The sequence below is a fragment of the Polistes canadensis genome, unplaced genomic scaffold, assembly GCF_001313835.1.
Source record: "Polistes canadensis isolate GaletaPanama2010 unplaced genomic scaffold, ASM131383v1 scaffold_109, whole genome shotgun sequence".
In the NCBI taxonomy this organism is placed as follows: Eukaryota; Metazoa; Arthropoda; class Insecta; order Hymenoptera; family Vespidae; genus Polistes; species Polistes canadensis.
Genome location: NW_014569656.1, coordinates 111,157 through 175,523, shown reverse-complemented (window position 1 = coordinate 175,523; position 64,367 = coordinate 111,157). Strand labels below are relative to the sequence as shown.

Below are 64,367 nucleotides of genomic sequence, written 5' to 3'. Positions count from 1 at the left end.
TATATATATATATATTATTATTATTATATTATTATTATTAATATTATTATTATTATTATTATTATTATTATATATATATCATTATAAGCTCGAGTGTTTTTTCGTCGGCAATTTTCTGGTGCCGCCCGCCATGTTGTTATTACTATTGTAAGTCGTAATACTTGTACGATTGAATGTCTAGTCATGGCCTCGAAAGCTTGATACTTTGCGATTTTCGCTTAAACGAGAGAAGCGATGAATATAATAAACGTGAGGTAGACGGAGTGTCGAAGAAAATCAAGTCGAATAAAAAAAAGGGAAAGTAAGTAAGTAAGAAAGAAAGAATGGGAAGCGAGATTTATATCTCCTGATGATATTTCAATATGGTTGAAATAAAATAATCGTTTTACTTATTACTATCGGACAATTTCCAAGACGTGAGATAAAAGGATATAAATAAAAGCACATAACCAAAGAGAATGGACGTTTTTGAAAACGTCGTGTTACACGGTTAAACACACATTTTTAACACAAGTAGTGGACATACGTTTATACATACACGTATATGTATCACAAAACACACACACCCACAGATACATACATACATATATATAGGAAACACGCAGCAACACAGAAAAATACATACGCAAAAGATAATATATTATTGCTAGGGAGTAATAAAGTTTGACTATTTCGTGTATATCGTCGTGATGTCATCTTCTCACTAATTATTAACAATTATTATCGGCATTACGGATAATATTACAATATTATCCCCCCATTGCCACACCCAAACGCTATATTGCCAAATGTAATATATATTATACATTTATTATTCTAAACATTGTCCTCTCTTAAACATTGCATAATTATATTATCCCTTTGAACATTCTTAAGATCATCGCAAAAAGTGATTATTGAGTATTATTATTATTGACTATTTTATTATTATTATTATTATTATTATTATTATTAATATTATTATTACCAATATTATGATCTTTATTAATTTATTGACATTTTATTATTGACATCTGATATCGTAAACTGCAAAATTGTCATAACATTTATTATTGTCATTTATTACTATTATTATTATCATTAAATTATTAATCTTATTATAATATGTTTAAATATCGCTATTATCGCGAGAAAAACATTATTATTAACGTCGTCTCATTATACTCCGCATTAAACACATAACTCATATCTAATAACTAAACATAAATACAAGAACATGTAATTTATACATATACATACGTATATACAATACATATTTAAAAATTTACTATTTAACTATTATACATAGAATATTACGTAGGTTTTATTAAGGAAGTTTAAAGATTGGGAGTTAAAAAACATGATCGGGAGGGGAGGAGGAGGAGGAGGAGGAGGAAGAAGCACATACACACACAAGAATAGATTGAAAGTGTGAGAGAGTGTAAGAGAGAGAGAGAGAGAGAGAGAGAGAGAGAGAGAAAGAGAGAGAGAGAGAAAGAAAGAAAGAAAGAAAGNNNAGAAAGAAAGAAAGGAAGAGAGAGAGAGAGAGAGAGAGAGAGAGAGAGAGAGAGAAAGTAAGTGAGAATGGCGAAGTACATTGTTTAATGATGAATTTAAGATGAAGAAGCAAAAGAGGGGAGGAAAAAAATAATTAAAAGATTAAAAAAAAAAGAAGATAAAGAAAAGTAAAAAAAAAAAAATAGTTAGACCGACGTCATGCGACGATCGTGTCCGGTTGAGAATATATATGTATTTTTTTAAATTTTGAACTATCAAAGACAAAGAGAGAGAGAGAGAGAGAGGGAGAGAGAGAGAGAGAGAGAGAGAGAGAGAGAGAAAGAGAGAGAAAATGAGTGTGAAAGAGAGAGAGAAAGAAAGAAAGAAAGAAAGAAATAGAGGGAGAGAAAGAGGGAAAGTGGGTTGTCGGTGAGAAGGTGCGAAGAATAAAACAAACCTGGGATCAGAAAAAAAAAACACTATTTGTAGGTTATTATTAATGATAATAACTTTAATCGCGCGCGCGCGCGCGCGTGTACCGACGTAGCGCTACGGTATTTTTCGTCGTCGTTAACAGAGAACGATAAAACGTGTGTTTTCAAAGAATTACAACTAAAAAATAAAAGAATTAATTATAATAATAAAAATTAAATAATGAAATAACAAAAAAGAAACAAAAAAAAAAAAAAGAGAAAAAAAGTATTATACACAGAAAGTATAAGTTTTTTTTTTTCGTTATAGGCTATATTATTATTGGGTATTAGGTGATTTAGAGAAAAGTATAAAAAAGATACTAATTGTTCTTCGCGAAATACGATGACTTCAACGTTCACCGATCATTCTTTTATACTTAGATATATATATATATATATATATCTTTTTTCTAAATAATTATTACCTGAATTTAATGTACAACTTTGTCCATCGTATTTATTTCGAATTGAATTATTTTTTACTTACAAGAGTTTTATAGTACTTTCGGTCTGGCCTCCCGTTAATGGTAATTTTCACTTGTAATTAACGAACTATCTCATTAACTGAGAACTTAATCCTTAAATCCTCCAAAGAGAAAGAGAAAGAGAGATAATCTCTTCTTTTCTTTTTTTTAACTTTTACTTTAGTTTGATTTGATCTCTCTGTCTCTTTCTAATAAATCTCCCTTCTTCCTTCATTAGTTTCATCGCATAAAGTTTTAAAGTCATTTCAAAGTAGAAGAGTTTGTAGTATCAATTCTATTAGCCTAAGCGATTAAACGCCTATCTAATGAATAAATGCATTTCCTTTTGAATTTTCAAGTTGCATAAACAAAAAAACCCATAAATCAAAATATCAAAGCCATAGGCTACCGAACAATTTCAATTATTATCTATATAAGGCGGAAAGAGAGAATTTCATTAAATGACGCCTAAAAATGAAAATGAATTTTGGAAACCATTAAAAGAAACGATTAATCAAAATATCAAAGCACATAAACGGTACGGTAAATAATTGTAATTATTATATAAGACATAAATGAAGTATACTAGAGAGAAAGAGATTCTATGGGAGATCGGTGAACGCAATTTAATTGTAGAAAATGATCTGTCTCTCGTGTCTGTGAAATCTACTATTATTACTGGTGTAAACTATTACTAATACTACTACTACTATTACTACGACGAATCGTTGCTTTCGAGATATACACCGTGGCGCTCGTCTTGTTTCTTTTCACCAAACCCTCCATCGAACAAACAAATAAAAAAATTAATAAGAGGAGTGCTCGCGAGAGATTAGAAGTGCTTGAGATACGAAAAAAAAAAGAAAAAAGAAAAAGAAAAAGAACTAACGAACGAAAAATGAATCTTCTATATTTGTCGTATGTTTGAGGGGGGTTAGGTAGGGAAGGTAGAGGTAGAAAAGTATAAACTATAAGTATCTTCATGTCAATTACTCTAGGGAACATCAAGGACAAAGGTATATCGTGTTAACCTTTGCACCGAATCGAGGAAACCTTTTATTCCGGAAATCTTTTTTCTACCACCTACTTAACAAATACGTACACGTTCTTGATATTGTACATTACATCCACTTGTGTAAAACGATTCGTCCACTGCTTCTGCACCTTCTTGGCGGACAGTCACGCAAATGTCAAAAAAAAAAAACAAAAAACAAAAAATAAATAAATAAACAAGCCAAAAACAAAAAAAAAAGAGAGAATTGAAAAGAAAGTGAGAAAGGAATTTCTATAGGTTTGAAAAGAAATATTACTAAGAATTAATTCTGAACGCGTGTTAATAAATAAATAAATAAATAAATAAATAATAAATAAATTAATAAATAAATAAATAAATAAATAAAACGATGAAAGAACAATTTCTCGCTCCTGCATTAGGTCTTATGGGGAAGAAAGAAATTATTTTCCATACAAATTGGAATGTCCGTTGATGGCACAATGATGATATGCTTGAACGTTCCGTTTGGCCAATAGAATAAAATAAAAAATAACAAACAAACAAAAATAAATATAATGCAAAAGAAAGAGAAAACGTGAAAATAATCGGCGCCCTCGGATCTCTCGTATATAAAACATTAAAAAGAAAAAAAAAGTGAATCAAGAGTAAAACAGACGAAATTTGGCAAGGTTCATTTCCTTCGCTTTTACTATATATTATCACGTATATGGTATATATATAATATATATATATATATATATATATAGAATCGAATCCGCATACAGTTGTTTAGAATCGTTATTAGAAAAACAAAAGGTGAAGTTTTTTCTAACTGATAAACAAAGTTATCGTGACAAATTTCGTGTTATTTATTAATCTTCTTTGACACTTGTTAAATTAAAGAAGAGAAAAAAAAGGTCAGAAACGAAAAAAAAAGGTTAAAGAAATAATTATAATAATTAAACAAAATGTGGGAAACTCGACGAGACGGGTTGAACGAAGGAAATCGGTGCACGAATTTTTCCTCGAAATGTTTCATTACATTCAATTGTTATGCAGTTACAGTTTAATAAGGTGTAGTTTGTTTAAATAATGTACACACTATACAGTACATACATACTTACATACATACATACATACATACATACATACGTGTAGGGTCCATATTGGTGCGAAGTTTCATCGATGAAAAGCTCGATTTGTTCAAATGGTCGATCATCTTTTTTAAAAGAGATCTCATTCCGGCCTACGTTTTTATTCGATTTTAATAAGAGATGATAAGAAACAAAACAAAATGAAAGCAAGAGAGACACAATGATGACAAAAGATTCGAGAAAGAAAGGGAAGATAGATGATAGATTTTTTTAATCCGAACTATTATCTTGCCACGATTAGCGTTTACTGTCCGACGATTTGACTATATTAATGATACCATATATATACACGTTACACGTATGGTAAAGTGCTCGTATTTTTGAATTAACCGCCGCCTTTCGACCAGACACACCTATTACCGGGCCAATTTTGAGCTTTCAAATCCTCTTGTTACATTCTAATAATATTTCTAATCTCGTTCTCTCTCTGTCAATGATCGATTGATAACATTATAAGCACAGACGTTGTTAGATATCAAAGAAAAATTAAGTAATAATAATAATAATAATAAAAAATGCTCTAGTCTTCTAACGCGATCATTGTACTCGTACTATCATACTTGTTATTATTATATAACATTTATACATACTAACAAAAAACGCGTTTTTTAATAATTAATTAATTATTTTCTATAATAAAAGTATTTTTGAATGATTTATTTTTCTATTACTATTATTATCGCGTCGTTTTCATTCGAATGATATAGACGAAATATAGTTGAAATATTTAATTTTGTAATGTTAATTACAAATCGACCGACAAATTAATTGATGATCATTTCCTATTTAAATGAACTTTTATAATTTGCATTTTTATTTTCTATTTTTTTTTTTTTTTCTTAAAGTTAGGAAGCACAAATCAAAAGGCTAATTCCGAATCGATAGATTCGTTAACGATTTCCATCGAGCAAAAGTTCATTTCCTCCCTCCCTTATCGAACTATTCGCTTTCCTAATCGAAATGGTAAAGTCGTTAACGAAGCAGTATGTACTTTATTAACGAAGTTAAAGTTGCACCCCCGTTTACCCTTTTCGATAGATTTGTCGAACAACGATTGAGTATGTGAATCATGATTGTTGAATAAACGAGACAACTCGTTTTTTTCTATTTTGGAAATATTCAAACTATCGACGCAACTTCTTTTTCCAATGTCAGACATATTCGGTATTTGCACGTCTGTGTAACATTTATAAAAGAGTTGATAACAAATCTAATTACGTTAATTGTATTGAACGTTATTGTATTATCATAAATCATCGATGAAGATATGTTTGACGTTTGATCGATGGAAAGAAGGAAGGAAGGAAAGAAAGAAAAGATAACTTTGGAGCTTTCAAAAAGAGATTTGTTAAAGCACGTGAAAAGAAATGATCGTGTTTTATTTACTCTTTTCATCTTTCTCTCTCTCTCTCTTTCACACTAGAAAGAACGATGGAAAGAACGATGGAAAGAACGATGGAAAGAACGATGAAAAGATGGATAGATAGATGTTTGATGGTGTCGGACGAGAAAATACTCCTATCGGTGCTATTTTATCGCGACAATGTCAATAGATCGATATGTATAGTATTATACGTGTTGTATACATAGCTATGGGAGAAAGAGAGAAGAGAGAGACAGAGTTAACTTTTATTCAATTGGCCCGATCGAAGATAAACTCTTTTCTTTTCTATATACATTATCTATTTTTTTTTACTCGTGTAGTTTTTCCTTAGATAAGAAACGTATGAATTATTCATTTCTGCCCTCTTTTTATCTTTTTTTCGTATTTTTATTTCTTTCCTACGAAGCTTGAAAATGATCTTTAAATTCCTTAGAAACAAATATAATAGAAATGAATATTTTTCTAAAACATACAAATGTATATTCATCAATCTTCGTGGAAAACTTTGATTTTTCACTTTAGAACGCTTTGATTCGTCTTGAAACGAACGAGCAACGACCTCGACTTGGTTTAAGAACCAACCCTCCTAACCCTTTCTCTTTCTCTCTTTCTTTTTTTTTTTTTTTTAATCGAGAAAGTTCAACGACTCAATGAAAGATCGAGCTAAGCTTCCTATCGATTTTCCAACTATGAGGAATCAGCCCTTTTTGATGATATTTTCTTACTTCCAACATTTCATCCCCTAAAACGTTTCGTATCCCTCAGTTTGTCTTTTCATCTTAACTAATCGTAGTATTATTTTTACAAATTACTTTGATCAAGTAAAAGGAATTAAATAGGACAACAAGGATTAAATAGGAAAATTAACAAATTGTATGCTCTTGTAAATTAATGAAAAAAAATGTACAGAGAAAAAAGCAATTTCTTATCTTATTTACTATGACAAAATCGATTGGTCAACGTTATCACCGATAACGAACAATCACGTCACTAACCATCTTTTTCATTCACTCGTACGTTATAACGAAACACCTGTTACACTAAAGAGAGACAGAGAGAGAGAGAGAGACAGACAGACAGACAGACAGATATAGAGAGGAAGAGGTGATTATTAAGGACCATTAAAGATTAAGAATAATTAAGGATAATTGTTGTTAGATTTTTCTTCTGATCGGTAATATGCTCGTTCAGGCGTCTGTTCGTTTTAATAATAAATGACGAACAAAACGTCACAAGTGTGTAGCTTAGCAATAGTGGTTGTAGTATAGCTAATTAAAACACTGACCCTATACCAACCCCACCCCCACCCCCCACCTCGTGGCATAAGAAAACAAAATTGAACACGACCCTAATTTCAATGGAAAGACTATGCACATGGTCTCGAAAATGTATTTCAAATCGCGTCCACACAAATTTTTGGCCCCATCGCAGTGTTGTGGGGATTTATATATATATATATATATATATATATATATATACAGGATAGGCACTAATATGAACGCGAATAAATATCAAGGAATTATCGAGAATCAAGGACGATTAATTTCATTCAATTCTAATTAATTTCATTCGATCTATTATGTGTTCATTGCAATCGTACCAAAACGTTTAGGGATGATATTTTAATCCAGTGGCGTTCACATCGCACTGTACACAAACAATAAGTTTGACTACAGATCAAGTGATTAACCATGAAATTGATGAAACGGGGATGCACGCAAATCGATTAATTTGATTGAAGGGTACTCGAAGATTCCTTCGTCGCGATTAAACACACGTTCATTGATACACTAACGATCACGTACACGCACTCCTCCCTCGCACAAAAAAAGAATAGTATTAGATGGATTAATGAGAATAGTAATAACGATAGCGAATAGAAATAGTAGTAGGAAATTGAACGAGATCAAATTTATAACTCGTGACGTACAACGATCGATCGAATAATAATAATAATACTTACTAGAAATAGATATTCCATTTCGTCGTGTTTTCTAAACATTCTCAGCAGAATTTCTTGTTATACTCTTCCTCCCTACAATCACCCACTCGCATGTCCCTTCTCTTTCCCCTCCGTTCTTCGTTTACAAGTTCGATCACGTTGTTCCGAAACAATTCTAAGTAATATAAATAAAAGAGGAAAAAAAGTAAATTTGTTAGAATTTCGTAGGATGATAATAACTTTAGTCTTTAATAATAAAGATAATATTATAATGATAATGGTAACAATAATAATAGTAATAATAATATAATAAAAATAATAATAATAATGATAATAAAAATAATATGAAAATAATAATTAAGTAAGATGTTCTAAAGCAGGACGAAAATGCCTCGTCGTTGATATTCGTTGCTCGTTTCGTTATAAGATCGCCCTTTCCCTCGATGTTATCTTTCAAAGAAAAGTTTTCAACTTATCAAATTCGAAGTAATATATTTTTGAACGATGCTTGTGGAAGAATTCGAGTTATAACATATAGGGCTTCCTTCCTTCGTTCCTATATCGTTCGTTTCTTCGTCGAGTTTCACTAATTCATTTTCCTATAGTTGATCAAGAATCAACTGATGCTGATTCTACGAATTTCTTCGTTGTAACCCCCATAAATTTTTATAAACATTCGTTGATCGTGTTTTCGTAAGAAAAAAAAAAGAGAAAGAATGGCATGAGTGAAATCAATTTTGAAAAAATAATAAAAAGAGAGAATGACAAAATGTTTAACATGGATATTCTTAGGAATACACTATGGGTAATAATAATAATAATAATAATAATATCGTTTGTCGTTGTTGTTGTTATTATTATCACGATTATTATTAATATATATTATTACTTCTTTTTTTATATAGAGGAAATTAAATTATTCCGAAAAGGGTTGGGAAAAAAATAAGGGATATCGTAAATTCTAATCAATGTATTTTTCGAGTATACGCCAGACTCGGGATAGGGTCAGAAAGGTATCTAAAAGGGCCACGTGTTGCTTCGTCCTTATTTTCCAATTCGGTTCGTTTCATTTTATCGGATCTTTTCCCGTATTTCTTTTTCTCCTTTTATTGAATCCCACGAGTCTCATCTACAGAATTTATTTATAAATAGTATTTTAACGGGAAATGCTTTTTCTATTTTCTATTAATGAATTCTACTTAACGTTTTTTTCGTGGAAAAAAGAAAAGAAAAAAAAATCAGCCCAGGAAAATAGGGGGAGGAAACGCGTGGAATTATAGGAGCTCGTCGGTTCTAACGTTTATTCGTATCACTTGAAATCGAAATCCACGAAATTCGCATCTTTATCGTCGATCCATTTCGTAGTTTTAACTGCTAATTCTCTAATGGAAAATAAAAGAGAATGTTTCTTCCGTTAAGTAAAGTAAAAGGGAGAGAGAGAGAGAGGAGAGAGAGGGAAAAGAGAACGACAAAAAAGTTATACGGGAGAATCTCTGAGGTACAGTTCGGAAAATCGTCTACGAACCTTTACTACTTTCGAATGGGACGTGTAAAAAAAAGGGATGCTCGAACATAAGTTAGATAACAAAAAAAAAAGAAAGATAGGAAGGAAATAGTACTTTTTAAATGATTCTCCGTACTTCTACTTTTTCTATATTCTCTTTTAACAATAAGAGTAAAAGAAATTTCTTTTTCTATTACTTCCTCAATCACTTTTTCTAACGCATGTTTGAAACTCCGTTCAATGGGAAAGGGAAGGAAAAGTATTGTGCAAGAAGGAACTGTTCTTTTTCACACTTGCATTTCTAACACTTTGAATTATTTCATTTCTATTAAATGATAATTATAATGAGATAATGATCTTAATAATAATGAGACAACAACGATGATCGAATTTCTATACATTGGACTAATCAAAAGACGCGAATAAGAAAGAGAAAATGAGTCAAACGAGGAATTAACACTAGAAGGAGAAAGAAAGAGGGATGACAAACATTCGTTTACTCGCAGACACATATACGTTCGATAATGAAAGACAGAGAAAGAAAGACAGAGAAAGAAAGACAGAAAGAGAGAGAGAGAGAGAGAGAGAGAGAGAGAGAGGGACCGATGAGAAACAGAATGACTACAAAAAGGAATAAAAAAAAAACAAAAAACATGTTAATAATATATTTATTATTACGTAACAAATGGAGCTGTGTGAACAATTTTCGATTCGAGACTCAGGCATTCCACTTGATGATAAGAACGAGGGCTTGCGAGGGGGAGGAGAGATTACGACTGTGTTATGATTGAAAGAGAGAGAGAGAGAGAGAGAGAGAGAGAGAGAGAGGGAGAGAGTGAGATGTCTAAAAAAAGAAAAAAACTTTCGCACGCATAAACATTAACACGTACGCATTAACATGTGAAATAAAAAAAAAAAGAGAAAGAGAGAGAGAGAGAGAGAGAGAGAGAGAGAGTTTGTGAATGAAAGTGAGAGAGAGAGAGAGAGAGAGAGAGAAAGAGAGATTGAGAGTTTAATTGATTGTGATTGATTGATTGATTGATTGATGAGAGAGAAAAAAAAAAGAAGACAAAGAATATTATCGAAAACGATAATCGAATGAGAACGATTGATTCTAACTCTATTCTATCTCTATATTCTTCTACCGATTATATTTTTCTATTATATTTGTACGTTGAATTATAAGCTCTAATCGACCAAGCGCTGTTCCGTGCTTGTGTGGCAAACGTGGAAAATGGAACAAACAAAAAGAGAAAATAAATAATTAAATGAGAAAAAAAAAAATAAAAAAAAATAATGATAACGAATATAAAGAAAATAAAAAAAAAAAGGAAGAAGAAGAAGAGGGACAAAATACAAACGACGTGATTCCGTCGTGAAAAAGAAAGGAAAAGGGTTAAGGAAAAGAAAAAGAAAATGGACGTGATGAGGGATGATTAGATGTTGAAAAAAAAAAAATGGATGCATGCTTTATAAGGAGATAAAAAAGGGGAAAGAAAGAAAGTGAATACGTTCGAGGAATCGTAAGCGTTCGATGTGAATGATCGACGTCACTTGCGTTGCGTTTTGCAAGATTTTTGAGATTACGTTGCTCGTTTTTTTGTGATCGATCTAGTCTATCTTTTTTATAATATATATATATATTATAAAATTAAAAATATTATACATAACCATAAAGGAATTAGGAAGAGAGAGAGAGAGAGAGAGAGAGAGAGAGAGAGAGGAAAAGATAGGGAAAGATAAAGAGAGTGTTAAATCACAAATACATTTTTGCGTCTTGTTTCGTGCACCGCTGATAATTACGATCCATGGTAAAGATCCATGGTAAAGAAATTAAAAAAAAAGAAAAAAAAGAAAATGAGAAGGAGAAGGAGCGAGAAAATGTGTATGAGATAAAAAGAGAAAGAAAAAGAGAGAGTGGAATGATATTAAAAAATGCAAACGTCGGATTTAATTATTTCTACGCGACGGATGACTGGTGTACTTAAATTATTTCAAGGAAAATGCTAAAACAAAAAATAACAGTAGATTCTAACGAACGAACGAATGAACGGTAATTACTGTCATGCACAAATTAATTTAAACAAAGGTTATACGAATTTATTAAGAAGTTTTAGGAGGATTTTCGAGCACTCAACCCTTTTAATTGATTTCTATTAAATATTTGATCTCCTGAACGACGTTCCTTCCTCGACTCTCTGTACTTTCTTTTTTTCGTATAAAAATGTTCTTTTACTCGTTTTTGTTTTAATTATTATTCGTATATTACTTTCTTCAATACGTACGCGCTCGTTTCCATTCGAATTTTTAGATTGAAAAACACGTAATTATTATTTGCCTGCAAATAAAATGAATTCTATATAAATGGAAAATAGTTTGTTTAAAACAATAGACGCGCACGTGTTGGAACGTGAATATTATCTGAGTGAGTCGAGACGAAGGGAGCACTCGTTATAATCAACAATGCACAATTTACGAAGAATGTAGATGAAGATAGAGAATGATAAGGACATGGGAAATAAAAAATAAAAAAATTGAAAGGAAGAGAGACAAAGGGGGATGGAACGTCGATGGGGAATAGGGCGGTGCTCGAACTAGGCGCACCAACATCATTATACCAATCGCAATTAAAATTAAACAAATGAATGAATAGAGATGACCAACAAATTGAACAGAAAGGTAGAAAGAGAAAGAACAGAAGAAAGGGGAAAAAATAATAAAGCAAATGAAAGAAATAATCTTTAAAGTTTATAGTCGACAGCACAGACAATTCTTTTATATCGCGTTTATTCAACGTTGTTAAGTGTTAGCATTAATATTGGCCAAAGGAAATGCACACATACACGTACTCGTACACGAATACATGGACACGAATACATAAACAGAAAAAAAAAAAGAAAAACGCACATGAGAATAGAACAAATTCAAGGTAATCGTTGATAAGAAAACAAATCCAACGATAAAAGGAAAAATAAATTGAAGAACAATTTGATCGAATGCGTGGGAAAAATTGAGAAATTGAAAACAGTCGATTATTTGCCGCTTGGATCGTCAGCCAATCACGTTCCATAGGACGATCGGGAGCGGTCGATTATCGATAAATTATTGATAGTCGAATGTTTCGAAAGGATACAGAAAAACACACAAGTTAATGAATGCAACATTGTTCGCATTCGCACCAAAATAATCTTCTATTACACGCAATATTAATGAGTATACGTATTAAACGCATATACAAAACATATACATAAATACACGTTCGTGTATACACACACACACACACACACACACCCCATGTAAAGGTCTACATAATATTTACGTACATATTAACAATATATAAGTATGAACACTTATATAATACACGATTATATTAATAATGATGATTATACACACACGCGTACACGATGATACTAATACATACATATTAAATATATACATAAATAAATCTCTATATACATATATAATATAATATATATATATATATATGTATATATAGATATATTATATATATATATTGTATATTTATTATTATCAAAAAAAAAATGATAAAAAAATAAGGAAGTAGGACGTAAGTTGATTGTGATTACTTCAATGAATCAAATTTACATTTACGCCGATAATTGTGAAGGTAGAACGGGCGGAAAGGGGTACGGGGGTGGGGGAGCAAAGTAAAAGAGTGTAACGTCAAGAGTTATGTCGAGCGGAAAAAAGAAAAAATAGGAAAAAAGAAAAAAAACAAAGATATGAGTAAAAGAAAAAACGTGGGAAAGAGCGAGTGAGCGAGAGAGTGTGTGATGGAAAGAAAGAAAGAAAGAAAGAGCGAGAGAGAAAGAAAGAGAGATGGACATATGAAATAATAATAATAATCGACGATCTTGTAAATGGTTAAGCAAGCGCCACGACGAGTCGCTGCGTGGGTGCTTACGCGGCCATCTTTTTTCTATGCGAAAAAGTGTGAAAGTAAAAAAAACAACAAAAAAATTATAAAATCCTTAGAAAAGCGAACAAAAAAAATGGAAAAATGAAAAGTGTGCGTCGTCGATGAGAGAGAGAGAGAGAAAGAGAGAGAGAGAGAGAGAGAGAGAGAGAGAGATAGGCCTGCACGCGTGGAGTTTTTTGAAAATTTGCGGTCTTCGTGTGATCGACTCGCGAATCGGTGCGCATGCGCCCCGCCGTTACTCCCTGGTTGCTGATATTCACGTTTGTTTGGTTTTTATTGTCAGAAGTTTCTATTTTTCCATAATACACGATAAGGAACGATAATATTTACTATTGATATGTGTGTGCGTGAGAGAAAAAGAGAACAAGAGAGAGAGAGAGAGAGAGAGAATGATATTTCAAGAACGCGTAAAACGTATGAGTTAGAGAGAAAGAGAGGGAGAGAGAGAGAGAGAGAGAGAGAGAGAATTAATGGAAATAAAAAGAAAAAGATAAGTGAAACGAAAAAATGAATGATGATGGAGTCGATCGTTAACTTTGTAACATTTATTAAAAATTGCGTACGTAATGTGAATCGAGCCGAAGTTAAAAATGCTGTTATAATAAAAAGAAAAATGTAGAAATGAGAGAAAAACAAAAAAATAATGGAAAAGTATAATTTTTCAAACGTAACGGGGAGTCGAAGCCGATGACGATATTTGTATACATAGTTACTTCCAAATTCGTTTGCAAAAGATTGTTCGAAAGGATTGAGATGGTAAAAAATAATTGCTCGCTATTGAAATATATAGAAAGGGCCAGAGATAGAAAGTATGTGTACGCGTGTGAATACAAGTAAGAGAGAGAGAGAGAGAGAGAGAGAGAGAATGAATGGAAATAATTTTTTTCTTGTTATGAACTAAGTGTGCCTAGTCAATAGAATATATCCGGTCAATTTTAATATATATATATATATGATATATATATTATATATTATTACGATTATATATTATTTAAAAACTTAATACCGTAACACATTATATAAACAATGTCAAACCTATCGGACATGGGAAAAAAAAGTGGAAAAAAAGGATTGAACAAAAGAATTAATAATTATTAATGATAACGACAATGATTGTGCTGTGTTGTACTACGACATGTTGGCCTGTGACTATATTTGTAGCTATTATACATATGACTATAACACACGATGCATTTTAACGAAAAAGAAAGAAAGAAAAAAAAAAGAAAAAGAAAAAATACAAAAGGTATAATAATGATAATAGAGAAAAACGGAATAAGAAAGGACAAACTTAAAAAAGAAAAATGAATACTACTATTAGTCTATCACTATTATTATTATTATTACTAAACTTACGAAAAAAGCTATAAAGAAAAAAAAAAATTAATTCCAAACGCATACGTACATATATACATACGTGTCTATATATGTAGGTCGTGTGTGCAACTGTTTTCTTATATAAGGAAAAAAAAAAAAGTAAAAAATAATGAATAAAATAGGTGATCGGAAGTTAATGCAAAGCGAACATGCTGTGAAATCTATCGGAACATTATATATTATATATCGCATACATTTAATCTTTGATATTATAATTAAATGATTTATTAAGTCAACGTTTATAATGCATAATGATCTTGCTCCTCTCGCTTTGTTCTTTCTTCTTCGTATTCTTTTTTCTTTTTCTTTTTGATTTTATCATCGGTCGCAGCTCAGAGACAATTTTTTCTCTCGATCGATAAAATGAAAAAAAAAAAAACATTTTCCAATAGAGAAAAAATCATAATCACGGCTGCGAGACGTGTGACATCGTTAAACGATAATCATCATAACGTTGGTGGACGAGACGAATTACCGCTTCTGCGAGATTGGATTTCTTTTCATTTATAAACAATTCATTCCAGTTTAAACAAATCATACGTCCGATCGCGTTCACTTTTCTCTTCTCTTTCGCGTTTTGTTCTTTTAATCATTAATTTATCCTTTCCTCCACATTTGTTACAACCATAATGACGAACGGAAAGAATAAATTATTCCGACAAAATAATTTTAAAGGAAAAAACTAAACAAATCCAAGAGGGAGAGAGAGTGAGAAAGTGTGAGAGAGAGAGAGAGAGAGAGAGAGAGAGAGAGAGAGAGAGAAAGAGGATGAATAAATTAGAGAAAAAGAAAAAGGAAAGAGAGATAGAGAGAGAGAGAGAGAGAGAGAGAGAAGGAGATAACGAGCGAAAGATATTTTTTCTAACGACAAAAATAAAACACGTCCCATCCACGCGAAAGATTAATAATAATATTAAATAAATAAATTTTAAAAAATAAAATAATTATAAAATAAAATAAAGAAAACCCTCCCGTTAAGAAAAAAATAAATAAAAAACAAAAGGAAAAAAAAAAGACTACCCTGTTACGCGCGTGATCGACGTTGTTAACGATTGGCTTGTGAAGAATAAGAAAAAAAGAAAAGGTAAAGGAAGAAAAAAAAACAATTAATATGTTGAACGTGGAGAGAGAGAGAGAGAGAGAGAGAGAGAGCGAGAGAGCGAACGAGTAGTATGAAAGTATGAATGAAAGAACGTATGAATGAATGATCAGAAAGAGAGAAAGAGAGAGAGAGAGAGATAGAGAGAGAGACAAGGAGAGAGAGAGAGAGAGAGAGAGAGAGAGAGAGAGCGAGAGAGAAAGAGAAAGAGAAAGAATTAAAATGGTTCATATCAAGGTTGGTTAATGGAGTAAGAGGGCTCTTTATTTAGGATATAACTAAATGGTCTGTTTTAATGTGTCACGGGCTACACGTATTGTACTATAATATCTAACAATAAAGTATTTTGTTTGCTTCAAATGTTTCAATTATTACTACTAACCCTTCGTATTTATTGAAAATCCTTTTTATTGAAAATTTGTGTTAAATAACGACTATGATTACAGGTACAACAGCATCAAATCTAATAAGTGTTTCATACGACCTCGTTCACCTCGATATTTTTTCAATTCTACACAATCGTAGGAAATGTTTAAGACCATGCACTGCAACCTAGGAATGCAAGTGCCCTCAATCGTTTCCAAGATATCGAAAGAAGAAATTGAACCAACATTTTTCTATATACCAGTTTTATTTCTTTCTTTAATTTAGATTTTATTTCTGTATTTCTTATTGCAAAATAAAACAACAAAAAAAGCAAAAATAAACTGAATAAAACATATTGTACAGAAACGAAGATAAGAAAATGCAGAAATAAAATGTAAATTAAAGAAAAAAAAAACTGGAGGAGAGGTGACAAAGTTTCGAGCCCAACACCGCAAACGGAGAAAATCATAAAGCTAAAAACATTTGAACTCACCTTTTAGCTCGAAAATAACATTCGAACAAATGCGATTAAAATTTAAATCTGTTTTTAGAGTAACGAAATAAAAATGGATTATTTATCTTCGCGCGAGTGCGTAGAAAATCGAGCAGAGGTAATTAATTAATTTGGATTTTATATCGTTTATTCAAACGCAACTATCATTATTATGTTTTTTAATGTCGCCGAGCGGAAATATTACGGCCGAAAGTGGGCAACGCATTGTACACATCTTCGATAATACCAATTAATGTACAGAGTTATAATATATTTGTCGATACAAAAATATCCATTTAAAAAAAGAACCCCAATATTGATGAAACACCGATTGTATTTGTCTTAAAAAAAAAGAAAAAGACATGCAATTAACAGGGAAGTATCGATATTTTCAGTCAGCATCAAACTATTATAAATTCTCGTCAATAATTGTAAGAAAAATGTGCGCGTGTCATTCGTTCGAAATTAAATAAAAAGTTAATAAACGTTGTTTCATGGATTAGAGAGGAAAGGGTGAGTTTATTTGTTCTTAATTAGTTTGCACGTTCCATCGATAGACCTTATTGAAGAATTAGAAAGGAGAATTATGTGTGTATGTGTGTGTGTGTGTGCGAGAAATAAAAAGGTTGGACCTTTTGAAGAAAATGGCATATCCACGAACTATACTTATACAGTTCGTGCGTGACTGAGAAACTTAAGGCAGCCAAGCAAAGAGAGTGTTCCTTCCAATCCACTCACCCTTTGGCAACCCTCGTACGGCCTATCCCGCCATCTTCATTTCCTTCTTCCAACGCTTGTTCTTCCTCTTTTTTTTTCCACTTCTATATTCCTATCCGTTGCGTCATCATCCTAAGAGATTTCTCCTTTTTTCCCGATCACCCTTTGTTTTTTTCTTCCATCTTCCTTTATCTCGTCTCCTTTTCTTTCATTCGTAGTACTTCAATTTGAAGAAGGTTTGGGTAAAAGAGGCCAAGAAAACGGATGAAACGGTTCTTTCCAAAGGGAAAGCTGCAACAGCTTAGTTACTATCGCTGCCTTGGAAGCCCTCGCTGCTAACAGGTGAACGATCGATTGAGCGCCGTTCACGGCGAGTAACTTCTGCACACTATTTCCTTCTTTCAAGTATCCAAGTGCTTTAAAAATAGACATTTTTTCCTTTTTTTTTTCTTTTTTTTTCCTTTTTTTCTAAAAACAACGGAGAACAAAAAGAACAAAGTAGAACGCACCGGTGATTATTTTGTTGAAAATTCTATTATGATATTATACAGCGACACAAAATTGTATTCAACGACGGCTGAGAAAATGGAGAAATTCAAAAATGAAAATTGATTACTTTGAAATCGAGGCGGCGCCTTATTTCTTATTCGAAATAATTACAACTAATAATAATGATAATATTATAACGATAAGAGAGAAGGAAAGATTGATATGAATTAAATGGTTAGAACGTTTAGCTTCATATTTCTAACAGAGCTTTCGTAGTTGCTTTTGAACGCAGTTGGTTATTGGCGAGAAGCCAAGAGAGTTAGCGAAGAGTGTGCTTTTACCGAGGATACTTTTAACGACGGTAAGCAAACACCGCGGTTCTTTGACCGATCACCTACCTATATAACTTTACGTTCGTTTATATATGGGATAGGTAAATAGGTGTGCGTTTGAAAATTCAACAGGAAGGTGGCGTATACCTAATCGTAACTTTTAAATGTATAATACTTCGTCTATTGGACAAATCTATTGCAAACTAATTGAAATATCTAAAGAAATGACGGTATAGGTGAATTGTTAATTAATACGCCTACGAGTAGGCAAAACATTGTATAACCATACAGGGTCCCCTTACGATAGGCAATATTCGATGCACCGACGTGCATCATAACAATGAGCAATGTTAATTATGTTACCTTGCGTACGAGCATATTTCGAGATATCTCGTTTTCTTGTCTACAATAAAAGTGCTTTTCGACAAATTTGACAATTTGCCAAATTTAAAAAACACGTTGAGCAATGCGTTGAAATATGTTTGAACAATAAGGGAGAAGAAAGAATTGGAACGGTGACTAATCGGTCAGCAAGAGAATAATATTCGTAGTTTCCTGTGAAAGTCAACGATGCGTTTCGCGAAACGTATCGTGCGAGCATAGTTGACCTCCGGTTAAAAGAGGGTTTTTCCTGGATCATGACTGTGTGATTCACGAACGGTCTCGGCCTCCAGCGTGAAACACGAAACGCCTCGGCAAACTGGAAAATCGATTCTGTGCTTCGTTCCAAACGAAGCCCCCCCATTATTTCATAGCTTTTCCCGCTAATCGTCGTATTATTTGAAATCTCCGGTTCTAACCGCTTACATTATTTTACGCGATACAATTGCTTTTTCATCAACGATTCAAAACGAAATACGAGGAACGATATGCAATTATCGTTTATAAACTCTGCTATCGGTTTTATTTCACATATCGTCAAAAATATAATAATTATATTTTAAATATTCATTTTAGAATAAAGATCTTCGATAAAATAAACGATCAAACGGATATCGCGTTGCTAATTGCTTTTCGAATGATAAAAGTATCGTCATTTTGGGTATCGTCAACATCGTAATTATCCAGTTCACCAATATTTACCTTGAACTTCGCATAGAGTTATCGTGGAAATTGAGCAAAGTCGATAAAATCTGTCGTTCCTATCCTGAAAGTACATGTATGTAAATACGTGTACACACATACAAAGAAATAATCGAAACTTTAACCAAAACGAGCTTGCGCAACTTCGAAATCAGGGTAAATCTCATTAGGAAGACGTTTCATCTTTGATTAGCATCTTTAACCCTGACTAATGGAACGAAAACGTATATACGCGATTAAGGATTCCCATTTAAATACGAATTTACGATAATAGTTAGAAATGGTTACCTTATATTTCAACAATATTTTTATATTTATTTGATCTTAAATGAAGAATTGACATAATATGAGAAGAACAGTAAATAGTTGGAGAAAATAAAATTCGTACGATATCTACGTTGGTACATATGTAATAGTAAGTAGATTCGCATTCGTTCGAGATGTTTCCTCTAGTAGAGTTCCCTTGAGAAATAGTGCGATCAATTTCGTGCGCGTTGCATTGTAGAGTCTTCCCTGTCGTCGTCAGAAAGAGAAAATTCCCTCTCGAAATCGAGCGTAATGCGAGTGCGAGTACGAGTACGAGCACGACGAGTATTGCCGCCACGAGATTTCAACAAGTAAAAAAAGAAAAAGAAAGTGTAAAAAGCGAAGAAGCTCGCTCGTTTCTCTTCAGTTCGGCCCCTTTTTAACAAAGACCAAAGAAGATATAGAAAAATGGCGGCTAGAAGGTGTGACAAAGAAAGAGAAGACAAATGGAATAAAATGAAATGGTGAGCTCGGTGGGCGCTGACGAGAAGATCCTTGTCGATTCTTTTTCGACAAAATTCTCTCCAGGGAAATCAGAAATGCGAGCAAAACTCTAAACGGAGATTTCTTCCGTATTCGTTGGACCGTTTTGCGCCTCCTAGATATATCTTCTTTATCCTTAATGTCCAAAGCTTCGAATCAAACTTCGTTTTATTTCTTAGCATATAAATCTCCCAGGAAAAATCTTTTTTTTACTTTACAATGTAAGAAAATGAGACAGTCTAGTTATTATGTTATGAAATAACATTATAATCTTCGAGAATGCAAACAAATCATTAAAAATATTATCAAGGAATAATGACAATCACAGAAGTCATTTCTAATATAATTATTAATTATAATATCTCGTTAAGATAATACCTTCCCAAATAAATATAGGTTTGTCATCGCATAAAGGTATATATATATATCATTTATTCATCAGCAAATAATTGAAGCAAATTATACTCCATATTATATCTTATTAACTAAACATGTATTCTATATTTCTTTTTTACCCTTTCCTTTTTTTTTTCGTTAAATTACTTGTATTATTTTTAGAATGTATCACATGCGATACGAATGTAATATTCATGTCGTTCATATTGTAATTAATTCTACATATTTTTATTCTTATTTTTTTCATTTTTACTATGAAATTTTCATATAATATATACGACTTATATAATATATTATTCACACACACACACACACACACATATTGTTATATTTATAATAAATTAAAAATTAAATTGAAATCAACATCGCGCTGTCATCTATCAAACGATTCAAGAACGATGGTTGGCCTACGTTTGGTAATTCTGATAAGATCTTTTTGGTCGGTAAGTCGTATTACTTACTGTTGATAAGATAAAGGTAGAACACTACTATTACCGATATGATGCTTAGCAGGCCTGCAACAAAAGTGGCTCTTTCGAATATTTTGTTCAGGTCACGCAAGTAGCTTATTTGCTCACCGTTTGAATTAAATGATCGTCTTCATAGTCATTCATATTTAAGTAAAATGTTAAAGTTTAAGTACGTACAATATATTTTTAAGAAAAATTATAATTTAATCATTAAGGAATCTTTACGTAAAACATACGAACGTTCTTTATATACGGCTGATAATTTTGAAACATTTAGATAGTAAAGTATTGCTTTTATATACGGTAACTGTTTAATAACAGACTTCGGCAATGTTGATTTTAACTTTATTTTTAATTTATTATAAAAATAACAAAAATAATATATATATAATATATTAAATAAGTCACATATTATATGAAAATTCCATATTAGAAATGAAAAAAAAAGAAAGATATTTATATCCATCTTTATGCAATGACAAATCTATATGAATTTTGTAAGTATTATCTTAATGAGAACCTGGTAGATTTCTATACTAAGAATAAGACGAAGTTGTGGACATTGAGCTTGTAGGAGGATAAAAATGAAAATATAGCCAAATTAAGGAGCACCCTAATAAATATATGTTTGTCATATGAATAAATAGGTGTGGACAGGAAAATGCGGCAATAAATATATAAAAATATGAACATTCGTATTTCTATATAGATATTTCTAACGGTGTGTTTGTTAAATATAAGAAACGTTATTCTTAGGAAAAGGTAAAAGAAGAGGATCGTAGTTCTTAGCCGATCGACGATGTCGATAGTTGGGAAGTTACGATTTACTGTCATTCGCAAGAGTTCTCGTCGGCAAAAGGAGAAAGCCTTAGGTAGCTCGTAGCTTTAGCAAGGTGTGAGAAGAAGGTGAAAAGATATAGTAAGAAAAAATAGGATGGAAAAAGAACGGGGGAGAAGAAGAGGAAGAAAGGGAGACAGAGAAACCGATCGACGTCTCCCGGTTTGCGTTATGTTGCCGCTAATTTGGATTTATGTTCGCATTCGGCCGTCACTGAACGCCCGTTCTCTCGACACCTTCTTCTTCTTCTTCTTCTTCTTCTTCTTCTTCTTCTTCTATCCTTTGCCGACACCTTCGCCTAAAGATCCACGATCCTTACCAGACCATAACGTATCCACCCTGAACACCCTCTCTTTATATTTCTCTTGTATTTTTCTACAACTAAACCTTCTTTGTTACTTAAACTTATCGATTACGTGATTTCGTAAGTGCTGACGTAAAAGCGAAACTAGTACAAGATCTTAGAAAATAAATAAAAAACTTTCTTACACGATAGTTTCTTATTAATTTTCTTATATTACTTCGATGACGTCTTATGCGTAAACTGCCCTAAATATGTTTCGTGTTAGTCATTAACATATCGCAAGTACATATGCATATATACATATTGATTTGTCTATTGTACAATCAAAAATATATCATAGATAGTATATAATAGCTTTTTCAATACCGTTAAAACCCCCTTTCTATTTAATAACGCGAATACTCACTCATTCGTTGAAATGATTTCCAAATAATCTATCTGTAATATCGTTGCAGACGTCTATACGATTACTATTGACGAAATACATTATTGTCTTTATAATGATCGAGTAGGTTAAATGAAAAATGAGAAGGATAAAGTATGAAAGAGATGCGTTAGATGGTAGTAGCGAAGAGTTTCAACGATAACGGCGAGCTCGGCATTACACGCCATTATAATGGCTTCGGCAAACCACTGTAATCCGTATTTCATTTTCCAGGGATTTTTTAATATCCGACAACGAAGTGGTTACGGCCTTAGATTACAGGCGTTGGCGGACGAGCGACGATAGTAGTTTCCTCGCTGGAACGAATATACCCTCGAGAAACGACGTTCGAGAAACGACGTTCGAGAAACGACGTTCGAGGAGAGTGCCTTGCACCCTTCTCCTTTCCTCACAAAAGGATTGGGTTGAAAGGTTAATAGGCTTGACAAAGACGGAAAGATCGTTCAATCCCTTTTTCTATTCGCGGAACTAAATAAATCAATCGAATCGTTTATTCGTCCAAAAAAATATGAACTTTCATTAAAACGCGCTTATTAAAGTTCAAAGAAATAGTTTGCAAATATAAATGTTTAAAGATCGAACTCGAAGCAGAAACGAGTGAAACAAGATGGCCTCAACGCCATAAAGATTGGTATCGTTCTCGAAACGTCGAGAGAGAAAGAAAGAAAGAAAGAGAATGAGACTATATACACCATGGGGATACCATGAACGTTCCTACCTTCCTTTAGCACCCTTTTCGCGTTCTCTGTAGAAGAAACTTTAAAGGAATGAAGAGAGAAACGATAATAAGGAAAAACAAAAGGAAAGGAAAGGAAACAAAATGGAAGAAGCAAAAGAAAAAGAAGAAAAAGAAAAAGAAAAAGAAAAAGAAAAAGAAGAAGAAGAAGAAGAAGAAGAAGAAGAAGAAGAAGAAGAAGAAGAAGAAGAAGAAGAAGAAGAAGAAGGTGGATATACGTGGCAGTGGGCGTCCCTTTTCGAGATTTACGACGATTTAATCGTACAATTAATCTAACACCTTGTTGCAACAACACTTCGGACCTTGGAGTTAGCCGGCTCGTGCTTGCCAAAGAAGAAGAAGAGGAGGACAAGGAGGAGGTGGAGGAGGAGGGGGGTGTGTTGGATTAAAAAAGAAAAGAATAGCATCCATCTATCTATCTATCTCCCTCTCTGTTTCTTTCTCTCGTACGGTTTGAACTCTTTAGGAAGAGCAACGGAAAGGCATGGTGCTTTCGATCTATCGTGGCTGGATCGGCTCTGGCAGCCAGGAAAACGAGTACACGTGATGTGCGCACTGCTGGTGTTAAAGGGGAGTAACCGAGCTAAGAGTCAAGATAAAGAGACAGCATGATTTTAAACCATCCACTAACATTATTTTCATAGATCAGAATAGCTTTTCTACATTTGAATCTTTATCTCTCTTATCATCCCATACGAATTTGTCCATCTCTCTCTCTCTCTCTCTCTCTCTCTCTCTCTCTCTCTCTCTCTCTCTGTCTCTTCCTTTCTTTCTGTTTTTTAGGGCTGTACACCTGATTCTTTTATTTTTTTTTCTCTTTTACTCGTTTCCGATGGATACGTAGAGATAACGACACACGAATGATGATGCCAGCTATAATGAGGATGTATATTTGAGTATAATATACCTTGTTTATAGCTCGTTAACGATACTCTTAGCACGTATTTTCGTTGATCGGTGAGAGGGTTTAAGGTTACGTCCGAGGGAAGTAATAAGAGAAAATCACGAGAATGGAAGAGGAGATGAAGGAGAGGAGAGGGATAATAAAATCGACGAGTCGACCTTTCGAGTCTCTGCTTGGCTTCGAATACCTACTAAAAAATGAAATAAATAAAAAGTTAAATTAATTAAAAGGAGAACAACGTGTGTGTATGTGAATACGAGTACAAGTAATTTGCATTCAAAATCATCGGCATAAATTTCATGAGAAAAATGAAGAAAATATTACAATAATATCGATAAAGTTTAAATTGTTATTTCAATTGTTTATTTGAAAAATCAAATGAAAATGATAATAATATGAATGAGATGAAAGAAGAAGATTACCGATTGGTATGATGCACCTGCATTTTCGCAAGATTCGTTCAATCTCTTTTTAACGTTTTCTTGGTGGTGATGGTGGTAGGTATGGTGGTAGGTTTGGTCGTAGGTATGGTCGTCCTCAACGATGCAGTTTCTTTCTTAAAAGTATAGGACGAAGGAGTAAGTGTGCGCGCTCGCAAGTGAACGCGAGATACACCCCCGCACAAACGAGCCGATCCAAGTCTCTGTTCTTACCAAGGACAACAACATTCTCCGCGAAACTAATTGCCAGGTAAATATATACGAACAACGCGAACCTCGCGAGTAGGTACGCGCACGAGAGCACAACTCTACACACATTTCATTTGCCCCTTTAACGTGTGGGTATACTTGCATATCTGTACACGACTACTATAACCATGGAATTTATTGCGTTGACTTGGAGAAATCTACGTCTCCGTATGTATGCGTATATGTGTGTTTATATAAACGGGAATTAATGTGTATGGGAGTGTGCGTTAAGTGTTGAGGAAAGAAAAACAAAATGATTAAGAAAGAAAAGGATCGAAACAGGGAGTATAGATAAGTGGATAGAAAGAGAGAGAGTGTCACACAGGAGCGCATAATTTATGCTCTCATTATGCGACAGCCAAGATTCATTATCAGCGCCATGTATTGTCGCACCCCGATTCGTAGATCGAATAAAAAAATTCTCTAGAAATTATTTTAACATATATATATATATATATATGTATATCGTGTAAATATCTTGGAAATTATTTATACCGATAGTAAACGAAGTTTGTCGGAGACAGTAAAAATCAAATATATACGGTATAGTTATATATAAGAAAAATAATCGGATAAAATGATCTAATGCACGAGTTTGATTTATACACTTCCGCGTATCTGGATCAAAGGAAGGTGGTGCTCTCTGTAGATCCTTTTCTTGGATCTGTCCATCTCTTCTCAAGATCTTCGGTCGAGATCGAACAACGAGAGGAGTTCGCCTCCTCCTTCTCCACCCTCCACCTCGCCCCCTTGTATATACCAGACTTGAAAAATTCCTTCCTATCGTTTTAACCTTTCGACCTCGCGGTTAATTCCATCGGTGTCGATGCTCAAAGTTTCTTCTTTATTTTTCGTACAATGTGCTGTATCTTTTTTTTTTATAATATATATATATTTTTTTTTAAATTAACATTACAAATCTCTGACACGAGAAGCGTGTTATTTTAATTGGAGATCAATTAAGATGAATGAAAAAAAAAACGAGAGACAGGGGAAACGTTAAGTTCTGTAGATTAATCAATATTTTCGATTAGATGATTCTTCTTAAATAGATTTGAAGTTTAATTACTTTCATTAAAAATTCGTAAACCTATTTCTAATCATTATATTCATAGGAAGTTATGATTACGTAGATCCCTCTCTCTCTCTCTTTTTCTCGATTACTATAATTCGCATTTCATTTTCTCCAAGATTATCTTACTCGTTCCAACCCTCGTTCGTCTTGGTCTCAACGCGACAAGGAAAAATAAAATTATTCGATAACTGTAATATATAGAAAAATTTGAGATTGTTTTATACTTTGTTGAATGACGTCACCGCGGGAAGACGATGATTCACTTACTTTCGTGAACGATTAGGCCAACAGTTTCTCGAAACCAACTTTCACTCCATTGCACGAACACTTTCGCTCCATCTTCGATGTAAAAACTTTGAACGAAAAATTGTCAACTCGATTAGAAGAATTGTTTTTAATAATTCTCTATATATTGGATGATCATCATCAAAATTCAAGGATAATTAAGAATCGGGCGATTAAAAGATGCTTATACTTTCTTAACATTTTTTTCTTATTATTATAACCATTTTTTTTTCTTTTTTATTATTTCATATATATATATATTTTTTCATTTTCATTTTTACGTTTCTCCGTGTTAGTAAAACACTCCGAGAGAACAATGACAGCGCACATCTCGGTGTAATAAAATATATACTTATATATTATTATTAATAATATAATCATTAACATTATCTGTTATTTTTATTATTATTAATAGTATTATTATTATAATCAACGTTTCGTCATTATTGTTCGCAATACGATCGATTTCAATTATTGATCGAGCAAATCGTTGATATTTTTAATGATATAAATATTGTAACGTTTAACAATGCGTCTCTTTTACGATATAAAATTTATAAAAATAAAAAAAATAATAAAAATAAAGTTCAATTAATCTCCGATTTAACGTTAACGACGCTATTTACGATTCACAATTGTTATATAGAGATAAATAATATATATTTATATAATAATCCTGTATTATTAAATCCACTTACAGTACATAGATCGAAGTATTTGCATTATGTGAGTATGCCCTATAAATAAATTTTTACATAAGATCTTTTTTGTTAGGTATATACATAAAAGCACTTTTTCCCAAATAATTAATTTGTCAAATTCTTTTCGAGATCGTTCGAAAAATCACATCGTTTATTTTTCTTCTTCCATATCAAGACAAAAAATAAAAGAAAAGAAAGAGAAATTGTACTTTCATAAAATGAATAAATTGTGAGGATCGATAATTGTGTTCTCGTAATTATGAAAGCGTAGACTAATTGTAAGCCAAAAATATATTAACAAAAAAACATTAACAAAAAATTCATTTTATGATTTATTTTTTAAATATAAATAATTGTAACACGCGCACACAAAAGATAAATCATAAAATAAATGTTTTCAATTTGTTGACTCAATCTGCAATCATAATTACCGACACATATAAAGCTCCAAATTCGTACGAACTATAGTATCTCGAGAGAACGATAACCGGTAAAGCTGATATGTATGCGAAAATATGTGTATTATGTTTATATATTAAATATTATATTCATGCAAATCCAAAAAAAGAAAAAGAAAATGATACCAAGATGCGATATTACACATTATCGTTTAAAGAAAAATAATCTTTGTAAGTATATGCGCACACACACACACACACACACACACATGTTGCACGTGTTTCTATATAATAGGTATTTTGTGTGTACGAGTATATCGCGGGTGTTTGTGTACGTATGCATGTATGTATGCACGTACGTATGCACGTACATATGCAGGTACGTATGAATGTATGTATATGTAAAACATCGTGACGCAAATCCGGCCTCTCTCGCCGACTTTCGATCTTTCGAAAAAACATGAAAAATGGCGTAGTTGGGTACGCTCTCCTCTCTCACATCAGGCAGGTTCGAGCATTGTATATACGTATAGTATGTGCCTTACCAAGCGAGAACGTAAGATTAACGCGGTGATCTTTAAAGCAATCTCCGCAAACGAGCCGAACGCTTTGTCTCTGTTTATTGCTGCCCGTCGCTTATAAAACAAGCCCTCTCTTCTCGAGAACTGAGAACTTCTATCTATCTACCTTTACCTCTTTCTCTCACCTGTGCTCCTTTTTTACTATCGATGGTAGGATTATCGATGCAAGGAAAAGAGAAAGAGAGAGAAAGAAAGGGATGCAACGAATCCTAGGAGTGCATGTTAGCAAAGTTGCACGCAAAATTTCAACAAAATTTCAACAACAATCCGAAAACAAACCGAAAGATAAATAAATAGAAATTAAATGAACACTAAACCTATATAGGTCAAACAACCGCGTCCTGTAATCTGTACAAAATTCGGTGAAAATCTTATTCTATATAAAAATATCTGCTTTTCTTTCATTAGACCGCTCACGGTAGGAATACATGAAGTGTCCGGTAGGTTTAGTGTTAATTCAAAGAAATCAATTAGATCGAACTAGAGGGTAATTATGATTTTCCCTCTCTCACCCAGAAACTCGAAGGATAATCGCGACTTTGACGTCTCTATCGTACATCATCCAAGTCCGATAGGAAAGAAGGAGGATTATTCCCCGTAGAGGGTTTTAACACAGCGTGCACCCCGGTACCCGCGGTATCGTCCAAATCGAACAGGCTAGTACAAGTGCTCTCGGCACTTTACGATCCCATTATATGCAACTCTCGAGGTAGTCCCATAGCCTCTCTCCCCCATTCTCATTCCAAAGGTGTGCATGTGCGAACTACGAGAGGAATCCCCCCTACCCACCCTCTCTCAGTTCTTTCGAAACCCTCTCGATCGATCTATAGATCGATAATCTTTGGCTAGTCGCATAGGAGAAACGAGAGATCGCGTTTTAAACGATCGATTGTGACGAAAGAAATCCGCTGAATCTTTTCATCTTATTTTTTTTATTCATCAGTTTCTTTTTTTTCTTTTTTTTTTTCTCGAATTGCTCTTTGTTTTTCATTGTCCTTCGAAACGTATCGCGATTCTAATCGCAATTATTGAATATTTGTATGTAAGTGTGTACTTATGCATTTGTGTATGCTATACCGGCTCGATCTCGAATACATTATATACACGATCGCTCGCGTCAAGTTATTATCGTTGTTCTTATTTTTTTATTGTGTTTTAATATTATTGTCATTGTTCTTATTGATATTATTATTATTATTTTTATTATGTTATATTAAAATATTATGTAAAACTCGCGCTGGAATAAATAAGACGGATATTTAGGTAAAATATATATATATATATGCATAAATCGAGATTGTACATACACAATCTTAAGAATCATTCGCGAATAAATCTCTCGCTAAGATTTTCTGTTAGTCGATGATTATAAAATTTACTCTGATACATATAAGTTACGATATGTATTCTAATAAAAAATGGAAAAAAAAGAACAAGAAAAAGAAATAGGACGCGATTACAGAAGATGGTGCAATTAATAATGAATGAATTATTATGAATAGATAAATATGAAAGAAAAATGGGTAGGCGAGGGTGGTGACGATTAAGAAAAAGGAAAAGAAAAAGGTAATTATAAATCTCATCGAGTAACTCGGCTAAAGACTCACCTAAGTCATTTGCCATAGAATCTTAAATAGATTTGTTTTTTAAAATATGTATATATATGTATGTATATATACTATATTATATTATACTATACTATACTTATATTTATCCTTAAGATACTAAATCGTTCATGGAACATACAACGTTTAATATATCATAGATATATGGGACCAAAATCACCGGAACCAGCCGTACGCGTTATGCCGAAATTAGCCTCGAGCGAACCACGAACGAACCGCGACCGCATAGATTTTCCAAAATGGAGAAACGAAAAACGAATGCTCGAGATTTCGAGTTGAAAGGTCGACACGGCAAGTCGTAACTGATCTCGATTTGACACGAGCCTTCTTCGATACTTGTGTGCCTTGGGCGCCACGATGCGAACCACGATGCGAACCACGATGCGAACCACGATGCGAACCACGATGCGAACCGTGCATTCGTTTTTCTTCCTTCTTCTTGAAAAATCCTATACGAGTTATATATTAAGGGAACCGGAAAGGTATCAATTAGTTTTCATCTTAATGCTACTTTTCCAAAAAATGTCAATTAAAAAAGTCATTGAGGTGGTAATAGATATGAATTTTGTTCACTGGAAAATTGAATAGTCCTAAGAGAAGAATGGGAATTCCATAATGGATTTCTTTCCGGGCCTTAAGTAAATAATAAAAAAAAAGATATTTTTTGTTTGTAAATAAATGACGGATCGAGCGTTAAAAGCGAACAAGTTCCGCTTGGGTATTCGATCGCATCGCGTTTCGCGGTTTTCCGTTGAGTTTCGCTCGAGGCAGAGAAAACCGGCGACGGCGAAGGGTTACCAGCAAGCAATCGTGAGAACAGAGATAGGAAAGTATCCTTTCCTCTTCCCTCTTCTCCGTTCGAGAGTCTCTCCACCCACGACAACAACAATAACAATTGATATGTAGACTGTTACTAAAAAAAAAAAACTACTGCCGTTGCTAAAGAAAACTACTCGTGATTCCCGCTTTCCTCGAAGAACAAGAAGAAGAAAAAAAAGAAAAACAAAAAAAAAAGAGTACCTTCGTCTTATGGGATTATTCCGCCATAAATTTAGTTTCCTTACTTACACGATCTCTCTCCCGGGCCGACCTTGGAGTAATTGAACATCTTCGGATCGACCTCAACAACTACGACGTCTTCTACGTCATCCTTGTGGTCGATCTTCTCGAAGAAGCTGGACAACCAAATACCCGAGAAAAAGAAAAAAGACGAAGGAGAGTGGAAGAAGCCACGTGAAAACCGCAAGGACGAACTCATGGCAAAGGAAAAAAAAAAATGTTAAGAATACAAAAATCCATGCTATCTCGTTTCTCTCCTCTTCGTCTCCCGTTCGGCCTCTTTTTCTCGTATTATCCGTACCATTGTAAAAGATTCAGTCCGTACTAGTAGAGATCGTGCTGCGCCAAAAAGAGAAAAGATAGCCGAGAAAAAGAAGAAATTAATAATAATAATAATCATATATAAGTATATAATAATATCGCCCAAAACGGGCGTACTAAGGTGGTACCCAGCTGATGCTATTCGATTATCCATGGAAAGATAAAATCGTTTAACACTCGCCGGATCTCGTGATCGTGAATTTTCTTTACACGTTGCTTTCCAAAGCCTCCATATCCCTCCCCCTTTCTTACTTAAACCCCCCCGCCCCCACATCATCATGTATATATACATGATTCTTCATTTTTGTCGTTATTTTATTTGATATCGACCTCCGTACTGATTCTTCCTCAGCAACAACTCGGACGCATATGCATATAATACTCGCTTATACGATTGAAAACGTGCATAGATCTTTTGATTTAGCTTGTTGGGACGGATATTCGCTCGTAGAAAAAGACGGAGGTCGTTTGAAAAATATATACGTATAGTAGCTATTATATATGTATAACCCTGTTTGTCTTCCTAGCCCTTATTTTTCTTCCCTTCAAATCCTCCCTCCCCTCTTATGGATTTGTTTGTTTTTTTTTTCTTAGAGACAATAGGGGTGGCAAAATTGATAAACCAGTCTCTGGCTACGTTCCGTTTTCTTCATGATACCTTTTTTGTAATACTGTCTGATACTACGACTAAGTTTGTCGTAGTTCATGGCAGGCCGATTTTTACGTTTGCCCCAAAGCCTAGCAACCCTAACCGAGTCTTCGATTTTGAAAACACCCTTTCCCCGATCCAACCAACGTATGCAGGAACCGTGGACCCCTGGACTCTGAAGAAGTTCCTTTAGGAATTGCCAAAGATGAATATGGGAACCACCGTTTCGCATTTTGCCGGACGAATTAGCGGCATTGGCGTTGTTCCCTGTTTGACCGCTAGCGCAATCGTCATCCTCGTCTGAAACAAACGGAAAGATACCTGTTTTTTTCCTTATTTTCTCAAGAAAATCACATTCTCCCAATTGTTTCATTGGATAAATTCTATCTTACCATCGGAGAAATCGATGCTACAGGTTGAACCCTTGACGTTGTTCACCGAGGGAACGTTGCTAACGGCAGATGTTGGTGGTGTTGAAGTGGGATTACTCGGAGTTTGGACCACTCCTGTGAGACTCCAAGAGGCTGCCAGTGTATTCCTAGGTGATTCCTCAACCGCGGCTTTCCAGATTTCCAATTGCGCGTGTAACATACCGCCGCACTGAAACGTGATAATAGGAAAATCATGAGTCGCCAATTAGAGAAATTCTCGCATATAGGATATTTCATTGGTAAGCATGGCGACCGTTTAAAGGAAAAAGTATTGGAGGAAAGTTCGAGATGACGATAAGAATGAGTAAATATTATTAAATAAATAAACAAAATAATGACGTATAGAAAAAAGTATAATAAAAGAAAGAAGAAGATAAAATAAGAGACCAGCGTTAGAATTCCTTACCGGAGTCTGGGGCCGTTGCTCTTCGCGCGTCTTTTAAGAGAAAGAGAGAAGAGAAAGCGGCTTCTTGTTCGTTGGCTTGAAATAAGGAGGAGGAAAAGGTAGAGAAGGAGAAGAGGAGTTAGGAGCAAGCAGACTCGGGCAAAGCAGTCAGGCATTCGGGTAACGCCAGAGCCGTTGACCTACTTTTCTCAAACGTTCGAACGAGTCAGCCAATCGGAGTGGTCGCGCACGTAGGTGAACACCAATCGGTAGGTATGATTCCGAGTCGGAGAAAGAAAGAAAAATAAAGAGAGAGATAGCACCTTAGGTGCAGTTATGCGCTCTGCCCTAACAGAGTTTCTTAAGCTTGTACGAGCGGGCTCGATGTGTGTGTATGCATGCATGGACCTACGATCATGGGGAGCTACGATCATGGGGAGCTACGATCATGGACCTACGATCATGGACCTACCGGTACGTCGATCTCTTTCGAAATATTCCGCGAATCGATACGAGTATAGGGCAGCTATACTTGTTAAAAATGACGATGCTAGCGATGATAGCGATCTAGAAACATTTAGATGAATCGACGATACAGGAATCTGGAATAAGCGTCGACATTTTTGGCTAAATGCTGAGACGGCTTGTTACATTAACAGTCCATCGCGATGAATCAACAAGAGGAATTTTAGTTGACTCGATCAAACGAGTCCACGGGTTTAATCGAGAAATGAATATCTTTTTATTTGAAGCATTATTAATAATGACGATGGTAATAATGATTATAAGAAATAACGAGCAATAATATTAGTACAATCGCATTTCGAAGGATACCTTGTTTTTTAACGGGCAATAGCGAATGAGTGTATTATTAGAGTGTCTCGTGCTTAGTCATGTCGAGTGTTGCGCACCATGCAAGCAAGATACACGAGCGCGCAAAATTACACGGAAAGAACGCGCACGGACGCACGTTGCTTTCCAGGAAATTCACTTTCACCGGACCTTGCCGGCCACGAGAACATTTCTCGACATAGCTGTTGTTGCTACGAAAGAGAACTGTTTCGATATCTCACGGGCAATTGCTTGTTGCTCGCTTCTTTCGAAAATATCGATTGCACTTCCGATTTGTTCTTTTATCTAATTTTAAAGTTTTACATTTGTTAGGAATTCGGATCGAAGATAGGCTCGTATTATTACTCAGAAAACGATACAGGTTTTGCAAGGTACTCACAACGATACAGGTACTCTTCCAGGAAACACCGCGAAAATTTCGCTTTGTTAAAACTCGCAGCTCCAATCAGAATTGCCGGCTACGAAGCATTGCATAACGGGACTTGGACAAAAGTTTGCGTCGCGTTTTACTTTTTTTTAAATTCCTATCCCTTACCTGAGGTGCTCTTTGGCAGAATTCTTCTTCCGTCAAGGAAGCCAAGGTTGCACCATCCACGTTAAAACTTTCCAAGGGTACCGAGGGTAATTGCAATTGTCTTCTTGCCCATTGTACCCAGGCTGCCACGTCTGCTGCACTCCAACGTCTAGGTTCTGAAAACAAACGTACATGGCTTAGGGGCTAGTTTCGTAAACTGCAAGCTCTCGATTAGAAACGCGAAATGTGTAAAAGACTACAAAATAAATGCACAAATAAAATAGAAAGGAAGAGAGGGAGGAAAAAAGAAAGAAATATAGTTTCACGGTAGTCGAGTAGCATTCGACGTAAAAGATAAACGGAAAGTGTAGTGACCTTGAAGAGAGACCCGAAATTTCGTAACCTCATCGTGAAAGCAGACTGTTTCTGGCTCGTGACTAGGTAATTTATTCGAAACGTGACATCATATTGTGGCTGAGAGCGAACTAATAGGCTAACCGGTCGCGTGCATCGAAAATACTTCACGAGGACTCTCTCACTGGTTAACTAGTTAGCCAGTTAGTCAGTTAACCAGCTAGCTAGCTAACTTACGAATCCTCGCCCGCGGCAAGGTAGCGAGTGGACTCGATCGATCGATCCAATAAAAGACAAGGATCACTCGTGATGATATGTAAGACGTCTAGATACCCCGATAATCCTAATTAATAGTCAAGGATATATATTCTCCTTTGTCAATATTAAACTCGAACTATTATTAATCCTTCGAATTTTTGTCGATCTAAAATGTTCTTTTCTTGACAGCGAAATGATCAATTTGAAAAACATTTCTTTCTTTTTTTTCTTTCCTTGCCATCCTTCTAAATGCTATCAAACACAAAAGTAAGTCACGTATAACGGTGAAACGTTCTGAGCAAGATCAATAAGACTGCGTTACCAAAGTTGTCTAGAGAAAGAGAGGAAATATTGTGAAAGTTTGATCAACTCACCAGGATGGATACCCAAAGCAACGCAAGTATTGTCAAAGTCCTTCTGAAGTTGTTGAATCGCCAAACTAAGGACAGGCTCTATCTGTTCCCTGGCCAGATCACCGACACATTCGCCAGACTCCATGTCCTCGACGAAACCAGTACCAACGCCACCAAGATCGACTGGTCTCAAATTGTATTTTCTTTGAAAACTCGTATCGCGTAAAACTTCTCGAAGGAGCTGATGATCGCTCTTTTGATTATCCTTGAACAATTGTTCTTCCTTCTCGAGAGGGTTGCTTGTTTCGTCTTGGAGTTTTTCTACTTTGAGCTGGTTAATTTTAGGGTTGTTGACGAAGTCCTTTCTAACTCCTTTGAAGAGTAATTCGCGTAAAGGCGACGTGCTTTCGAACTCGATAGGTCCTGGCGAGGACGAAGCAGTCGATGACGCCGATGACGCCGGCGACAACGATGACGATGACGATGACGATGACGACGACGACGACGACGACGACAACGAGGAAGGAGAATTACTACCAATACTGTTGCTACACGAACGCGGTTCCTCTTTGAAAAGAATCTCTTTGAGTAACGGATGTTGACCCTGGACGCTACTGGTATTTTCTTTTTTAGCAAAAAAATCAGCGTCTAAGCTATTGTAGATATCTTCTTCGGTTCTGGGTGGTGTACAAGGAACGGTACAATCCGTAGAATCTTCTCGGTATCCTAGACTCTCTGCCAAGAGTCTAAAAACATATAACCAAATATCTTGTTAAATCGAATAGAGATGTGATAATGATATATAATGAAAATATAGGATATTTATTACCTTGATTCCTGAAGAATAGCAAGCAAGTCGAGACTCTTCTCTCTTTTGACCGGTTGTTTGCCAGAGGGTTCAGGACTCGTCGGATAGAATTGTGCACTTTGAGGACTTCTTGGAACGTAATAAGGACTGGTAGGGTATCCCGGGGAATTTTCGTGCGAATAATTAGGCGACAATGGTAATTCGCAAGCTCCAGCACCAGGACTCGGATAAGGTGGGCTCGGATAAGCGGCCGTAGTTGTGGTTGTAGCTGTTTGCGTCGTTGTAATCGGGGAACCGGGCCGAGGAGAACAAGCTTCTTGCTTGATCTGTGTTGGTTTTAGGCTTGTTTGAGCATTCGCAAGACCGTAATCGTCAGGAAGAAGAGACAAATCGAATTGAAAGGTACTGTAGTCGAACGACGGCGAGTAGCCAGCCGCTGAAGGCACTGTTTGTGGCATCTGAAAGCACCGCAACAAACTTTTTTTATAAACCATGTATAAACGTACTAGATTACAACGTTCGATGTTGTTATTTTCTAAGAGAATCGATTTCTTCGCGATAAGATGCTCGTAAACGTTTTAGATTCGGTGGCTTATAAAAAGAGATTAACTAGAGGAACTCTAAGTTTAAGATAGTTCTTTGAGTCGTTCGATTTTTAAGGGCCTCGTTTATTCACTATCCCAGTCTTTATTGCTTCCTCGAGTGACAGGACTCGAGTTTTAGATTTATTATTGCTCAATTCTTTAGAAACAAAGATCCTAATCGCTTAGGTTTATACCTACACGTACCATACATACTAGAAAATACGATACACATACCTATATTTAGCACAATTAAAAGATTAAAATTCAGGATAAATCATCGCACGCGGAAATTGAAAAAAAATCCTATACAATGTGCAAACAATTTGTCGGAGCGAGAGAATAAAAAAAAAGGAAAGAAGGGAAGGAAAGAGAACTATGTTGGCGTTGATATTACGATGTTGGCAGGATAGCCTGTTGCTAAAGAGAATATCAAGATGAAAATCAAACAGTTTGTTAGCCCAAGAAAGAAGGGGCCCACAACGTGTCCGCGAGGAGTCGGACCTTAATGGTGGGGGTGCGTTAAAGGCCCATTTATCTCTCGACGCGTTTATTGCCTGTCGCGAGCGCGCCTGACCTCGCGCCTCTCACTCTCTCTCTCTCTCTCTCTCTCTCTCATCCATAAAAACTGCCGTGGAATTAATTTTCTTCAATTCTTTTTGCTAATCCTTCAAATTGAAATCATTCCTATTGTGTTTTATGCTTTGATTTCTATGCTTTTTCTTTTGTTTTTCTATTTCTCTTATATTTCGGTATGAAATGATGCACCCATCTCTCTCTTTCTCTCTCTCTCTTTCTCTCTCTCTTTGTTTCATCTTTTAATGATACTCTTCAATGGCAATCATCGAACGCATACACCCCACGTCCAAAGCAATATTATTTATAGTATAGAGTGTATGAAAAATGTCAGAATGCGAAGTACCCATCCCTTTTCCAAGGTATCGCCAGAAGGGACGGTAAGGGCAAGCATATTCGCGCGCTATCCATCTCTCTCTCTCTCTCTCTCTCTCGTTCTCTCGATGTGGTGCACCTTAAGGGCCCATTTGTCTTTCGGTGTGTTTATTGCCCGTCGTGTGTTTGACCTCGCATCAGTTTGTTACGCTTTGTAAGCCCATTACAACGTTCCCAGTGCATCTTCTCTACCATCTCTTTCTATCTATCTATCTATCTCTCCCTCTCTCAGGCGGGGTCGCGTCTGACATTTTGACGTAGTGCCCTGCAAAGGTCGACGCGAAATAAACGATTATACCAATACACCGAGACTCGTGGCATCTTGCAAGACTCTTCTTACGTCTCGTAGAAAGAAAGGGAGAGAAAGAGAGAGAAGTCGTAAAGACTCGATGGGCCCCCATAGTCTTACATGTACACCATTGTAAAGTCTTCACAAATACATACGCTATGGTTTACTATGGCGAATACGGCGAGTACGGCAACAAAAGAAAGATCACTTATACTTCTTGGATTCTACTTTATTTCAACCCTTCAGCTTACCATACCTTCCCTTCCCTTCCCTTCCCTTCTTCCTTCGACGCCGACAGACGCTTATTTATCATTCATTCCTATTGATTGTCTTTTTTGTTTTTTCATATTCTACTTATATTATATAATATCAATTTATAAGTGAAACGCGTATAAAATGCAAACTTGTTCAGAGACCGTTCAATATTTTATTGAATGTTATCTCTCTTTCGAAGACCAGTTTTACTGACGTCATCTGACAATTCGAACGATGCAGTATCTCATGTCAGATTAAATTTCATCGGTGAACCGATGAAATTTCCAGCGAAAATCTTGTTAACTGTCGATCGAATAAAGATAAGAAGTCATTTAGTTTCATTTTAATTTCGATTGAAAATGGTGTGACACAAAATTTATCCAAATTATTTATACGTTCTTTTATATTATATGTTCTCCGACTTGACTATCTTTATCTCTATCAATCCTAACATATAAGATTTAGTAGGTGGATCATCGCGACGATTATAAATCCGTAAACTAAATGAACCTGCGCTATATTTTCTTCAAGCTGAATAAATATACCGAAAATACGATTGCTAATTTATAGATTTGTCTTTCCGTATTTTCATCTCTTTTTCCTTTCTACGCGTCATCGTTATTCATTATTTTTCCTTTAATAGGTATAAATATTAATAGACATATTTTTTAATATTAATTAATTACAACAGAATAAAAACAGATAGGGAGAGAAAATCACGAAGTAAAAACGAAAGATAAAAATGGAAATAAAGTAATTATACCGTACACGAAAAAAGTCATTAAAGATAACGGGATTATCATTAAAACGAGTAGAATTTTGCAATAAACTATATTCGGTCTTTCTCGTTGAACTTCGTACTGTGTGCCATGACACTTTCGATAAAATTCAATCGTAACGATAAAGTGTATGTGAGATAAATTATTTAAGAAATGCTAATTAAATAAATAATATATTGACACGTATACCACGTGTATAGAAAAAAACACGATCTATTTCCTTAATGGTGCAATTATCATTATTATTATTACTATTTGCTATATAAAAAGAAATAAAATATGAAATGTTGGTAGATAATTCAAGTGACGATTATTACTATTATATTACTAATACTTATATTCGCAAGGTTAAAGCTAATCTTAGAGCACGTTCTCATCTTATACAGTTACGATACCGTACAACGTCGATCGGTTACGCGTTCGATTCATTCTACTTTAAATACAAAGAGTAAAAATCAAAAAGACGAAGAGCAATAAAGATAAAAAGAAAGATGGAAAGAGAGAGAACAATTAAGAAAATTTCATTTAATTCTATGTCCAATTCGATGAACCATACTTTTTTAAAAGACGTCTTTTTCGAACCTCAATTCTATCATCTTGAAAAAAAATAAAAAAATATTCGAAAAAAACATCGTGTCCTTTTCTATTGCTATTAAATTTCATTTTAATCGTTAACAAATAAGCACGATCCGTTATGCAAGTTTGTAGATTCGTCTTATTCCCATTTCTACTTTTATTTCCTTTTAATATTTTCTTTTTCTTTTTAGATCGGAGCATTAGAATTCGGGAGACATTTTTTCTGGATCGATAAGTTCATTGACCTCGGTCCGAACCGAAGAGAGAACGCGAGGTTCAAGGTTAACGCACTTACTCGCGATTCGCAAGACGATACGAACCGAACCCCCCCCCCTTCTTCGTTGATCCTTTCGAAAAGACTAGTCATTTTTGTTCTATCTACTATTATTTTTATTTTCTACCGTTGACATTTAGCGAAGCCGGTGAATCTTCGAACGCATACGTTGCGTTTCTTCTTATGCAATCGTAATACTTGGAGAAAATCAAAATTATTATTATAGAGAGATAATTATACACGTATATAGGTATACGTAAAAACATATATATTAAACATTCATCATCATTTGTGTAATACATTTCACATTATTATTATATCATATAAAAAAAAACAGTCAACTATGAAAAAATCATCTGATCAAAGTAACTAACCATAAGTGAATTTAAATTCTGATTCATCGAATATCCTTATCACAAGACAAGGTCAAGATTTATACGAACCGGTGAAAAATGCAAGCAAGTAAAAATCCCTTTTTTTCATACTTTTTCTCTCTTTTTCTAACACGCATACGCAATCGATCGACGTATACTAACAAGTAATAGCTTGGAGAATATTTATGAGAGGAATTTCCTCGCAAATAATCGTCATCGATTGTAAACGGTATAAGCAAATAACGTTCTGTTTGATTCCCATCGCATTGTTAAAGCGTAATTAATTCGTGCCAATGCTAAATGTGTTTAACTGATGTCAGAATGCGTCGACGTATGCACCTACGTATTCGCAATTATGAATTACGATTCCCCTACGTCATAGCCATCAATTTTACTCCAGATATAAATGCATTGTAATTCTATGTCGAAATAATTAAATAAAAAAAAAAAAAAAAAAGACCAAATATCTCACATTACATCTGAATTATTTTTTATATAATTGCGTACGAATAAATATTACGGATAAGAAAAATCAATCAGAATTATCAACAAAAGAGTAAAACGAAAAATAAAAATCTTGAATGAACGAAGATTAAAAATAAATACTAGTAATCGATTAAAAGCATTAATTGCAAACGAAGTTCGTGTCGAAAGCATAGCAATTATTGTTTTTAACGAGTGACGATTGATGTACGAGTCATATTCTTCATCTTCGTTAATCTCCTCGTAAAATTTCTTAATTAGTAAGTAACGAGAAACGATCCCATTAAATAACAAAAAGCCACTAATGAAATCAACGAGATCCAAAGGAAGAAAAAACAAACAAACGCTAATGATAAATCTTAAGCTGACTTTTTCTCCCTCCTATGATCACGAAGGAGAGAGAGAGAGAGAGAGAGAGAGAGAAAAAAATTGGTATGAACTAACGTGTCCCACGCAAATCAAACGAGCTAGATCGAGATCAAAAAAGAATAAAAAAAAAAAAAAAAAGAAGAAGCAAAGGAAACGAAAGGAACGTCGTCGATCTTCAAACTGGTTTATAACGGTCTCTTGATCGCTACCAAATAACAAAAAAATAGAAGGGGAGAGAAAAGGAAGAAAAGGATTTGCTCGCACGTGCGAGATATTCACAAGGTCGATCTTTCGAAGTTAACTTTTTTGGAACTTCATCTTTGAGAAGTTTTTTTCCTCTCTTCATTAACTTTACCGATGTGAACAGTGGAATTAAATTACGCTCGACGCGATTTTCTCTTTCGATTCTCCAAGGTTGCTCCTTTCGATTCCATACTCGTTTGGAAGAAAAAAAAAATTGTACAAAAAAAAAAATATATATATATATACATATGTGTAAAGAATCAATGAGATGGCAAAATGTTAACGATCTTAAGAATCTTCTGTAAATAACAATTTCTCCAATACACGTCGCGTGTTCATGCACACACATATGCACAATTAAATTAATAATATATATTATTACCTGGCATATCTCTTCTTCGACCGTAGACTCGGACGTACGTTTTTGTTTGTCACTTTAATTATTAATTAATTTCAACACAGAATTATATAAAAACTATAAATACAATTTATATGTATATCACGCGTTCGCGCGAGAGAAAAACAATTCGAATGCTGTTCGAAAAAAAATGATACAGCAAGAGGTAAATTATTCTAATACAATACTCGTTGAGAATGCGTGCGATCTTGGCTCTGGTAAAAACACGTGTAATCGCCATGACAGTTGACTGGTATCTAAGATACGATTATAAATTACCTCTACTTCGACCCTCTCCCACTATTCTCTATTCCATACGTTCTCTCCTTGATCATCTTCGACTTCTTTTTCTAAACAATTTCTTTTTCTTTTTCCTTTTACGTAGACGGTAAAAACTCGCTTATTTTCGATCAATACAATCATGATTATAAAGGGGGAAAAAAGAAAAAGAAAAAGAAAAAGAAAAAAAAACAAAACAAAGAATTAACAACTAGTCGAGAGACGCTTAATGAATTTCAAATTAATATAAGATGCATAATTCAATCGTTTATTTTTATAGACAAAAATGTGGTCATTTTTAAATCTTATTACGTGCAAATCGTATTCCTTTTGTTATCCTATCTATGAAATCGATTATATTCTATCGATAAATAATACGATTTATATTTAATTGTAAGATGATCGTAGACAAAAATTCAAAGTAAACACGAAAGAGAGAGAAGAAGAAGTTATGCGAGTTGTTTGGAATAACGATAATGTGTAGAAACGTACGAGCACGCTATAGCGAGAACATCGATGTTCTCTCTCTCTTTCTCTCTCCCCCTCTCCTTATCCAAGCTTTCTTCTTCTTCTTTGAAAGTGAGAAAAATCAAAGATACAAGATAGCGAACGCATAAGGGATATGTGCTTTTAAAGCTTTAAACAACGAAACGACGCAGGTATTCTTCCTTAACGCGTCGTTACTTCTCCCCCTCCCCCTCCCCCTCCTTACCACCCTTTTAACTTTTGGACCAGGCGGATACTGCAGAGATAGAATTCTCGGAAAAGTATCTTCCTATCGAGTACTCAAACTCTTTCCGTCTTTGCGTACATGTATATTTATCAATTCTATTCAAATGTAAACAAAAATTAAAGTAAAATCGACGAGTGTATATGTTTTTTTTTTTTAAATTAGCACATAGTTATATTCATGTGTGTATCTGTTTATATGTATTAGTAAAGTTTCGTGTGTACATATACGTAAAAATTTCGATTTTTATCTGAAACGACTATCCAAAAAAGGGAAGACGAGTGATAAGGAAAGAAAAATGTTTAAGAGAAAGAGAAATGTATATATGTAATATATTTGTATGTGTATATATATATATGTAAGTCGAGACAGAGGAGGAATATAAATAGGGAGTCGCGATAGCGTAAATAGTAACATAATACGGCATAATGGGGGCATAACGTGGCGGCATAATGCTCCCACTGCATCATCTCGAAGAAGTTATGGCAGGTCGGGCCCTATACGACGCGACGGCCCAAGAAGAACCGGGCCCTTAGGGTCTGTGTTATTAAGCGGCTTATAGGCCGCAAACGATCTTTCTTAACTTCTCTTCTCTTCTAAATGTACATTAATATATTATTTTTTTGTATATAACTGTATTTGCACGTATATACATATGTATCATTTTAAAAAATGAAAGAAATTATTAATCGAAGGAAAAAAGAAAAAACAAAAGGATAATTCGGAAGGTAAAAATGAAAAACAGGAGTAGCAATCGTAATCAGTGTCTCTTTAACGATCTTGCACTCAAGATAATGTTCTGTTAGTGTAAGATGGTGGGAAGGATCTGAGGAGATATCGGCCATGTCCACTATTAATAGGTCTTTGCCGCCTACGCTTTGCCATTGTTGTAAAGGACCATCGTAGCCACGTGGGAGTGCGTATGTTTCTATGTATATATCGATACATGCATCCTATCGACCTCTCCAACTACTCTCACGCATACGCCTAGATTTTCATATATACATATATACTACATCCTTGAGTATGCGGCCTAACAAAGGCGTGAAAAACTCGAGTTTCGCATAATCCAACGATTCAATTCTACCTTTTTACAAGTATAGGGAGGTAAGGAAAAAGAGGGAGAGAAAGGGTGAGAAGAGATCTTTAAGGTTACACGTTTATACCTATATATATATATACACGGTGTAGGAACGTTACTCCACCCTTTTTAGCCAGAAGGTACGGATACTCGGAATTGCAAGATTTTCGATTCGAAGATCGAACGAGATATCTCGCTGGAAGTATGCATTGTGTATTCGAACCGAAGAAACCTTTCTCTCTTTCTCTTTCTCTTTCCTTCCTCGATTCTTAATCTCTCGCTTAGGAGCTCTCGACAATGGAGAATCGTTTTTACTCTTTCCCTTTATTCTCCCTTAAAACTACATTTTTCTTTTTTTTACTAGAATCCAATCGCACGAAATCGATTGATTTTCTTCTATTCTTCTACATTTGTTTTGTTTTTTTTTTCTTTTTTTCTTTTTTTTTTTTTTTTTTCTTAATAAAAACAAACATTTAATATTAATGAAATGATTGCACATGAAAAAGAATATAAAAATATCATATGAATAATTAATATTATATAGGAAGGTGTTCGCGTCGGAAATCGCCACGTTGAGGATAAATTTACCGCTAGAAAAGATTCATATCGGGAAAAACCCAGACAAACAGGCACACAAACATCTTTAAAGAATCTATTAACGATTGAAAAGTCATGATAAACTTCGTGAAACTTTCGTGATTTTTTTCTCCTTCTCCTTTTTCTTCTTCTTCTTCTTCTTCTTCTTCTCCTCTTCTCCAGACAACGGTGTTTTTCCATTATGAGAATGGTCGAAAGAGTTTTTTTCCTGTCGCAGGAGATCCCGAGAAAGAGGTGGATGATTTTCAGTCGAAGAATATCAAGGGCGATCAATTCCAAAGAAAATTAAACCAAAAATATATATGTGAAAAGAAACAACCCTTCCCTTTACGAGACGAGCTCGGACCCTGCTCGACTTTTTTGTCAATTGTCTAGTAAAGGACAGCTAATCGATGTTGATAAGAATCATAATTAATACTAATATACATATGTTAGCTTGCTAATTTCAATCATGCTGACCTTTAAAAAACAACTTTATCTTCCTTCTTTCTCTTCTCGGAACGTAGAGAAGGACTTCATTTCAATTTCATTCGTGGAAAAGTGCTATGCCGAACATTAATTTGTTATTAAAATGATAATTATTTGTTCGTCGCTATTATTATTCAAATCAATTGAATCATCTCGTATTTACGTATACAAGCGCATGTTAATAAATTACTTTTCTTATATATGTATACGCGTGTGTGAATATATGTACGAGTTCTTCCAAAATGTCGAATTAATAATTAAAATGATAATAAAAAAAAATAAAATACATAGGTGTGCAATACATCATGAGCATTAATTCCTTCCAGATTTAGTCGTCTATGTCTATGTAATAATTTGTGGTTGTTTTAACGATTATCTTGCATAATCTAAGCAAGTCATTACTTCTGACTCACCCTATACACACATATGTATAATTCTCTCTCTCTCTCTCTCTCTCTTTCTTTAATCACAAAATATAAGAAGGAATAAAGAACGAGAAGGATGGAGATAGGAAGTTGTCCGTCATGTGGGATCGTGATTTGGAAAACCCAGAGTGGCTGTCCTTGAAAGTGGCAGTGTCCATTCTCCAACCGAGACGAAGAGTGACCCAAAGATGTGTGCGAGATTAACAGAAACAGATATACTTATGTATATGTACGAGTATACTATATGCTTACCACCACCTTCTACTTAATCTTTCGATCTCGTTCTTGATTTTCTATTTCTATTTCTATTTCTCTCTCTTTTTATTTTTTTCTTACTTTATACAAGTAAACCAAAAAACCACAAGCATGCATGTACGAACATAAATATAGAAACGATGAAACGTAATAGAAATGAGAAGGATATATAATTGTTGTCTGCAATCTATTATTATTGCATACCTAATGTTACATAATAGAATTTTTTTACTTTATTATTTTCTACTTCATTAAATTCAGATTTTTTTCCACGTTCAGGTAATTAGATAAAGTGAAAACTTTTTTAGAAAAGAGAACAAATATTTATATCTATAGGTCATCCACGAGAATTTAATGAAGTCCCACTTGAAGTATCGCGAATTCTAAAAAAAGATTACGATCAAATTCTAATGATTCTAATGTGAATTTTGCATCGGATACAGGGCTCCCTTTGATCGAGTTCCTGAACACGAAATTAAATTAAAAAATGTAAAGTAGTCGTATTGAATCGGCAACAAAATGAACAACAGTAATTGACGCTGTATTTTACAAATTTATTGATCAAATCCAAACCAAAGTATTTATTTCATACTTTCTATTGAAAGAAAGCGACAATAACGGAGTATCTATCTATACGATATCGAATAATGTTTAACATATGGTTAATTACGATTTATGATTATTAATGGGAATTTCACATGGTGAAAATCATTGGCTATCTACTATATTATTAGACGATGGCTTTGTATCTTTATAGGATAATAGAAAAATATACGAAGAGAAGAAGGCCATACGACATACGGAAAGCGGTGGCTATTATGGAGCTCCTACATCACAGTGGTTTTCATACTTTTTCTATGGATCCTTTATTTTCTCTTCTATTTTCATTTTCTTCTTCTCTAATATCTTTTCGCAATTTTTGGCTATTACAATTGTATTAAAAGTTGTTTATTCAAAGTAATTTGGTGATTAGAAATATTGGCATTATTTTTCCTTTGTTTGCGATTACCAAATTTTTAATTACCAATAATTGTAGTGAAAAAAATGATGTTAAATAGTAAATGAATGTTGTAATAATTTAGAAAGCACTGTCGTTCATCATTTGTGCCACGAGCCGTTTCGCACCAATTTCCACTAGTCGTGTCGTGATGAATGGTTGCTAAGCTTGGAGCGTGAAAATTGGGCAAGCCATGATGACTCTCCAAGAAGAAGAAGAAGAACAACAAGAAGAAGAAGTAGAAGAAGAAGAAGATGATGGTGATGAAGATATCGAGATGACTCGAAGAAGAGGCCTGCCAATCTCATTGCCGAAGGACGAGCTCGACGGACGAGACCATTTGCGTGTGTAAGAAAAAGATAGAGAAAGAGAGATAATTGTGCAAACTCCGGCAAGAGTTTTAGAAAGCTGTTGCAACGCGAAGAAAGCAAGAGAACGTTGACCGAGTTTGTAGCGAGACCGAGCTGATTAATAAAATCCTTCAACGTAAGAAATATTATTTTCTTCCTTCTCTTTCAATCTATTATATCTACTGTACAGTATTTAATGAATCGCATATTTGAAAATGATGACGTTTAAAAGTTACAGACGAAAAATAAAAGGGATTTTGTATATTTTCTATTACGATTTTGATACGATCGATGAACAACAACAATAACAAGTGGATCTAAAACGCTCTGTTTCATCGCGATGTAATTAAAAAAAAAAACGCGTAGGAAATGATTTAGACGCGAATAGAGAGAGGATCGCTCGAGTGATCGAGTCCAACATTCCTTTCATATATTCTTATTTCAGTATTTCTATTTGTATTTGTGGTTGCACGAAGCGAGCACGAAGCATGCCGATTAAACCGTTATAACATGTGTAAATCACGGCAAGAAGAGGCAAACTAATAAACTTTATATATGTATATTTATGCGTATGTGTTATGCGCGCGTGGATATGTGTGCGAGAGAGAGAGAGAGAGAGAGAGAGAGAGAGAGAGAGAGAGAGAGAAGGATGGCTCTTGAAGGAAGAGAAGAAGACGGTTGCCTCATCGCGTATAATAATCATCTTGCGTTTTATAACCGGTGCTAGTGGAAACAAAAAGAACCGAGAAAAGTAGGCGCGCGTCTTTCAATGTTTCTTCTTATGTATACGATTAAACGCATAAAGGGGAAACATATTCATTTATTTGCAAGTATATAACACTTTACCGATCCAATAACTTCCTATCCTAGTTTTTCAAATTATTTCGTTTGATACTGCAGTCCTTCATTTTGTTTACTATATACGGAAAAATATAACACAAGAAAACTAAAATAAAATGACACCACCACCACCACCTAATCGATAAATTGAATCAGCCTAAAATATACTGAAGTATTCGAATTGAATAAGTTTACCTTTCGCGATCTGAAAAGGTTTCTCATGGTCGTACGAAACGAAGAGACCAAGGTAAAAAGGGTTTCGAGTTAAACGCCTGAAAGATATACTACGAGGCGCGTGCACGTGGCACGATACGGATAAGAAGAATAAGAATAAAAATGAGAAGAAGAAGAAGAAGAAGAAGAAGAAGAAGAAGTAGTAATAGAAAAAGATCAAGATGAAGAAGAAGAAGAAGAAGAAGCTGAGAAAACGCGTCGTGCCGCGTTTTATATCTGCCGGTAACGTCCGCGGCATATTTTATACTCCGCTGACTTATGTTTAATTCAGCGGAACACCGTGGTTCCATACATCGCATACATACGTAGATAAAGACAGAAACAGGGAGAGAGAGAGATAGATAGAGAGAGAGAGAGAGAGAGAGAGAGAGAGAGAGAGAGAGAGAGAGAGAGAGAGAAAGAGAAAATGCGGGAAGATTGAACGAAGATTGGCCGGGTCGAGAGAGCAACAACAACAAAAAAAAAAAAGAAGATCGGATTGAAACAGGTAAAAATTGAACGATTCGAAATTTATATCAAAAACGATGTGTTAGAAATTTATCTGATATTCCTACGAGGAAAGAATCGAACGAAGAAATAAAGATGATTATGATGTTTAACGAAAAAGAGTGAAAAAAAAAAGAGAATACAATTTGTTTGTGCTCATTGACCATACAAATTTTTAGCCACTTTGACCATTGGATATATATTAGGTTATCCCATAAGTTCATACATAGCGTGGCGTGGGAAGAACTTATGAGACAGCCTAATATTTGTCAACAAATTATAAATATTTGTCTAATGATTTATTTGACAATGCAAATAATTTGAATATCAAATAAATCACAAGATTCATTTTTCTAATTATTTTCTCTCTCTCATGATGTCTAAAAATATTTTTAATTACGTGCACATTGTAAAAATAATAATGACTTTTATATACATATAGTTAATTATACTGCATATTAGATTTCTTGAAAAGAATAGAATAGATCATGGATAGATCGAAGGGATAGATCGAAAGGATAGATCGCGTTGGAATATTTTTCAAGTAGTACAAGCAGATCACTGTAACGTCATTCTAAAGTTCGCCCACTTGGTCTCTCTATCCGTTTATGGCTGTCAACTCGTCTGCTCTTAAATGAAACTTGTTCGCGTTACTCTCCATAGATAAGATAGATCCGTAAATCCGAATAGAGGAAAATATATCGATCGGACGAAATAGTAGAAACGTCGTCGTCATTTCTCCTTCCCACATATTCCCATAAAATCTATACGATCATTTTCTATTGAAATCCGTAAGAATAATTGAAAAAGAAGAGGGAAAGTGTAATCTAACGGGAAGAAAAAGAAAAGAAAGAAAAGAAAGTAATAAGGAAATGAGCGAATTTGAATACTCGTATAAAATGTCACAGAAAGAAAAGAGAAAAGAATAAAAGATAAAGCGTGTACCACTGTGTAAGTGTAAAATCTGATGCAAGAATTAGTACCTATGAGCGTAGGTAGCGTTGGACAATACGACAACTCGGTCTCTTTTTGTAAAAAGAGTCATGGCCTTTCAAGAAAGTACTTTTGCAAAAAGGAAAAGAGAAAAAAAAAGAAAAGAAATGAAAAAGTTTTGAGACTATTCGTCTCGCCTCCGCATCGGTCGTCTCCGATCGGTTGAAAATATCGAAACGATCATGGGATTTTGCAAGTAGGAAAGCCATTTACTTTTCCCGATTGAAAAGAAGTATCATGCCGAAGACATAACGCGTTCGCCATCTTTACATCAAGTAATATACGTACAATATATCGAGCAAAGCGATGCTTCGAGAAGGACGACGATAAAATTGAGAAACGGAAAGAGGGAGGCAGATATATATATCTATATCTATATAGAATTCTCATAGGTGGTATTATTCGTGGTGTTTCGCCAGCAAATTATTACGATCGACCAACGTGACTTTAGGTGCGGCTGCAAGCCTATAATACTGCTACACGTGTGTATTTACATTTCTACATATATATAAGAATTTTTTGAAACGATTGAACGTAGGTGCGCTCCACATGCCACATGTTTCTCCCGATAGGATAAGAAACAATCGATAAAAGTGAAATCTTTAAGCAAAAGGGACGAACCAACTTTCGATATCTTACATTTAAAGTTAATCGATCTTCTTCGATGAATCGATCGATCGTTTATGATATTAAGGATCGATATTTTAGCAGGAATTATATGTTATTAGAGGATCTAGTAGATATACGTATGCATGAGCTCTATCATTATCGATCGAATCTCTTCGTATTTTGTCGACTACGTGCGTACGATGATCCGATTGAAATGATTGAATAAAGAAATGAGAACGAAGAGTTAATAATTATGATTTTTTCTTCAGTTTAATTTATCCTAATGGGTTGCACCTCTATATCATTTTTTCTTCTCTATATCCAAAACAATATAAGTATAATAAAATAATAATAATAATAATAATAATTACATGGAGAGAGAAACGAGAAGAGCAATTTACATGATAAAGAGTTTTCGAAGAAAAGCAAGTGACAGTAAGAATGAAGAGGGAGAAAAATTGCGCGGAAGTCGTGACAAGGGATGTTGCGAAGATCAACGAGTATACACACACACGTAGTAGACATATACATTCATATATGCATAAGAAAGTAAAAGGCGAGATGGTGTAACTGTGTAGAATGAAGTCGACGACACGATGCGACGACACGATGCGACGACACGATGCGAAGACACGATGCCACGACGATTCTGCTCTTACTCCCCTTCTACGATGTGCCCACGGTATTATAATGGATTCAAACTAAGGGTTTGTATTGAGATATCAGTATGTGCCTGGGCACCGGTAATGGCCTCTCCTTCTCAGAACCCAAGTCCTCTGTATCCAGAGCAGATAGGATATATGTTTGCAAGTACCCACCCACCCTTCCTTCTGGTCTTCCCCCTTTCTTTGCGAAGGGTAAAACTAACCGTAAGATACTCCTTGATATGTAATATATGCTCGTATGTACCTTCAAATCGATCTTTATTTAGTTTCTTTTTTCTTTTTTCTATTAAGAATTTTCTAATTGCACGTACAAAGATAAAAAGACAAAGTTTATCAAATCTTCATCCTAAGATTATTAAAAAAACTATTTCAAAAAGTTAATAATTACATTTGCTTGACGTTCACTTAATCATAATGTACATTTTCTATAAAATTGTCAGTATTATTCACGGTACAAACGCAATAATAATAAATTCCAATCACTTTCTACCAACTCAAGTTCGATTCATCGATCTCGCAATACTCGTTTCTTTCTCTTTTTCTCTCTTTCCCAATGACTCACACAAAACGCTTGATTGGCCAATCAAGATCTCTACATAACAACAAAATTTCATTACTCTAACACTCTGCTTACGTTAGCAATCCGAATGATTTCGTCCTCCTTCTGACGTCATCGTTCTACTCGTTTTACACACACACACACACACATACAAACATATTCTTCTGAATCAAGAGTGAGAGAGAGAGAGAGAGAGAGAGAAAGATTCGTATCGAAAAGAATCTCGTTCGATTATCTCGAAAAAAGTTTTTACTTAAAGAAAAATATATATTTATGTATAAGTATACGTGTATATAAGTTGATAGGTATGTATAGCAATCGATGCAAACTGAATAAGAAGCTTCATTATCGTACTAAAGGATTTAATGAATTAAAGGCAACCTCGGTGGCACCTCCTATGGGGATTCGTATTGAGATATCAGTACTTGTGACGCTGCTGGTAATAGTCCAGCCCTTTCTCTCTTTCTCTCGGGCACACACACACCCAGAGTTTCTCCTTCTATCTCGCTCTCGTGACTTCTCGGAACCCGTTTGTGTATCCAGAGCAGACAAGACACGAGAACGATGGTGCACCCTTCTTCTCGCTTCTGATAGCCATACGTGTTGTATACTCGCTATATAGTACATCTACATATATAGTACATGTTATACGCAATCCATCCACCCACCCACTTGGATGCTAAGAAAATATATACGATAAACGAATGAAAATATAAGAAAAAGAAAGAAAGAGAAAGAGTAACGATCTTACTGCAATCGCTTTTAAATAAATTGAATTAACCAGTTAACTGTTGAATTCATCAGTTTGAAAAATCTCTCATCGCTGGATGAGCAATTAAATGGTTAAGAGTTTACCGATATATTTCTTTCCTTTAATTCTTCAATTTATTTCGGTGGAACGAAGTTTTATATGATCGTTTATGCGAAAACCAAAATTGCCGCCGATACTTTGTGCACAATGATACTGTTACATAATATAAAATAACAATTGACTTTGTGGTCCACGTGCATGCGTATCTATCCAAGAAGATCGAGAGAAGGTAGATCTTTTGTGTAGATTTTGGTTAAAAGCTTCTTGGAAGCTTTCTTCGATACGATTAAAAGTGTAAATCGTTTAGAGAGAGGGAGATGTGCATCGAGCCGTTGTCGAGCTGCATAAGAGAAGGAACGGGGGTGGGCGGGGGTAAGAAGTCGCGGAAAACGGTCACGAGCGACCGATCCAGTATCGTAAATCACTATCGACCTATTCTATTCAAATGAAACTCGATTTCTTTCTCTGCTAAGCTATCTCTCCCTCCCTCTCGCTAGCTCTCTTTTTATTTTGTTTTTTAACTTCACCCTTTCGAAAGAAAGAAGAAAATGCCTTAAATTGAATTTTACGTCGTTAAATCGTGCAAATTTGTATAGAAAAATGATATTAATTGGATTAAAAGGAAAAAAAAAATATATATATATATACTCGTATAAAATATAATATTATTCATATTTGATTGTCAATTAATTAGGTATATACCCAGCCAGGAGCAAATTCCGTGAGATTCTCGAATTACATGCGTAAGAAAAAAAAATGAAATAAGAGGGTTTGATCGAAAAGTTGTCCATTAAAACGTGCGTAAAGGCTACTCCGTATGTAGGCAACCGCGGCCAGGTACAGCAATGAACTAACGGTAAAGCCACGTACCGAAGAAACTCGGTTGCTGCACGACTGCCTACGCTTACTAAGTCTCACGACGTGTACGTACGCACGCACGCACGTACGCACGTACGCATTCATACAATACACGCAATATTTTCTTTCTTTCACCGATCGAACATATTTATCATATTTTTATATTGATATATATATATACTTGACCTCTTAATCGAGACGAGAATGAGAAGGATAAAAAAATGGTAACTATGATTTTTAAAGATGATGCGAAACGTGTTAGAATTGAAATGTTATGTAATATGTTCGAAGTAACCTTTCGCAAAGGAATGAAATAATATCGGTACTCTTTCGAAGATACTTTACAAACGTTTTCCATTATAAGAAGGGAGTAAAAAAAGAGTTAGACGATAGTAATGACAGTGAATATCGTAATGGACGTTGTGCTGTTTCCATTGTAACCTTTAGCGGTAATGTTACATCTGGCTTGGAAGGAGGAAGAATGCGAACGGAAAAGGGAGACCAGCGGCTTCGAGACAACGGCTTCTTAGAGTTACAAGTACGTACATAACTTTGTTCTACAATCTATTAATAGAAGATTAAACAGAAATGAAAAAGAAAGCCTTTTTCCTTTTTTTTTCTTCTATGCAACTTCCCTTAATTTGTTGTTTGCCTATTGTAAATGAAGCCGAATGAATTATCTTTGTTAGCGTAAAACTAATCGGGTTAAAAATTTGTATAAACGTTCGCATTCGTTGACACGTAGTATTTATTATATTCTTTATTGAACAAACTCGAGAATGAGATACCTGGGTGAAATTCGAAATGAAAGAAAGAGAGTACGCTAAGAGTAATTTACTTAAGCCAATTTAACCATATGAACTCGAATATTCTCCTCGTTTCGTTATCCCTGATTATTCATGGTAATTACTTTCTTTAAAAAGAATCTTCTTGTAATGCTGCACATGCTGCATACGAGTGCAGGACACCCTCTCTCTCTTTTTCTTTCTTTCGTTTTTTTTCTGCATTTATCTCCATTTATATTACACGCTTATTTTGCCTCCGTTAACGTCACATTATTTTCAAGGTTAACGACAGTATTCCTTTACTCCCGTCGAGATACCCTCTTTGCTATATGCTATCGAATTTTTCAATGATTTTCAAAAAAAGAATGAGAGGGAGGGAAAAGATGCAAGATGGAAAGATCAAAGAGTATTTTAAATTTGATAAGAAAAGAAAGTATGCTTTTAAGTATCAGCTTTAATGTCTATAGTATCTCTCTCCTCTCCTTCTTTCTTTGTATATATTATAAATATTATAAAAATAAGCTCCTTTATATTTTCATTTCATTACGTATCCTTTTTATTTGTATGCAGCATGTGTCACATTCGATTGAACTATATAGAATCACTTATAAGATTCTTAATTAGCGTAGTCGCGTAATACAGATTAAAAGAGCGAATTAAATAATTAACCCGAGTTAGGAACGATGGTATTAGAAGATCTAAACATTAATTGGAACGCACGGGTGCATATGTACTGTTTATTGTTTCTCTCTCTCTCTCTCTCTCTTTCTCTCTCTCTCTTTTTATTCGTTCAAATATGCGTGCAAAACAAACGGCATTCGCGTGCATGCGTCTATATGTTAAATATGAAATTTGAATAATAAAATAAGCATATGATTTAACGCCAACATATATATTTATATATTTATTTGAACATTACAGTTAATCCAATTGCAAAACGTCACAGAACGTTAAATCTAATAGTTGCTATGCTTTCGTCGAGCGTGTATGTTCAACGATTCGTGTTACAAATAAATAACTTATTAGTGAAATTAAATTTTGCATGTCATTTATTAATAATGTAAAAAAAAACACACTTTGAGATATCAAGATCTGTATCATGTTAATCGATTAGATACGTTATTAGGTCAAGATAAATTTATGAGTTCGGTCGAGTGTATTGATTCGATTTGATTAAAAAAAATACATTGAACACGTGTGATAGATATAATAGAAAGTTTTTAGATGTCTTATCGTGTTATTTTTATGTTACTTTTTCTATGTAAAATAACATATTTCTTCTATTGTCATAAAATATATATCTTTTAATTCAAGAGATAAATCATAGGATTCTAAACATTGTGAGCTACGTTAAAACGATAATGTTGAATTCTCAAAGGTAGGGAGCGTGGAAACGGTACCTCGAGCGTGCTCGCACGATATCCTTCCTCCTCCTCTGCCTCCTCCTGATCCTCTAAACACTCGACACGATATTACACGATAGAGTTCAATCAAATATTTCAATACAAATTGCTGAAAAAAAAAAGAATTCGCTAACCTTGTCTGTCTAAAAAATGACCGAAATGTATACGTATGTATTGATACAATGAAAGCAATTAAAAGATAAGAGAAAGACAAACAGACAGAGGGATTTGTAATAAGTATAATTTTTGAAGAAGTGGTAATACGCCGACGATGACAAGGACGATCTCAGGATTCGAGAATTATCATAAAAATAGCTGCGTAATCCTGCGTAATGTTACGGACGGCTCCTCTTTAAGATGTTCCACAAGATGCTGCAAGATACACGCGAGACTCTCGATCAAACTTCTCGCAAGTTGTTTGTATATGCACGGTACATACATATGAACGTGTTATAACGAAACAACGTTATTCACGCATTTACTTCGGTTACTCGTAAACGAAAATAAATCCTCCTTACTATCCCTATATAATCCGTCCACTCGAAACTTAATCTTCTTGACAAATTTATCCTTTAATATATATAATAAAAGATATAATAAAATAATTGATTTTAGGAATGATTTTGAATGAAATAAAGGATGGGATAAACAAGACGAAGGCAATGGCGGTGTTCGTAACGACTCGGACGGGTGCGACCTTACTTTCTCGTTACGATCTGAGAAATATCGCGAGGCGATCGACCTTTGAAAGTTCGCCTTTCGAAAATCGGTCTCGCCTTGTAGAAGCCACGGCCTCGCTCGATTTACTTACACTTGCGATCCTTTTCTCTCTCCCTCTTTCTATCTCTAACTCTATCTTTCTGACTCCTCTCACTCTCTACTTATTTTTATTTGATATTTATTATAATATCTACTTTCTCTTTTTCAACTTAATCGAAGACTGTACATTTATTCGTTGATCACATTGACGACATATAGTTCTAATTGAAATATTAGTATCTCTTGATACAAGATTCAATATTTTCCTATTTCTTTCAGTGTTACGTCAGTATAGGGGCCACCCACGTGTGCGCAAAACGTATGATTAATGTCCCTGATTTCGGCATCACCGGTATAGTAATACCGTTTCGACTCGAGATATAGATCGTATAGATCGTTCGTGCCGCGAACCCGCAACTTCTTGCCAATGGAAAAAGAGAGATAAAGATGTTGAGAGATAAATATAGAGAAAAATAGAAAAAGGAAATAAAGAGACAGGCATACGTCCAAATAGAGAGAAACTGGGAAACGGTCGTACAAAGTGAGAAAGAGAAAGAGAAAGAAAAAGAGAGATAAGCGAAGAAGGAAGGAAAGAATATTTTCTTGTTTGAAAAGAAATAAGTTAAAAGTTAAAACGAGTTAAAACGAGTCTGGTTGCAATTACTAAGAGAGCTGCTATCCTCGGACCAGGAACGAACGACCAACCACGCCCTCGCTAATGTGAGATCGGGACAGGATTTCGAATTGGCTCGGCAAGGACGTCAACTGTACATACAATGCCCTGCCACAAAGACCAACTCTCTATCTCTCTTCGACGTATCCTGTGGATTTTTTAATTACACCTTGTTTACGTTACCCTGACTGACCACTTCCAACAAATATATTCTACATATACGATTACATATAAGCCTCCTCCCCACCCGTATGTTTGCGTAGAATTTAAGTGTACGAAAAAGAGAGAAAGTTTTGTCAAGTTCAATCAAATTCTTGTAATCGATTTGTTTTGCCATAAATGATGAGTAAAATTAAATTATGACTTCGATACACAGGATAATAAGTATAGTAATAAGAGAAACAGAAAATGAGTGTGTTAATTAACCTCGTAAAAAGAGATATCGATTGTGGTTTATGTACCCTCGTAAAGAAACAAAAAAATCAACGATTACTATCGATCGAATTAAATACACAGTTATTATATTTAAATGATACTTTAAATATATTAAGTATTTCCAGATATATACTAATGTACAGATAAGTGAAACATTTTCACAAAATCATCGAAATTCAAAAATAAAAAGGAACTCGCACATTTACGACTCTTTATCCGATATTAAAAAGCTTTGTCCAACTGGACAAATCTGTTCTCTCTCTCTCTCTCTCTCTCTCTCTCTTTTTTATTCGAACGGTTCATGAAGATACTGGCGATGGTTACAGAAGGCAAAACTCATAAAACGGATTTTCTGCCGTAAATAATTCAGGAAGATCAGAGAATCTTAACTTTACGATCGACGATAAAAAATATTGCTCTCTCTTTCTCTCTCTTTTGGTCCTCCCAAAGATTGATTTCCTTTCGATATATTATTATCGAAAGTATTATCGAAATATTGATACAAAATCGAGCAATTTTCAATCTTCTTTTTGAAATCGATTAGAGTAATTAATGAAATACAATGAATAATGAATAAATGAATAAATTTTGATAGATCTCGATGTTGTTTTGATGTTTGTTTGAATGTTTAGATCGATCACAAGGAGCACAACGAGTTTACGTATTTACCGCAAAAATTTTCCATCACGTAGCGGACGAGTGAATTTCTCGGCACTCTCTTATACTCGTCGTCTTATAAACACACATCGAAAAGACTTAGTTGTAGTAGATTCGAAAGTTAGCCTTCCGTACGGTGAATACAACTTGCCGGTTCTTGTATCTTTTTACTACGACAGGGACGTATCTATTTCGATATCTGCATTTTCTTCTATTTCCTTCCCTTTATTTATCAATAAACTCAACATTCTCAAATTATCCTCTTCAATGTGCTACTGCTTTTTGAATAATGCTACCGAGAATATATTTTCATTCTGAAAGACGTCAAAGATGTGAGAAATTCGATTTAATTCCATGATCTTTAGCGAAATGATCTTTTCTAATCATCCTCGGTGACTAATTATTCATTTTCTTAATGACGATTATGTCCTATTCGTTCGACATGGAGAGAGTGGAAACAAGAATCAGCGTATTAATGTCGCCTTTATCGTGTTACATTAGTAAAAATAACTGTATGCTCGAGTGGCCGCTCATCGTCGTTTGTCGCACTTTAATTTCAACAAAACAGGTTCTCTTCCTTCGTGAGAGGGATCAAACAACCACGAAAAATAGAAGGAGAAAGAAGCTTGATTCATTTGCGACAGCCACCGTTAGATTTATCCCTTGATCTTGATCTCGATCTTGATTTTTTCTATGGGTAAAATTATTCGTATCCCTGAATTCATAAATTAATGCATTTACACATTCGTGAATTTATTATATTGGTCGCATAAATTAATGATATAATTAATTAATGGTCTAATAGGGAATAAATTTATATAACAAATGTACTATATTAATAAATAAATGAATGAATTCAAATCTACGGTATTTTGTAAGTAAGTATATATCTTCCACGATAAATCGCTAATGTAAAAGCAAAATTAATACGATTAGATTGTTCTATATTTCGCAGTTTGTTTTATATCTTCTTGACTTTATGTTTATATTACGCAATTGATATATTTTTAATTAATACGAATTTTTATCTTACGTATATGTATTATATTTCAAACAAAAAATATATATGAAAAAGGTCACTTTCTTAATAATCAAATCGCATTATATGCATATATCACGTATTGCCAAATATCTATAATAAGCTGAATAAATATGATTAGTTGTAACCAAAAAATTTCCATACTAAGAACGATTCTATTCGTAGATTTCTAATCGTTATCGTAACGGTATCAACAAGTCAATTTTAAAATTGAATTTAAGTTAATCGTCCGATCGTGTCCGAGTTCCTAAGTCTTCTCCGCCAATTTGAAATTCTTCGCACCGACAAACAACGCAATTCGTCCCGTTAACTCCTTTATACGCTGACGCTTTTGCTCATTATCATCGGATCGACGGTCTTAGAACAGCGTTTCACTCGAAAACACCTTAGCGTTACGCGTAGATTCTTTCTAAAGTGGCTCACAAAGTGAGATTAGTTTCAATGTGTTCAACTGTGCGCGCGCGTGCAAACTTATTTAAACGAATTTCAAAAGATCTAATTCTTGAAACAATTAACTCGTCAAATGATAAATTATTTGTCTAAAATAGACGAGAATTGTCAGAACATATGAATGATTACAATTTTTGAACGATCAAATTATTATATTTTATATATAGAAGAAATTTAGATTACAAATGATGATACTTTATAAAAGAAGAATCTTAAGTATAACATCGAATAAGATACGATAACCTATTTGAATTTGCCGCCAGCGCCAATTTCCTGATCGAGTTTGAAACTCTGACTACGAACCTTACAAATTACAATCGCAAAGTCAAAGATTAACATATTATATAATCTCGTAGGAATGGATTCAATTTGAAGATAATACGAGCTCAATATATATATATATATAACAAAATATTGAATAATAAAAATAAGAAGAACATTAATAAATAATACTGACTGTTTCGACCATATCGAAGCCTCTTCCGTATACCATCTCGTCGAGTCGGACGATCCTTCGGTACGGTTTAATCTCTAAATCTTGTTCTCCCTTCGTTTTCTAATAACAAGACACTCGTAAAAAAAATTCTATTAAAATCTAATTACTAAAAATAGGTCGATCTCTCCTCGAAGGAGACACCGACTATGTTTAAAGAAAAACAAAATACGATTGTCATATGTTTTCACTACGTCTATTATTATTTTTCTCTTTCAATCTCTTTCACACAAAAAGTTATTTTCTATGTCGTTTAAGCTTATTATTATTTGATACACTCTGTGTCGAACTGTTGTAAACTATTGGTCAATTAATAATTAGAATTAATCGGAGCATTCTAAAACCAGCGTATTTCCGTCCGACCGACCGACCGACCGACCGACTCGTAACTGCGAAGCGGGACCATTCGAGACGTTCAAACTTCCTACGAACTCTTCTCTCTTTCTCTCGCGCGCGAAACCGACCGAGCTCTAACGATCTCGACCGAATCAAGCGACCTACTGAACTTATGCACGCGCATGCGCATTTCCACAGATCAAACCTTTCGAAAAAGGCGCTACAAGATTCTAACCATTTCAACTTATATATATATTTCATTAATACTTATATTTATTTATTTTTATATGTATCCCCTTGCTATTATCAATTTATTATTATTTTCTTAACAATTTATTAATCATAAGTATATATTGCAATTTCAATAAGAATTCTCTTACATTATTAAATTATATTTATGTATGTATTTAGATTAGATTTTATGTTTATTCAATGCTGCATACATACTTGCTAACAACTAATCTTCATTTTTATTTATTGTTTTCTATTATATTTCCTTCTAAAAAAATACTGTTGCTCTATGCCGTTATGTATTATAAAACTAAGCATGAAATATTTGAATTTCGCGGTCTCGGATATAGATTATCGTGGCAGCCATTTTCTATTTCCGCGGGAATTATTTAAAATGCGTTCATTTGAGATAGAAACGTGAAAAGGGATATAATACGCTGACGAAGGTCGACCGCATTTTTCTCTTTTCTTTTTTATATCTAATACTACTTCGTAGAAAGAAGTTCAATAACTATAAATCACCATTAACACTATTGTAAATCAATTTACCTAGCAGGACGGTACGTCGTAAAACAATCGTGTGGCGATCGTGATAGGATCGAGTGCAAAAAAACGAAGTAGATCGTCTGAATTGTATACGCGAGTGAGATACGCGTGACTATCTTATTATTAGAAAAATAAATTAGATAGATAGATGAACAAAAAAAAAAGAAATTAAAAGAAATAAAACCAAAAGAATATTCTATTGGGAAGAAAGTTATGCGAAAAGTGTGGTGTAATTAAAAAATATAATAAATGAAGAAAAACAATGGACAAGCAGAGCGCAGCAAAAGGCAGCCTTGATCGGTTAGTAAATATCTTTCCTCGCGTAACGCGCGTTTTACTCCTTGGAAACGCACTTTAACAACGATTCGCGCGAGAGAGCACGCAGGTATTCGCGTGGGCGAATAGTTCGCGATTAGATCCGCGACACGCTTCTCGCGAGGGCCGAACGAACGACCGCCCAAGCGAGAGAACGACGAGGGACGAAGGAGGGACAAAGGAGGGACGAAGAAATGGACACAATAGCCCTTTGTGAGTTATGGCGGTGAACAACGGTGGCGCCGTTAGATATTGTGAAATGGATTCCAGGCCGGATACGCGTTCGAAACAGTGACGTCAATCTTTTCCCTTCAAAATCCCCATGAAAATTGTCCTTGAACAAAATCGCCGCTTGTAGATAATTTCCACTTTTTATTTCTATATTCTTCTCTCTCTCTCCCCCTCTGGTTTATTTTTTTTCTATTTAAATACATGGAAGACAATTACGATAATAAATTAGTTACGAGAATAGAGTGTTGTGGTTTTAAAGGAAAAAATCGTAGGAGAGAAACAAAAGATAAGAATAAAATAGAAATCAAGATAAAATTTGGTTTGTTGATCGATCGGACCGTATCGATCGGGGATTTTGATCTAAACTATTCGAGATATTTATCAGATGCTGGCTAGATTTTTTGTTATTCCGTTATCCAATTATTATTTTCCCTGTTCCTTCGTATAAGGACGCTTACGTAAGACTCGTTTAAAATTCCCCTTACGTAATATGTATAATCGATCGATCGGCTTTGCACACGACGTCGCTTGTCACGACGATCCAGACAAACGTGTTCCACGGATATCTATGTAGATCGCGTTTAGATCCTTCCACTCTTCCACTTCTTCCGCGATCTTTTCATGGAGAAATTTCATTCTAACTTTTGACTGTCAATTTTCATTTAAATATTTTCCTTCATCCTCTCTGTATCTTACGTAAATTTGTTACACGTCTATTATCCGTTAAATAATTATAATTAGAAACGTAAATTAAACTAAATATATCAATCCATCTATCATCCTATCCTATCCTATCTATCTATTTATCTACCTATCTATCTATCTTCAATGGACTAAAGTAACATAATAATAGGTGGATTTAATAATCATCCATTTTCAATCGATAACGTTCACGGCCTATCGACTATGTACCAGTTCACTAGGTAGTTTACCCGCTTCATGATCGGTCATGGTTGGATCGGTCTTTCCTCGTTGCGAAAGTCCACATCCGGCTAACAAATTAATCGTCGTCGGTCTAATACAAAAATAAACTGACGCACATAGAGGATTATCATATTCCTGTTCTTTATTAACTTGCATGGAAAGAAGGACAACAAATTAAAAGAAAAATGAGCGCGAAAAAAATTAGCTAATAACACACCTACCGCGTAAAGATAAAAACCACGAAGATTATGTCACGCCAGAGAGAGAGAGAGAGAGAGAGAGAGCTTTGCGTTTATTTAAATATAAACTAGTTCATTATTTCGACATATCTTATTATAATAATAATTGAAAGATCCTTTAGACAATCGTGGGACTAGCATCAACGAACAAGAACATTTTTTGGACACCGCAATTAAAAAATATAAAAGAAAAATGAAAAAAAATGTAGAGCGGATATGCGAACGCGGCTCTTGCGTCAATGAAACGGAAACGAAACTGCGAAAAGAAGAGGATAGAAAACATTACGATGACGGGTCTCTCTCTTTCTTTTGATCTGTCTATATAGCTATCTCTTTCTTTCCCAAATGAATCTTGTGAGAAACGCCGGTAGAAATAAAAGTGCTTTTCGTTCCCCGATGCTGACGTTCATAGCCATCCGGACCGTTCGCATTAACGTCTTTGCGCTGTGAGAAAGCTCGGAGAAAGAGACAAAAAAGGGAGAGGGATAAAGAGTAAAAAGAGTGGGAGATGAATTTACGTCGAGAGGTTAAAGAAACGTGTCCTCCGCATCACGTGCGAACTTACTCTTTACGTAGTGCTTTTTTTATCCTTTTTTGTTAACAATGTCGAAGGCCCGTCGATCCTAATTAGATTATGATTATGATTCATTTTATTAATCGCATCGACCCGTAGTATTCTTAAATAAAAATGCATACGTATATATACTTGTATATATGACGAAGCCTGCAATTCGATAAATCATCTGCAAGATGAAAGAAAAAAAAGGGTAAGAAAGGAAGAGAGACGATGCACCTCGTAGTACTCTCTCTCGTAGTACTCCCTCGGAGTACTCTCTCGTAGTACTCTCTCGTAGTACTCCCTCGTTTCCTTTTTGCGTAGGACCCTAGCAAGTATAAGAAAGAACGAAGGAAAGGAAAAAAGAGATGGTCTTTTTCAACGTCGATGAAACATTATCTCTCGTCGAATGGAGCAATAATTGTCCACTGGAAGGAGATTCTCTTTCTCTCTCGCTCTTGGTCCCGAAGATATCCCATTGTTCGAGGGATCTTCGCTCGAGATACCAAAGATTTTTCATCGTCGTTGCATCTTCGTAACGTTCGCGTATTGCGACTACCCTGTCCTGTATATATCCCGCGAAAGGTCCATGGCGAACATCTTTAAGTACCCTTCACACCTGAAACTTTTCTATTTCCTTCTAAAAAAAACCTCATTTTAAGTGTTATTAAACTAGGATTTACATTTCTGCGTGTAACATTCTGTATATGAAAGGATTGTGAAAGAAAAATTCTACAAAGTAAATTCAGAAAATAAACAAAAATAAGAAACAATAGAAAAGGATGAAAATGTATTATATTATTGAATCAGGTTCATTACGAGTAAGAATTAATCGGCGAAGAAACTATTATAATCCATATTGATTATGCAAAGAAGAAACTCTTAGGTACGCGTACGTTTGGTATTATAATTTAATCGCGACGATATTTTCCCCGTCGGCGAGTTGGTACAAAGTTGCATCTTACGCAGCAGGAGGGATGCTGCCTTCCCTCTCCAAGGATTTATTTCCCTTCCTTTGATTTATAACATCGATTTCAATTTTTCACGGTCGTCATCGTTTGAATCGCGCGACGAATATTCCTATCCTAACTTCGTAATCCCAACATTCAACATTGTATAGCATATATCTATACTCTACCTATAGGCGTGTGTATGTATGGGAAAGTATATTAATTCATTTCTATATTAATTAGTATAAAGTACAAATACGAGCATGAATAATTGAAAATTGAATGAATATTTTTAAGATTATTTTAATATATATTTTATCTATTAAATGTGCATATCATATCATTGTTAAATATTATTATATTACATACAACTCTCTCTCTCTCTCTCTCTCTCTCTCTCTCTCTCTCTCTCTCTCTCTCTATACATTCACGTTTAAAGAAACAACCAATACACACGATAAACTATACGTTTTATTATTATACTTGATTAGCTATACAGGAAGAAGACAAAAAAATAATTAAATGTGATTAAAACAAAAGGCTAAAGATACGAAGATAATCAAAAGGGTTAAATCATTAGATATAGGCGCGAATGGGTAAGATCATTTGATGGTTTAGCCGAGGAGAAACGACTCGTAATTAGAATTGAAACGATAATACCAGCTATTATCTGGCCGGCACATGCACGATACTAAGCGATTCGTATAGCTAGTGCAGTTTGTAAAAGGTTACGACACTCCGCGTTCGCAATTCGTATCGTAACCTTTGCTGAGGTTCTGTCGCAACCTTTTACAATACATTCTATCTCTATCTTTCTTTTCCTTCTTTCTTTCTTTCCTTCTTTCTCACATAAACGCGTCGCGCGCGTTTATCGTTACAAATTAATACTTCCCTGTAAGCATGGAATTTTTCCAGATATGTACGCTTGATTTATAGATCATACGGCCCGTGACTATTGCGATCGTTTCTCACCTCTCCTCCCTTTCTTTCTCACACTTTTTCTTTCATACATTTCATTTCTTTCTCTTTG

General features: G+C 34.5%; 1 protein-coding gene across 1 annotated transcript; it reads right to left on the bottom strand.

The window, feature by feature from the left end:
- Positions 1-31,428: 31,428 nt before the first annotated feature.
- Positions 31,429-59,161, bottom strand: LOC106787648 (DNA-binding protein D-ETS-4-like). Its single transcript, XM_014750198.1, has 6 exons — positions 58,974-59,161; positions 35,529-35,965; positions 34,721-35,445; positions 33,756-33,910; positions 31,945-32,152; positions 31,429-31,852 (listed from the first exon to the last, which is right to left on the bottom strand). Exons 1-6 carry the CDS (start codon positions 59,007-59,009, stop codon positions 31,494-31,496), a joined length of 1,920 nt encoding a protein of 639 aa, XP_014605684.1. The 5' UTR covers positions 59,010-59,161; the 3' UTR covers positions 31,429-31,493.
- Positions 59,162-64,367: the final 5,206 nt, after the last annotated feature.

What these genes read in the sequence shown, in the direction of transcription:
- LOC106787648 (XM_014750198.1), bottom strand. Translation starts at nt 59,009, where the DNA reads ATGGTATACGGAAGAGGCTTCGATATGGTCGAAACA. An exon ending in TGCTTTGGGTATCCATCCTG is followed by an intron (nt 33,911 to 34,720) that starts GTGAGTTGATCA and finishes GTTTGTTTTCAG; the next exon opens with AACCTAGACGTTGGAGTGCA. An exon ending in TAGCATCGATTTCTCCGATG is followed by an intron (nt 31,853 to 31,944) that starts GTAAGATAGAAT and finishes CGTTTGTTTCAG; the next exon opens with ACGAGGATGACGATTGCGCT.